The sequence below is a fragment of the Drosophila sulfurigaster genome, chromosome 3 (genome assembly GCF_023558435.1).
Source record: "Drosophila sulfurigaster albostrigata strain 15112-1811.04 chromosome 3, ASM2355843v2, whole genome shotgun sequence".
Taxonomy (NCBI): Eukaryota; Metazoa; Arthropoda; class Insecta; order Diptera; family Drosophilidae; genus Drosophila; species Drosophila sulfurigaster.
In genome coordinates this window covers 11,243,146-11,312,614 of record NC_084883.1, presented here as the reverse complement: position 1 = coordinate 11,312,614, position 69,469 = coordinate 11,243,146, and the positions used below count along the sequence as shown (strand labels likewise).

At 39.5% G+C, this 69,469-nt stretch overlaps 7 protein-coding genes and 1 non-coding gene across 13 annotated transcripts in view; 4 read left to right on the top strand and 4 right to left on the bottom strand.

Annotated features, from left to right (window-relative positions):
* The window catches only part of LOC133846624 (small nucleolar RNA snoR639/H1), a 141-nt gene extending 111 nt beyond the window's left edge, over positions 1–30 (bottom strand). The window contains exon 1 of the small nucleolar RNA XR_009894965.1: positions 1–30. This exon is cut by the window's left edge and continues 111 nt beyond it. This is a non-coding gene — a small nucleolar RNA (small nucleolar RNA snoR639/H1).
* LOC133841358 (H/ACA ribonucleoprotein complex subunit 4) overlaps positions 1–1,610 on the bottom strand; it is a 2,496-nt gene extending 886 nt beyond the window's left edge. Inside the window, exons 1-4 of one of the 3 annotated variants that reach the window (XM_062273771.1) lie at positions 1,456–1,609; positions 1,031–1,390; positions 537–788; positions 72–346 (exon numbers count right to left, since the gene is read on the bottom strand). In XM_062273771.1, coding sequence (XP_062129755.1) covers positions 72–346; positions 537–788; positions 1,031–1,390; positions 1,456–1,468 — 900 coding nt within the window. In that variant the 5' untranslated portion in view covers positions 1,469–1,609. Of the gene's footprint in view, positions 1–71; positions 347–536; positions 789–1,030; positions 1,391–1,455 lie in introns of those variants that run through there. The other 2 variants (XM_062273773.1, XM_062273772.1) reach the window with 2 other exon arrangements.
* A 52-nt stretch (positions 1,611–1,662) lies between these two features.
* Positions 1,663–3,338, top strand: LOC133841359 (zinc finger protein 277). The gene is made up of 4 exons (XM_062273774.1): positions 1,663–1,789; positions 1,851–2,106; positions 2,164–2,546; positions 2,602–3,338. Exons 2-4 carry the CDS (start codon positions 1,851–1,853, stop codon positions 3,301–3,303), a joined length of 1,341 nt encoding a protein of 446 aa, XP_062129758.1. The 5' UTR covers positions 1,663–1,789; the 3' UTR covers positions 3,304–3,338.
* A 793-nt stretch (positions 3,339–4,131) lies between these two features.
* Positions 4,132–4,963, top strand: LOC133841482 (uncharacterized). Its single transcript, XM_062274005.1, has one exon. The coding sequence runs from the start codon at positions 4,251–4,253 to the stop codon at positions 4,863–4,865; it is 615 nt and encodes a 204-aa protein (XP_062129989.1). The 5' UTR covers positions 4,132–4,250; the 3' UTR covers positions 4,866–4,963.
* On the bottom strand, positions 4,919–13,142 carry LOC133841480 (long-chain fatty acid transport protein 1). Of its 3 annotated transcripts, none has more exons than XM_062274001.1 (5): positions 12,488–13,142; positions 8,866–9,125; positions 8,167–8,808; positions 6,125–6,326; positions 4,919–6,068 (listed from the first exon to the last, which is right to left on the bottom strand). In XM_062274001.1, exons 1-5 carry the CDS (start codon positions 12,539–12,541, stop codon positions 5,127–5,129), a joined length of 2,100 nt encoding a protein of 699 aa, XP_062129985.1. In that variant the 5' UTR covers positions 12,542–13,142; the 3' UTR covers positions 4,919–5,126. The 3 variants fall into 3 exon arrangements, with proteins under 3 accessions (XP_062129985.1, XP_062129984.1, XP_062129987.1); XM_062274000.1 differs by lacking the exon at positions 12,488–13,142 and adding an exon at positions 10,974–11,493; XM_062274003.1 differs by lacking the exons at positions 4,919–6,068; positions 6,125–6,326; positions 8,167–8,808; positions 8,866–9,125; positions 12,488–13,142 and adding exons at positions 10,705–10,915; positions 10,974–11,517.
* On the top strand, positions 6,890–8,142 carry LOC133841481 (ficolin-1-like). The gene is made up of 3 exons (XM_062274004.1): positions 6,890–7,044; positions 7,108–7,910; positions 8,000–8,142. The coding sequence occupies exons 1-3, from the start codon at positions 6,976–6,978 to the stop codon at positions 8,118–8,120; spliced, it is 993 nt and encodes a 330-aa protein (XP_062129988.1). The 5' UTR covers positions 6,890–6,975; the 3' UTR covers positions 8,121–8,142.
* A 9,841-nt stretch (positions 13,143–22,983) lies between the features above and the next one.
* On the bottom strand, positions 22,984–26,223 carry LOC133842381 (protein twist). Of its 2 annotated transcripts, none has more exons than XM_062275448.1 (4): positions 25,860–26,223; positions 24,830–25,788; positions 23,583–23,996; positions 22,984–23,522 (listed from the first exon to the last, which is right to left on the bottom strand). In XM_062275448.1, the coding sequence occupies exons 1-4, from the start codon at positions 25,983–25,985 to the stop codon at positions 23,270–23,272; spliced, it is 1,752 nt and encodes a 583-aa protein (XP_062131432.1). In that variant the 5' UTR covers positions 25,986–26,223; the 3' UTR covers positions 22,984–23,269. The 2 variants fall into 2 exon arrangements, with proteins under 2 accessions (XP_062131432.1, XP_062131433.1); XM_062275449.1 differs by having other exon boundaries at positions 22,986–23,522; positions 24,830–25,809; positions 25,869–25,999.
* Positions 26,224–30,940: 4,717 nt separating this feature from the next.
* Positions 30,941–67,191, top strand: LOC133842382 (Krueppel-like factor luna). The gene is made up of 5 exons (XM_062275450.1): positions 30,941–31,046; positions 31,287–31,322; positions 35,299–35,356; positions 64,755–65,684; positions 65,767–67,191. The coding sequence occupies exons 1-5, from the start codon at positions 31,035–31,037 to the stop codon at positions 65,937–65,939; spliced, it is 1,209 nt and encodes a 402-aa protein (XP_062131434.1). The 5' UTR covers positions 30,941–31,034; the 3' UTR covers positions 65,940–67,191.
* The last annotated feature ends 2,278 nt before the right edge of the window (positions 67,192–69,469 follow it).

Here is a 69,469-nt window from a genome sequence, read left to right as displayed (position 1 = left end):
CAATCGTCTGCCGGCTTAATATCATGGGGTAGGTAATGAAGACTTTCAATAACATTCTCTTGAAGACTTACCGAGCTGTCCTTCATGATGATGCGCTTGTGGTTGACCAGAAGACCCTCCAAGGGCTTGATGACACGTCGCAGCATGGACTCATCTTTGTGATTTTCATACAGCCACATGGCGTCGAGAACATCGTGCATTGTGACCATGCCATCGCGCTCGGATTGAATACCTGAGCGAACGCGTCGCAGCTCCAACATTTGGCCACCAACGCCCAGGACTAGACCCAAATGGACGCACATTGTTCGGATGTAGGAACCAGCCTCGCAGCTAACCCAAAAAACACCTAGACACGTGAGTATTGTGGCGAGAGGAGAATAGAAAGTGTTACCAATAAAACTGTGCATTTGCTCACTCGCAAATACTGAAATTTTGATGTATTTACTTCAGCTGGGAAGAGCTCAGTCTGTCTCTGCCTTAAGCCAGGCAGCGGCAGGCGGAGGGTTCAACAACTTGAATTTATTTGATGGACTTACCCATATTACGAGTTTCATCGTAGTCCAACAGTTTGCTGTCGTAAACAGTGCGCACACGCAATTGACGTTTGACAGCTGAGATTAACGGTGGACGCTGGAAAAGTGCGCCCCGCAGCTTCTCCAAACCTTGACGGACCTTGGCAACAGATTCGACGGCTCCATGCAATTTAAAAATGGCCACATACTCCTTGCCAGCACTTTGCTGCGATTTCACGAGGCGTGTGGCGCGGTCAATGCACACAAGAAGGCACCCTGTGTTTTTGTGGAGGGTGAGAAAATTGGGAAAGCACGTGCGTTAGTTACGTTTGAGGTTAGGTTTGGAAAATAGTTTAACTTGAGGAAAAATGAATGAAACTATGCACAACAATTTTAGAATTGGTTCCCTGACTGAAAATATGAATATTTTATGATAACAAGAGACATCTCCATCACATATAGACGAAGGATTCCTGTCTATTTTGCACCATGGAAAGCACATGGTATTGTTTTCTTACCTGTGACCTTGGGATCCAGTGTGCCCGAATGTCCGGTTTTTTCCACTTTCAGTATCTTTTTGATCCATGCCACAACCTCATGGGAGCTGGGATTTGACGGCTTGTCGAGATTGATGAAGCCAGTTTTAATGTATTCCTTAATATCGCGATTGAGCGGTGATGAACCATGTGCCAGTGGTGTATAATGATTTGACCGTATGTTGAGTTTGTCGAAGTTCTTGAGTAGCAGTGGCCATTGAGAAGTGTCCAACTCGGCAATTTTCGACGATGGCTTTATTTGGAATTGATTCTGCTTCTGCAGAGTTCCAAGATCTTCATCGAGTGGCTCTTCCTTAATTTTCTTCTTTTTCTTCCGGGCATCTGCAATGGTTAATGCATCATTGTCACAATAACATTTTGATTATAATTTGCAATTAATTGCTTACCAACGTCAGTCATTTTAACTATTTTATTTTAACCGTAATATATGGAGTACCAAAAAGACGTTTGCACGCGGTGCCTGACTGAAGAAAATGGCCGAGCAACACACGTGTTGCTACAGTTGAAACTTATATCGATACCGACTCTTAATCGATTGTTATTTGTAAGTTCGATAGAACCTATTCGATTATAAATAGAAATCGGATAGGGAAAATGATTTTAATTTGACCCAAAATTTAAAAATTTAGATTTGCCACTTACGAGAAACTAAATTCATGTACTTGGTTCACTTGTATCAAGATGTCCCAACGCAGTTAACGGCAAATATAATTAAACAAAGTATCGGCCAAAAATCCAGTGATATCAAATTTATCGATAAGTATTTATTTATTGTCAACAGATGGAGCAGGCGAATAATAAAAGTTCAGAGGACGATGTGGTGGCTCCAGTGGGTAATAACAAAGATTATGTTGTGCTGAAACCGTCGTTCAATACAGCCATCAAGTGCTTGAAATGCGACAAAGTGTTTATATTTCCCGCGGACAGAGATGACTGCCTAGCGCACCTGTATCTCGAGCATCGTCTGGTCATTGCGGATGTGGATGATATTGCGCTGCTGGAGGATTACTTGCAGTATTGGGAAAAGGAGTTTCAGGGTAAATGCGTTTTATCTTGTACCCAAAGTAAAGGCTCATGTATACTTTCTTTTATAGCTCACGAATTCGAACAGTACTGCACAACTATGTTTCTGGATCAACTGCCAGACGGAAGTTACGCCAAGAATGAGAAATACTATCTGCTCTGTGATATATTGCCGCAGGACTTTGAGCTACGCAAGCGGCTCCAGGAACAGCGGTTGAGCGCAGCTCTAGTGCGTCATCAGTTTGAGCTAACGGATCGCACCTTCAGCAAAGAATGCCTATTCTGTCGTACTGTCATTAAAGGACTGCGGGCTGATTATTTGGATCATCTATTTGACAAACATTTCTTGCTTGTGGGCAAGCCCGAGAAGCTAGTCTATGTAGACGAGCTGCTTGAGCAATTGGAGGAAAATTTAAATAGATTACTATGCCTATATTGCGAAAAGACATTTAAGGTATGTAAGTACATTTTACCATTGGAACATTTTGCAAACTGACTGTTTCTTTTAGGATCGACCCACGTTAAAGGAGCACATGCGTAAGAAAGGCCACAAGCGTATAAATCCCAATCGCCGCGAGTATGACAAATTTTTCCTGGTCAACTATAATCGCACTACGTCACCGAATTCTCATCGAAAACAACAAAGACAGAAGCGTAAATCTCTCGGCGAAGACAATGCCAGCGTGGACTTCGACAAGCATTTTGCTCGCCAAGACTCCGATGCAGAACATGATTCGGATTGGTCAGATTGGGCAGGAGACGGGGAACCCAATGCCATAAAGTGCTTGTACTGCGCCCAGGAAGAAGCTCAGTTTGGCACATTGAAAGAACATATGCTTGAGAAGCATGGCTTGGATTTTGAGGCAGCCACCAATTCATTGAACTTTTATCAGAAGATTAAAATTGTCAACTTTGTGCGGCGTCAGCTGTGCTTGATGCGTTGTGTGTCCTGTGATCTTCAATTTGACTGTTTCGAACTTCTTGCCGAACACATGGCTGCGGAGTCGCATTGTGGTATCGGCGAGCGTACGAAGTGGGATAAACCAGAATTCTTCTTCCCGTATATGGAAAACGATGGTCTTCTATGCGTACTCGATGATAGTAACGGCGATGATGTGGATTCTGATGTAGTGCGCATCATATCAGAGGATAGTTTGGCCCAAATAAACAAGGATGCAGAGCGTTTGTCTTTAGAGAACTTCAAATTATAAGTTGTAAACTGTGTTTCAAAAACATCAACATTATTAAACAAGTAAGAAAGCTACAGTCGTGTGTACTCGACTGTGAGATACCTGCTACCCAATTTGATTAAAAGCAATATATTTTGCGGTATTATTCTCAAAATATACCGAATATACTGCAAATATATTTGGTATATCGATATAGTACACCATTTAAAATATACCATAGACGGCACAATATGCTAGATTGTCGGCCAAAGCAACTCAGACCCCTAGTAAGTAGGCGTTTTTGCCCATACAAAAGTATTTTTTTTAATAACTTCCACAATTTGTATCTGATCGCAACCAGGAATCATAACTACTATAGTAACTATTGTATATACCAAAATTCGTAGCTTTAGCTTTAAAATTACGCTTGTTATTCGATTTTTTTGATTTGCGGGGGCGGAAGTGGGCGTGGCAAAAATTTGAAACAAATTTGATCTGCGTGCAAACATAACAAATGCTGTCGAAAAAAAATTATAGCTCTATCTCTTATAGTCTCTGAGATTTAGGGGTTCATACGGACGGACGGACAGACGGACATGGCTAGATCGTCTCGGCTGTTGACGCTGATCAAGAATATATATACTTTATAGGGTCGGAGATGCCTCTTTTTTACCTGTTACATACATTTCCTGTCGGCACAAAGTTATAATACCCTTCTACCCTATGGGTTGCGGGTATAAAAACATCAACAAATGACGCGCCGTTCTACATGTGATTTGGAAATATACCAGGTGGAGTTTCTGTACTTCAGTATATTTTAGAAATCCAGCTTATCACTTTCCAACACACTTATGTTCGCATTATAAAATCGATTATTAAAATATCGATGTAGCTATCGCTGTTTACCCACCTCTAGTGTTTTTGTTTTGCAAGTTTTCGCACTGACATCATTCCGTTATTCTACCAAAATAAGAGATTTGCCAATTGAAATGGAAGCACTAGACTTACTGGAAAAAAGGATTGATGCCCTGACTCGTGTGCTTGGCCCATTGCCAGAAACTCATGGAGAACACATCGACGGCAGTAGCAGTTCCCATTCCCAAGCAGCGAACATTGTCGACTCGTTGTGCTCCGCCAACGCCTTGTTGAGCGAAGCCACCACCGGACGCACACAGCTGCAGCAGGTCGTAGGACGTGCAGAAGAGTTGGAGAAGTATTTGGACCCCAACTTCTTAGAGGAGCAGCAGCAGGTGAGATCGAAAGAGGTCTATCTGAATGCCGTGGCACCAGAGCTGTATGCCCAGAGTGAGCAACTGGACCGAGTCAAGCAGCTGGAACCAGCACTAGGTGCTGAATACTTTCGCAGCATACCCAATGAGTGCCTAGACAAGCTTAAGCAGATTACCGAGAACAATGGGGAATATGCCCAGCAAAGTGAACTAATTGAGGAGAGCCTGATATTGGCCATGAAGCGATATGGTGAGATTCAAGCAGGCCTGCTTAGCTCGCTGGATACGATGAGCGAACGTTTGGAGCAGATGGAACAACGCATGGAGCAAAAGAAACGGGCCGACTTGACCAAGGATGTTGCCTTAAAGGACTGACTGAATTGAGATTGCTGAGAGTATTTATCCCTAGATATTGTTTCCACTTCCACTGTTCGCCTATAAGATTTATTTAATACGCTAGCACAATACACGAATCCATTAACTAAACCTAAAGCTAAAGCTAAGTCTAAGCTATTTGTATAACTATGACATGTATGTGCTAGGAGCTGTAATGAAACCGATGAAGCTTTATAAATGGTAACCCATCCTAAGTGCAGCACCATGTACACAATTAGTCTACACATATTATGATGATCCTCAGAAGCGCATCTCATTGCGCTGTATGCTCTCGTAAATGGCTTGTGTCAAGGGTGCGTAGCTGCCATTTGGCTGCAGATAGTGCAACTCATCCTCGCTGGCTGCGGGATTAAAGCTCTGTTGTTGCAGCTCCACCTTGCGCAGCTTGAACGTTCCAGTAAGATCAATTCGTCGCAGGAAGCGCAGGAATATCGGGCGCGCATAGTTAGGTAAGGTTGCCGCCAGCTGAGATCCTAATGTTGCTACATTCACCTCTCGCGTTGGATCATATATGGCCGCCATGCCTGCACGTCCCTCTGTCTGCGGTATGCTCACACCATAGACAATGGTGTCCTTATAGCCAACGAGATTGCTTAGCTGCGCTTCCACTTCGCTGGTGGAGACATTCTCGCCCTTCCAACGGAACGTGTCACCCGTGCGATCCTTAAAGTACAAGTAACCACGCTCGTCGGCCACTAATAGGTCCCCAGATATAAATGCCATGTCACCCTTGCAGAAGACATCGTGCACGACTTTCTTGGAGGAGGCCTTCGTGTCGACGTAGCCAAGAAACTCTCGGCACGGATTGCCCTTCACAATCTTCCCAATGAAGACGCCCGGTTCCTGTACGCCGCACAACTCGCATAGTCCCTTCTTGTTGCGAATGGGTTCGCCAGTGTGGGGATCAGCTCGGATCACCGAAATGGGATATATCTGGGGCAGTATGCGTGAGACAAATCCAATGGCTCCCACAGTGCTGTCGTTGTTCATGATATTCGCATTGCCCTCAGTTGCTCCATAGAATTCGCCCACCTTGGCAATCTTAAAGCGCTCCACGAACCGTGTCCAGATCTGGGGACGCAACCCATTGCCAAAGACCATCCGCACTCGATGCTGCCGGTCATGCGGCGCCTCTGGAGTGGCCAATATATAACGGGCCATCTCGCCAATGTATTGTGAGACCTGGAAGCAGAATGTGTTTAGTAGAGAATACTAAATCTGACAATCTTCTTGCTTACCGTGCAGTTAAAGCGCGCACAGTCTTCAAAGTATCCCGACGCACTGAATTTCTTGCGGATGACAACAGTGGAGCCGAAGAGCAACGCCTGTCCTATGCTCATCACGCCGCCAGCTGTATGATATAGTGGCAGCGGAGTGTAGAACACATCATTATCCCGGAAGCCCAAGGTATAGTGTATTCCAGCGGCAATGAAGAAATAGCTACGAAAGCGAGAGGAATAGAGGAGAGGATGACTTAAGTAAGCTCAGATTGTATTGCTGATTATCACTAAGCAGATGTTATATTATACACCCATATGCATAAGTAGTAATGTAGATACATAATACAGAAAAGTCTTGATAAAATAAAGTATTATAAACTTGATTATAACTTTGATTCGTTTAATAAAGTATTCAGGATTGAGTTATTAAAATAATCCTGCAAATACTATTAACAAAAATAAACAAAAAATTTCCGAAATAATCGAATCTTTCTTGACAAATAAAATCCAGTCTTTTCATTAATATATAACCTACATATGTATGGCGTTATCCTGAATTCTATCCTCAATTTAGGAAGTAAGTAGTCAGATATTATCCCGATATTAACATCGCTTCGGGTTAAATTCTGTGTGTTTATTTCGTATTTCGAAGATATTGACTTATTATATTAATATACTCAAAGTATCAGCATGGGAAATTGCGATGTTCGCAGAAATGAGAACTCGGCAGATTACAAAAAGTATATATTATCGGTGACGCGTTGTCTTATCACTAGCGCATTCATTTCGAAAATAAACTCTGTAAATTTCAACAATTCAGTTTAATCTCATCCCTTAAAAGCGACAGTTTATTGTGTGAAGAATTTATAATGAAGATCATTTGTTATACATTAACAATTTCAACTATGCTGTCGCTGGGATTATCCCACGATTGGTCGGTATGTAGATCCCGTTTATAGTCATCAAAATTTTAATTGACATTGCCAAACATTCCTGTGCAGTTCTGTGAGTTGTCAAAACAAATGGAAAATCAGTGTGCTTCCTATTGCTACCAGGTGGTGAAGCCTCTGCTTCATATGAGTGAAGTCTATAGGCAGAAGGATGCACAAGTTTCGGAATTGCAAAGCCAGATGGAAGAACTTAGGATCAAAATGGCAATTTTAGAGACTTCTTTGGCGGAAAAAGAAAAACAATGTGAATTAAGAATCGAGCATGCCAAAGAGATATTCGCTATTGAAATGAGAAGCAAGCCCAAAGCTCAAGAGAACACTGAAGAAATTGTAAAGAACGATCCATTTCCTTTGAGTTGTGTTGATATTGACAGATCCTCCGGCATTCACATGATAACGCTTCCCGACATAGAGGCATTCCCAGTCAAGTGTGATAGCGGAATTGCTGGATTGGGCTGGACAGTAATACAAAGTCGTTTGGATGGCAGCATGAATTTCTATCGCAGCTGGAATGAATACCGTGACGGTTTTGGCGATTTAAAGTCTGAGTTCTTTATGGGTCTCGAGAAACTGCATAGGATAACATCCAGTGAGCACCATGAGCTCTTCATATTCATGAGAGATCGGAATTCGCAACTGCGCAGCGCTCGCTATGATGACTTTAAGGTTGGCGGCGAACAAACTGGCTACGAACTAATCTCGATAGGCAACCACACAGGCTTTTCCGATGATATGCTTCGCGGGAATTTGCACATGAAGTTCTCGACCTTCGATAGGGACAACGACAAATGTGGCGACTCGAATTGTGCAGTTGATCTTCACGGAGGCTGGTGGTACAACTGTTGTTCAGAAAGGTTTGATGAGATAAATATATATATACAAATATATATATTATACAAATCATTCGTGAAAGGGTAATTAACTATTATCTTTGATTTTCTAGCAATTTGAATGGAGGATATCAGGAGACTCAAAAGTCTCGCCGCATCTTCTGGAATTACTCCTCCGATAAACTAGTAACTGTGTATATGCTTATAAGACCCAAACGCGTCAATCTCTCTTAATAACAACTGCATCTACCTTAAATGCCTTTTATAATTTATAACCTACCGTGAGTGGGTAATGACAGCTGCCTTGGGCAGTCCTGTGGTGCCCGATGTGTAGATGTAGACAAGCTTATCCTGGTGATCTGCCCGCGTAGCACCTGCAGCCACTTTATCCTTGGCTGCAGCATCTAGCAGTGGATTCAGTTGCTGTGCCAGACCCTGAGTGAGGCCATCGGTTGCTTCGGGGGAGTGCACGCCATCGTTGAACTGATACAACGCCACATGAGCGGGCAAATCCTTGGCTATATCCATGACAGCTGTGCGGTAGCCAACGCTGTAGATGAGTGCAGTGCAGTTGCCCACCTTGATGCTGTGCTGCAGCGAAGGACCGCGCAAATTTGTGTTGATGAGCGGCGTGATGACACCTAGTTTCGAGAGTCCCAGCCAGGTGGCAACGAACTCGCAGCGATTCTCCATCAGCAACCCCACCACGTCGCCCTTTTTGTAGCCATGGCTGTGGAAGACATTCGCCACACGATTTGCATGTTCGTTCAGTTGGCGGAACGTCCATTGTTGCGTCTCGCTGACAATCGCCAGCTTGTCGGGATACTGTGCCACATTCGCCTCGAAGATGTCGCCCACATTGAGGTTCTTACGTTCCTGCCGCTTCACAAACAACATCACGCGTATGTAGGCAATCAGAGCGCTAAGATGATGCGGGTTAATAACTTGATCGAGGCAAACTTTAATTTCTGCTGCTTACATGGTGTCGCGGGGAGTCGTCACTGCTGCTATGTAGAACCAGCGGAAGCCAGGCTTAACCAACAGCAGCAGCACGAGGCTGCCATAGACCCCAAGCAGTCCATAGTAGGCGCCCTGATAGTACCAGAGCAAAGCTGTGCCTGCTGCTCCAAGTGGCGTCAATAGCAGGAACAGCAGCCAGCGAAGGCAACTAGTTTTCTTGGCTGCATTGGATGTGTCCTGGGTTGCCTCGATGTTGAGCTTTACGTCCTTGGAGGCACTCTAAAATAAAGAATTGTATACTTCACTCTTTGATGAGAACTGTATATTTTAAAGAGCGTGAACTCAAGTTCAAGCATCTAGTGTAAAAGCAATTAGAATGTTAAGTATATACATTTAGTTTACTATCATAAATTGAGGTTGTTTGTCATTTAAATTCGCGAACTTTAACTCTTTGTTATTGAACTATGTAAGTGAGCTTTTTACAAGCAGATTAAAATGGATCTTAAACTTTGCTTACAATCTGAATACACTTCTAATTCGACAGGTAAAAGTAATAGATTTAAGCAAACTATATGCGTATAATGAAAAAATCACAATTACAAATAATTAAACTGAAGAGTGAAAAAGAATTTATTGGGTTTGCCAGAGCACATTTGTCTTATTTGAATTCGGCTAAAATACAATTCTAACAACCGGTTTCTAATTAATCATCGCTCAACTTTAATTTTTGTCCAGCTCAAACCCCGACCGTTTAATCAATGTCAGTATATTAACATATTTTAAAAATCGTCCTGTCCACATCATTTCTAATATTAAAATGCAAAGACGCAGACCAAATTTTGTAACCAAGATCTGCATTTTTATATTTTTGCAAAGCGACTAAAAACCGGCCCTGAGAAAATCAATTTCTTTTCCACGTGCTTAATCTGCAAAAGCTTACAATTTTTATTGTTTATTATGACCATATATTTCTGATCTCTCTCAACCTGTATCTTTCTCATTATGTATTCACATACATTTACATTCACTATGTAGTATTGTAGGTCAGTAACAGCTGCCCTTGAGACATAATGCCAAACTTGACAGAGCTGTTTTTGTTTTGTTTGACATTCATTTATGTATGTTAACTTAAAAGTATAACATTTTTAGAGCATTTGTATATGTTCTTAAGATGTTAGAATGATGAGAACAAATTTTGTATACTCTCTAAAAGTGTATGGAGTGTATTTTTCAGTCAAACACTCTTATTTATGTTAAAGTATATTTATGGGTGCAATTACAGAAAACGTATGTTTGCAGCATGTAGAACAAGGCCGATTGAAGTATATAGGGGAATATCCTAAACAAGGTTCTATCCTAAACAAGGTTCTAAAGACAATTAAATTAATTTAAAACATGGATGTATATAAACATTAAATATTTAATTAAAAGTAAATGAGAAACACTTCAGTGATAAAATAAACAATATTTATTGGGGTTGGAATCAAACTTTCCACTAGATTTGTTCTTTTTAAGCTTTTTCTTAAAAAAAAATAAACCTAAAATTCCTCAATCAATTCAATCTTTCTTCACAAATATAATTCAGTTTTTATGAAATTCGGCGCTATTCTTAATCCTATGCTGAATTTAGGACTTTTGAAAAAGTCCCTTATTTTCATACTTAGAGAATTTCCTGATATTGACACCGCTTCGGATTAAATTCTGCGTATTTATTGTCTTTTCTGTATTTCTTAGGATTTCGTTTAAAAGATTCCGACTTGTCATATGAAATTCGGGTTTAACACATTTTAATTCAAAATAGATAGAGGGTATCGCAATGCTAAGCACTCTTTATTCTACTTTTGTAACTTGTTTTATAATGAACTGTTCACATTTTATTTAAATAACTGGTTAAAATTTGCAAATAACAGCAATAAGATCTAATTATCAAATTTGTGACCTATTCGATTAGATATCTCCTTAAAATGCATCATCGCTTTGTGCTCGGCATCAGCTGCCAGCTTATTGGACAGTCGGATAAGAAGACAGATGGTTAGGGCAGAGGTTAGACCCAGCAAATAAAAGAGTATCTGGGTATTGAGTCATAATCAGATGATTACATGAATTATGTTTCCTATTATCTTTTACCTTGTGCCATATTGTAAGGTGATAATCATTGGACGTCTTTCCGCTGTCCCCGACTAATGGATCATCATCGGTGCTTTTCATCATGTTTTCCAATATTTGCCTAAATTCTTGACTTTATGCACAGATCACACTTGTTTGACAACAATCTGTGGTGCAGTTCCCATATACATTATTTGACTTTAAAGTCGAAGCTGCTTATGATCAGTATTTCTTCTAATAGTCTTTAAAAATTCAATTGAAAGCTAATAATAGTCTGCGTTTTTCGGTATTCTTTTCCCATTCGGTTTGATTCAACATCAACACTTCCGCGTAAATCACTAAAAGTTAGCCATTACTCAAGTACTTCTTATTTATTTTTATTTTTTTTTGGGTAGCTCGTTTCCATCAGTAATTAGCTGTAAAAGCTTTACTGTTTGCTTGGCCACTGCAGGTAAATGAACACTTAAAAGATCTCACGATTGTTTGCCGAATTCCGTTATATAATACTAAAACAAACAGAAAAAAACCGACGATACTTTTTTGATAATAGGAATAAATTATGTGAGTTTCTTTAAAAATGGTTTTTCAATATCTTTGATCCACAATATCATTTTCGCTTAATATCCGAGAATATTCTGATGCGAGTTTTATTAATTTTCGATAGCAATTTAATTATTATGGCCCTGTGAATCCGTCAACAATTTTAATGTTGACCTATGCCACAGTTTTGAGTTTTAAATCGACGCATCAATAAAATCGAGATGCTACTGAAAATGCGGGCAAAATAAACGGGTTTTTTTTTGATTGATTGTGTTTAAAATATTCCACTGTGTTTACATTCTGAATTACAGAAAAAGATTTGTAAAGTAACATTGATCGACTAAGTTGTACCCTAAAATTGATTAGGAAAGCAAAATAATTTGGTAGAATAGATCTTCGTCACTAATTTAAAATACGACTAAATGTATGTACCCTTCTAAGTGTAACAAAAATATAGAGAAGTTAAGTGATATACATGGAGAGAAAACTAACAATTTGAATGTGACCGACTGAAAGATTCTTCAAATATGTGGTACTATATACAAATTTGCACACATACGTAAAGTAACCATATTTGGTATATAAATATATTAAATTGTATTAAAATATCATGAAAATATAAACATCCAAAGGCCAAAACAACTTAGCTGGTTTATCGGCGCCCCATTATAGCATTATATTCTTTTATCCTACTATATGTGCAGCGGGTATAATTAAGGTTTACAAATGAAGCTTAACGAGTACGAAGTCGGAACTGCCTGCTATGCGCTTTTTATAGCTTTATCAGACCCCCATTTAAAAATTCGACTGTGCTGAGCGTAGACAGAGCATCGAAGCGAAAACTTGTTTTATATACCATTCATATATGGTTATTTTTGTTTTTATTTTTGGAGCACAAAGCCAGATTGTCGGTTTGCCGGTTTGTCGATTGTGGTTGGAATAGTCAGTATGTTCGAACACAAAAGCCAAAAAATGTTAATGTAAGTATAGTTTACCTGAGTAGAGTTCAAGGCTGTTGGACTGTGGCCAGGGGCAGCAGCATCATTCATTTTGCGATATTAATGCGATCCACTCGATAACAGTCAGATAACAGAGCATTAACAGTCCCAGCACGGTTGATTAACAGAGACTGTGAGTCTTTGGCTAATTAGGCAGACGGTTTGCACTTTTCGTTTTTACTTTTCTTATTTTTGTGGTTACTTTCCAAATGAAATTGCGGGTAATTGGGTTTGGGTGAGATGTGAATTCCAATTGCAGCAAACTGACACAAAGAAAAATGATCTTTTTTTAAAAAAGTTGTTTGGTTTTGAGTAGAGTTGAGTTGAATTTAAAATGAGACTGCGGCCGCGACAGCGTAGATCTTTTGTTGGGTCCAAGGTGATTTTAATGTTATGTTTTTTTTTTTTTTTTTGGTATTAATTATGATTTTGTTGTGAGAATTGTCAGTAAACAGCTGAGGAGGTTGAGGTTTATTATGTGTGTCAGTTGTTTTCGGGAAGTTGTTCCGAAAAAGTCTATTTTATGCAATTTTAATGGCTCGTTAAATGATGTGTGCAGTGTGACGAGTTTATGATCTCTTGTCAGTCGCGAAATTTTGTCGAGTATTATGGCTATTAAAGTGTTTTTATTTGTTAAACAACCTAGCTGTATTTATAAAACTCAAATGGAATATGAATGTTTAGTACATTACTTTTAGGTGCAGCCCCAGCATAATTTTGATGAACAAATCTGTAAATCAATCTTACAGTCACTCATAAATGTGAATATAAATTCAAATTCAAATGTTGTGCGATGAAATTTTGTGCTGTGCTTGTTTAATGCTTGCAACATGCACCTTTAGTTATTGCTTCCTTGTTGCAAGTTGCAACGGCACTTCACCATAATTATGAGGCCCGATTTGTAACCGCATCCCCATCAGTCAAAGCAACGATGTTAATGATCTTGATGATGACGACGATGATGATGATGGGGCATCTTCACTTTCACTGAGGATTTTCTTTTGTTTCACTCTTTTTGCTCACTTGCCAACAATGGATTTTCCTCAATTGACCAACTTGAAGATATTTTATCTCATCTACTCTCAGACAAGTCAACAACACAACAACTGTTTCCTACCACAAAAACCATTTGTTGCACACACTTAGAACACACAATGCTTGTTATGCTTAACTAACTTCGAAGCTGCCGCATTCAGATGCGAACAGTTGCTTGTTGGATGCGTCTTTAGGCCAACAGCTCGGATCGTCGACTGCGCTCGTAAGCCAGAGCTAGACTCAGCTTCATACTGTGAGTCGGAGTCAAAGCTAAGGTTTGCAGCTTTGCGGTTGCTGCTGTTGCTGTCGACGTCTGCGTCAGCGTCAACAGCAACAGCGTCCGCGTTGCCAACAGGTTGATTTGAAGTTAGCTCGGTCACACAACTGTGTATGTACATATGTATCTTTTGATTGTTGTTATAAGTATCTCAGTACATTTGATTACTGCCTTTGATTGAAGTTTGCTGTTTACATTTTGTTTTCGTACTGAGGCACGCAAGTGAAAATTGCTGACATGGCATACCCTGTAATTATGCTCAGAACTGTAAATTTGCAGCCATAAATACCCTGCTATCTGGAATGTCGAACACAAGTGCAACGTAATTCTATATCTATCTTGTTACTGGATTCATTCAGTCTGCTGTTTACACCTCCCATGTTTTTTATGCGCCTTTCGTTGGGCTATTGCCGTTAATGTTTCAGCAAGGGGCATAAAACGCACATCGACAATGTCACCATTCAGCAGAAGAGCTAGAAAAATGTCTAATAGAATTTCATATAGGGATCGCAAGTAGATGCACCAAGAGACGGAAAAGGGGGAATGCATTTAATTCGAAACACGTGTTCCACTCTGCACTCTTTTTCTTTCTCTTTCTCTTTTTATTTTGTTTTCTTTTTTGTTGCTGATACTCGATTCTTTCTCTTATACCGAACAATTCATCCATTACATTCGCGTTGTGTTTGGATCCAAAAGGGGGTCGCGCCTCCGCGCTCTTGCCTCTCACTCAAATACATATTTATGTATGAATATACAGTGCAACAGAGTGCACAAAAGCTTAGCATCAACATGCAAACATACACACTATGCATAAGAGTACTAGACTGAAATGCAAACGCTAAACATATAACTACAGATTTGCATGACTTGACTCAATAGTTATATGAACATGGGTTAAGCAATTACCGCGATTTTCGAACCAGGTTAAGTACAATTGCAACATTTTTTGCCGCTTTAAGTGAGCGATCTTTAAAAAAGCGATATCTATATCTATATCTATATCTATATCTATATCTATATCTATATCTATATCTATATCTATATCTATATCTATATCTATATCTATATCTATATCTATATCTATATCTATATCTATATCTATATCTATATCTATATCTATATCTATATCTATATCTATATCTATATCTATATCTATATCTATATCTATATCTATATCTATATCTATATCTATATCTATATCTATATCTATATCTATATCTATATCTATATCTATATCTATATCTATATCTATATCTATATCTATATCTATATCTATATCTATATCTATATCTATATCTATATCTATATCTATATCTATATCTATATCTATATCTATATCTATATCTATATCTATATCTATATCTATATCTATATCTATATCTATATCTATATCTATATCTATATCTATATCTATATCTATATCTATATCTATATCTATATCTATATCTATATCTATATCTATATCTATATCTATATCTATATCTATATCTATATCTATATCTATATCTATATCTATATCTATATCTATATCTATATCTATATCTATATCTATATCTATATCTATATCTATATCTATATCTATATCTATATCTATATCTATATCTATATCTATATCTATATCTATATCTATATCTATATCTATATCTATATCTATATCTATATCTATATCTATATCTATATCTATATCTATATCTATATCTATATCTATATCTATATCTATATCTATATCTATATCTATATCTATATCTATATCTATATCTATATCTATATCTATATCTATATCTATATCTATATCTATATCTATATCTATATCTATATCTATATCTATATCTATATCTATATCTATATCTATATCTATATCTTCTCATACCTGCCTAACATTGACATTTCAAGAACTAAATTCAATGGCATTTCATTCTAGGGCTCAATAAGTTTTTATGGCTATGGCAATCAACAGTTCCCCGACCATTTATAAGTAATATTCCTATATACTCGTACAACTCTTAACAAGGCACCAAGAAAGATACTCAGCATTCAATGTATCTCTTCACACACTCCCCGTGGCAGAAATGTGTTTCATTCTCCCTCCGTCTGTGCAAAAAATAAATGCAGTGACAAGTTAGCATATAGATTTGTAAGGCAAACATTTTTATATTCATTTATGTATATATACATATGTATATTTGTATTTATATAGGGCTCTACCCTTTTGGGACTCCGTTTACTCCTCTCTCGTTGTGTGAAACACTTGAGATGCCGCTGATGTTGCTGCATTGTGTCAAGTGGATTCTTTGGACTGAGACTGAGATCATTAAAATAACATCGTTAGTGCGCTTATAATGAAGTACTAAACGGCAAATCCCGAAAACTGGATTTCAGTCAAGTGGAAAGTGGCTGTGACGTGGTGACTGCCGTCTAATGATTAGTCTAAGTCTTAGAGACCCAATGTCGCCGCCGTCTTTGTCTTTGTCTTCCCGCCAAAATGAAATTCGAAATAATATATTTCTATAGATTTCTTGCATTGCGACGTCTTATATTACGAGTGCGATGGGCCCAACAATTGATGGATGCGACCGTGAAAAGTGTGGCGTGGAAAACGCGCATCAGCGTCCATCAGCAGATCATGCTATAGCTCTGTGTGTATATCTGTGTGTGTGTGGTTGTGTGGGTGTGTGTATCTTTTGGGGACGCTCCCGCGCTGTCAGAAATTAATCTTTTCGGCTTCGCGTCAGATGCCAGATGTTGCCTCCTTGCGGTTTGCTGCTGGGGTTCCGTTGGCGCAAAGTGTCAAGCGTTTACATCAAATGATGCAGCGGACAGCGATCTTGCTTTCTTTTCGTCTTCCCAGAAGTTCGCCCAATACATGCACAGATATTAAAAAAAAAAATAACAGGCAACCATTTTGTCCAAGCACAAGACAGTTTTGTAAACGGCTTCCATTTCCTTTCTTGCTTTTCTTTTTTTGCTTTTACTTTTTTTTTGGGGAGTTCAAACAGGCGTTTTACTTAGTTACTTCCTGGCTGCCTTCGCGAGTCACTAAAATCATTTTGTGTAAATAAACAAAAAGTGCCTCGATTTGGCGTTTGTTCCTCTGGTTGTTGTCGTTCTTATTGTTGTTGTCGATATTCCATTGGCGACCGCCAACGCTGCCAGCCTCTTTCTTGCTCTCGCTCTGCCGCTGTCTTCTTCCCATCTTTGTGCTGTGCTTTTTTATGAACGCTTTTTTGTTTATAGACAACAACTACATAGGGGTTTATGTGCTGCGCATCTTCGGCTGAAAAAATATAAAAGGAAAATATTTATGCGACCGACGCAAGACCCGCCTTAGCTACTGCCAACCAACAGGACAGACAAATTGACGAACGAACAGACGGACGGGCAGTCAAAGAGGCAGGGAGAGAGAACTGGCAGACGGGCAGACGGGCAGACAGACGATATTGCTTTCAGTTGCCCCTTTCGCGCCTCAGTGTGATTATTCAATTTGTATACGCTAGTCGGGCAAGCCGAAGGGTATATTAGCTTCAAGGCTGTTCTCGGAAGGAAAGAGAAAGTCAAGAAATTACATTTATTGTTTAGTATTTACTTAGCCACATTTCTTTAATTTATCAACTGTTGTAACATCTGGTGCATACTTTTTGGAGTTGGTTAAAAAGGTTTTGTAGCAGATTGTTCAGGGTTTTCTTGTATTATTTTATTATTATTTACATATTATTGTTATTATTATTATTGTTATTGTTATTGTTATTGTTATTGTTATTGTTATTGTTATTGTTATTATTATATATATATATATATATATATATATTATTATATATATATTATATATTATATATATTATATATTATTATATATTATATTATTATTATTATTATATATTATTATTATATTATATTATTATTATATATTATATATTATTATTATTATTATTATTATTATTATTATTATTATTATTATTATTATTATTATTATTATTATTATTATTATTATTATTATTATTATTTATTATATTATTATTATTATTATTATTATTATTATTATTATTATTATTATTATTATTATTATTATTATTATTATTATTATTATTGGGATTTCGTTTTTTTTAGTGTTTACTTGTTACAAAAACATGCAAACCTTACAGAGTAACTAGATAGTCCATCACTTAAAATAGACAGCAAAAATATTTGAACTTTTTTATGTATTTTTACGCACATTCGAATGTACTAAATGTTTGTATGTATTCACATTAGTTCCTCTAGTACATTAGCTATTGTCGTCGTTCTTGTTGTTGTTGTTGCTCTTGTTGCTGAGTTTATTGTTGCTGATGCTGTTGACGGGACGCTGCCAGTTCTGTCGGTTGCCATTAGTCAGCTGGGTCAACTTATGAACTTTGATCGTTGATTGATCGGCAAATGCACTCGAAATGCTGCCAACAACAATAACAACAATAAGAAAAAGATAAACTGCATTTGCTGCTGATGTTCCTGTTGTTCTTGTTGTTGCTGGTCCAGTTCGACAAATGTCTATACACCTCGAAACGAGAATATTGATTTTAATTACTCAGACTCAGTGCATATTTTGTTGCTGGCAGCGTTGCATGAAGCAGATGTTCTACGGCACATAGTGATGGTTACTAAGGGGAGCCAACTTGGGGAGAGAGAGACAGAGAGAGAGGAAGCGAGAACGAGAGAAGTATGGCAGATTCTCACTAAAAATCAATCAGCAGTCCACAAATGAGCCCGCTTGCCTTCTGGGTCACAATACTCGCACTCAAATATACGTGTTCAGCTCGGCCTTCGAGCGTTTCGGGCTTCCGTTCTCGCACCCGTGCTTTGAAATCTGAAACGCCTCGTATACTTTTTGGACACACCATGTTGCAAGTTGCTACATGGGAGCATGTGTCCGTCCGCTGCAATTGTTTTCGATTTTATTTAAATGTTTCAATGCTCTGCCAATAATTGCACAAATATTCGCAGAACTCATAAATATTCGACATTAATATTTAACATTAGCGAAATAGGAACGAAATAAAAACTTATTGTAATATCTTATGTTTTTGCTTAATGAAAACACAATTCTAAAGGAGGAATCTATTAAAATGATCTAGCACATATAATGAAACCTTCCAAATTATCAATAATATCGCATGTTCCTTTTCAAGTTGAAGACGTAGCCTTTGTAAGGAAGGAATTGGTAGAAATGATCTAATATGTGCATTTGGATGATGTAAATATACATCTTTGAAATTGTTTATAACCTACTACAAGATTCTAATCTTAGTCATTTTAAATTACAGTGAAATGTATAAATCACTACATTTTTATTAAATTTAAAGTATAAATGATCTCGCACATTTAATGAATTTTATAGTCCCTTCAAATTCCCAATAATTTCACAGTGTGAACAAAATAAAACATTTGCTACCTTCCAATAAAAAATTGATCGCATTTTCTTTTTAAGTTAAAGACGTAGTCATTGTAAGGAAGGAATTGGTAGAAATGATGTATCATAATATGTACATTTGAATGATGTAAGTATGTATTATGCAATTATTTTTTAACCCACTATAAGAGTCTAATCTTAGTAATAGTAGATTACAGTGAAATGTAGAAATTACTACATTTTTATTAAATATAAAAAAAGTATAAATGATCTCGCACATTTAATGGATTTTACACTCCTTCCAAATTCCCAATAATTTCACAGTGTGAACAAAATAAAACATTTGCTACCTTCCAATATCAACTGCATCAAATGTTCCTTTCCAAGTCGAAGATGAAGTCGATGCCGATTCAAAGTCAGAGATTCATTTAACGCTGCCGGTCGGCGCCTACTTCGAGCCCAAGGAAGATGAAAGGAAAACAACAATAACAAGCAGAAAGAAAAAAAAACGCTGCTTACTCCCACACGCATTATTTTCATTTTATTTATGAGCCGAGTTACTGTCACATATGTTGGGAAAACTCTCGATGGCAAGCGGCATGAGGTCCTAAATCCTGGCCCAGGACCTCGCTGTGATTTGCAGAGCTGGCGCATAGCACATGCCATTGATTGCCATGTGCGCACATTTAATAACAGTCCTTCCCTTAACGGCCATGTGAATTTGCCATGCAAAAAACAAAAGAATAAAAATAATAGGAATTGGAAAATGGCTGAGAGCATCTCTTGTCTGTGTCTGTGACTGTGTGTGTGTGTCTCAGTTTGAGTTTGAGTTTGAGTTTGAGTGTGTGAATGAATGACTCCATTTCTAAAATTAGTTACACAATTTATGCGTTTCGGTTATTTGAGATGATCTTAAATAGGTTTTTAGGAGCCCAAAAGTAAAACATGAACTCATATGCATGAGCATTGGGGGTGTTGACATTTCTATGTTGGGGTAGTCTAACATCAAGACCTAACATCAAATTCATTTTCCTAGCTCTTGAAATAAAACAGCTACCAGAAAGGAAACTCTAGTGCTCTCTCTTTCTTTAAGTGGAACCTAAAATGTTGTTTTTTTTCTTAGAGAAAACCCTTTTTGTGTGTATCAAATGACAATTCTTGAATTGAATTGCGGACGATATTTATTTACATTTTACATTTCGTAAGGTGGTTTTTATTTATGTGTTTTACTTCAAGACGATTATTTTTGGCTACAAATCATAGATTATCATTCGGTTTCAGCGATCATTTTAAAATGATAATTCTTAAATTTGAAATTTTGCATTATTTTTAATAATATTACAATCTCGAAAATTAAAATATCTGCAAATAGAAATATTAAAGAGAACACATATGTTTGGCCGTTCATTTATAATCTGAAAATACTTCACTGATTAATACGTATAAAATAAATACGAAATAAAATAAATTTTAAAATAACAAAATATAGTTTTAGGGCTTTAATTAGAAATTTTATAATTTAATAAAACATATATTTTACGTACATATCTATCACAGATCTCTTATTATTACTTAACAATTATATTTGTAAATGAAAATTTACAAAATTTACCTAGCAAATTCGCTTATAAAATTTGATTGAAATTGTTGGTTATTTACTTAAACAAATTTTTTACATAAAAAGCTAACTGTTCTTGGATCTTACAAATACAAATATTGAAATTAAATTGTATATCTGTATTCGTTTTTACTCAGTTAGTGTACGATATGACTCTAAAGAGATGTAAATCTTATAATCAAAACAATATGAATCAACCTGATCGTTCTGCAGAATTGAAAGATCAATCTCTTTGATTCTAAGAAAATCTAATTCCTCAACATCTTACTTTCATATTTTAAATTTTGTGGTTTGCATTTATATTTGCAATATAAAATGACATTTCGAAAGTAGTATATAAATGAGACATATTTTATAGAGATTGTACTTACAAACTGGTTAATGTTGAATGTCAAGGATTTTTGCAATTTTCAGTCAACTTACTTGAATTATGTTTATTGAAGTAGATAAGTACACCATTTTAAGTTTGCCATTTAAAAAAGAAGAAATTTTCTTGTAATCTTTTGTCCACATCCAGATCATATTAAAATTGTACTTTCTCATTCACACTATATCAAAGATGTAAAGGATGATAGATGATGGATAATGAATCCATCCATGTTGGATTGTTGATTTGACGGTCGGGCACTTGTACATGGTTAAATCAATTTGTTTAACTATGATGATCAAGAATATATATGCTTCATAGCGTGGAAGGTCTTTACTTGAAGCTGTTACATTAATTTTGATTCGCAAAACCGACTATACTCTAGTTTTCTATTTTGAGGTCTCAAAGCAAGAATTTTCAATCTCTGTAAAGTGCAATTCTCTTTTATACCTAAAAGCTATAAAATATTTTGTTACTGGTCTTAAATAAAATAAATAAATAATGTTAATTAAAATTAATAAATAATTGTAAAATAAACAATGAATTTTTGCTTTATAAATTTTGGAAATGTGTTTACACGAATTGGTGAACGTTTTTTATTTTAATAAGAGCTGAAAAGAATCTTAAGGAAAATCTATAATTATGTTTCTGTAGAATGTTGGTCTTGATTTTAAAATGTTTGTTTCTTGGTTTAATTCTAAATCATCTTGGGCTTAATTCAATATTTCTTTCTTGAGTTCAGAAAGTTTGTTTCTTATGAATTCAAATATATAATTCCAATTTATTTATTTGCAAAAGTAATTTTTAGACGAAGATAAAGTCAAAATGTAAGACGGAGAGGCAGAGAGGGAGCAAAGGGAAACATAAATACATATGTTTCAAAATACATATTTGCAAATACTCCACGATGCATGTGTTTATCTAAACATCTTTTTGCTTTCATGTGGTGTGATCTAGCCCACTTATGAGTCTCCGCATCTACAACAACCTGTCAACGGCTGGAGATCTATTTGCATGCGTATATGTACATATATGTAGTTACATATATTCGCAAATATGGTAAAGAGATCATTCGCGTACTTTGTATGCAACTCAAAATACTCATGCCAGCTGTCATTTAAAAAGCAATTAAGTCAAGCAACTAAAAATGATATTTGTTGCGCCTTTGAAGCGCTTCGGAGACTAAATCAACTGACTGAGCTAATTATGTGCATTTTAAATATGCATTTTTGGGCGACATAACATAAATACTATTCCGAATACATTGTAAACAATTTTTATGTCGCAACCGAAAGCGGAGCGAAAGAGAGCGAGAGAGAGGATGACAAAAACTGAAAGAAAGAAGAGAATTAAACAAATGCACATAAATCACCGGATGTGCGATGTGTGGATGTGTTCTCAGCTCCCCAGTAGACTTCGGCTCCGTTTCCATCTTCGTTGGCATTTTTCAGTTTCAGTTGTTGCGCTTCCCATGAACAAGTGAGATGCAGATACATTTTTGTATCTTTGAGATACACACTGTTTGATCGCCGCATGACGTTACGCTCTAAGTATGTCGTCGTCTCTGTCGATCCCACCACAAATATTCATGCGAATTAACTACTTATATATATGTTTGTATGTGGCATATAAAGTCGGGCCAGACCCCCCTCGAAAGTTCTGCGACGACAACGAAGACAACGACGACATTTTCGCGCCTAATTTAATGGGGGAATGAGAACAACAACGACAACAACAACGACAACAACGACCACAACAATGGCAACCGCAACGACCCAAACAAAATGGCGAATCTTGTGTTTTTTTTCTTCAATTCATTTCTTCGTTTAATTTATACAATTTAATTTAGTTAGCGCTAGACATATAATTAAACCTAAAATAATTGATATTTATTTTTACTTTTTTTCTCCGTTTTTTTTTAAGTGTTCTGTTTTCTTCATTTTTTTTTGTTGTGTTTAAATAATATTTTTAGGTTAATCATCTATAAGATATGGAAAGATCTGCTCGTGCTCGCTTAGCACTCGCATTGGAATTATTCACGCTGTGTGTACGATTTCTTCAGTAACTGGAAGCCCCAATGGCAAACAAAAAATGCAACTCCTTTTATGCCTTCTGATGCTGGGCATCGCCTTCCATGCGCCAGACACCGAACAAGTAGCTGAGCTTCTCGGGCGGAATGATCGGAGCACCATTCGCCTTGCGCAGACACTTGAGATCGGCCTCAGCTCCATTGGCGGCGCTGAGCAGCGTGCTGGCATTGCCGTAACCCGTTGTAACTGTAGAGGATTGTGCCTCCAGAGCTTTGAGCAGCGAAATGTCGCTGGAGCTCAGCATGCGGCAGAGGAAGTCGATATATCTGAATATAAAATAAAGTTAGTTAAGGATAACTTTGATTGTGTTTGCTAGTATAACTTACCTTGTGGCCAGCTTGAGGGTTTGGATTTTGCTCAGCTTGTCGCTGGGCAGCGTCGGTATAATCTGCTGTAGTGCCTTGAATGCATCGTTGAGACTCTGGGTGCGTTGTCGCTCCCTCACATTGGCCATTACCCGCTGATTGCTGAACTCATCCGTCTCCTCGGTTTTGCTCGGTTTCCGTTTCAGGCGACGTCGAGGTTTGCGGAACGCTTTGCCGGATGCATCGACAGCGTCCAACAGGCTGCTATCATCGCCCAGGCAGGCAGGCGAGAGGCCTTCCATGTCCTCCTCCTTGGCATAGCCGCCCACAGAACTGAGTGCGGTTTGTCGGGCGTATTCCATATCGTCCCGATCGGAACTTGAGTAGGCGCTGCCATTCAGGCTGTTCGCTGGTTCATATGCATCATAGTTTTGCCTGCAACAGAAATAGAAAATTATCTCAGAGTTAGAGAAGAACGGTATTGAAAAAAACAAAAGTCAAACATCCCACGATTTTGCCTAAAAGTCATCTAAACTTTTTTATATTATTGTACATGTTTATAATTTCGTTATTTGTTTATAATTTTTTTAATTCGTATTTTTATGTTCGCTCATCTAATTCAATTTTTTGTATATTTGAGAATAAAAAAAGCAAACAAACTTTTATTTGCTATAGTTTTTTTATGAAATGCATTAAAAATCTTTTGATAAACTTTCTTTGTTGGTTTGCTAAGTTGAGTAATATTGTCTTTAGTTGTTATTTCATGCCAAATATTGATTTTGACTTTAAAAAAATGTCAGTATCTTAAATATTTAAAATTTTCGGTTTCTTGAATTTATAGTTATGTTGATGCTTTAAAATTATATCTTAAAACCTTTTCTATTTACTAATAGAAGTATATAGATGCATTCCATATGTTTTCAAGAGAAAGATATATTTTGATGTATCTAAAATAAATGGTCAAGTTAAGCGACTTTTTTCGAATAAAATTGAGCGTATTTAAAAAGGATTTTAAATACTTAAAAATTATGTTTTTTTTTTAATTCATTGCGCTGCTGAAGCTATAAATATACTACCTATGTGCATTTATTAATGTTTTTTTTTTTTGGATTGAACTAGTTTATCTCATTTAAACATTTTTCGTAATTTTTAAATGTGGTTGAATTCAATCTTTGCATAAATCTTTCAGAATAAGCTTTTCAATTATAGACAAATATAGATTCATACAGAATTGACAGAGTTTGTCATATTTGAAGGTTTCAACTTACCCTGGTCTATAACTGCTTTGGAAGTGTAGCTGCTGCTGCTGTGGTTGCTGTTGCTGCTGCTGCTGTTGTTGTTGCTGCTGCTGAGCAATAGCTTGAGGATACACGCCGTATTTGAAGATGTTTGGCTTGTGCTCCTGCATGTCCTCGTCGGCGGCAAAGTCGAAATGCGAGTGGGAGTGAGAATGTGGGGAAACGCAGGAGTTGTGTGTGGCTGCCTGCGTTTGAGATTGTGTCTGAGTCTGGGCAGCGGCAACTTCATCCACAGTTGTAGGCAAATAGTCGACATAGAGTTGATGCTGCTGCTGTTGCTGTTGTTGCTGCAGCAGCTTCTTGTGCTCGGGTTGCATGGTCAGTGAATCCGTTTGGCAATCGTAATCGCTGCTGCTACGAGCCCGCTTGCCATGCTCATTGAGAATGTAGCCATGTGGAATTTGTGCTGCAGCTGCAACTGCAACAACTCCTGTTACAGCCGTCGTCTGCTGCTGTTGCTGCTGCTGTGGCTGCTGCTGCGATTGTTGCTCAAAGTTATTCTGATTGTTGTTCAGCTCCAGGCTGCTTTGAGCGCTGTGATTGCTGCTGGTGCTGAGCACCTCGTTGCTAGGAATATTGTAATCTGTGTCCTCCAGCTCTGTGATCCCATACGCTGCATAATCCGCAGCATTCGGCGCCAAAGAAGGCAATGGAGCATATTGTTGCTGCTGCTGTTGCTGCTGTTGATGTTGCTGATGGGTCTGATGCGGCATGTAGTGACCATTTGGCTGCTCCAGGGATTGAATGTACGCCTGCTGCTCCACCTGAATGAGCTTGATGACATTGTGCTGCAGCTCCATAATGTTGGGCAGCGTTGGCTTATAGCTAATGTCCAGCAGCACTTTTGGCGACACCGAACGCGCGCTCATCGTTTGATAATCAATTTTGTCTTGTTTTCTTTGCTTTGAGTTCAACACTTGCATATAATACTACGTGTATTATATGAATAACTTATAATATATATGTATATAAATATAGTTGTAACACTTTTCGATCGTACTCGTTTTACCGTTATCTGCTTGCGGAGTGCGATTTGCGAGATGTGCGCGCAGCGGCAATGACGAAACACAACTGACGCATGATCCTGCCGGCCATTGCTCAGATCAATGTTTTGCGCTGCGCTCATTGCTCGTTCCTCATTCGCTGCTCGCTCTTCGCCGCACGCAACACTAGTTGTCTCTCTCTAGCGCACGCAATTGTCGGCTCTCTACGCTTCGACTGCCTCTTCGGGCCTAAGGCGAATGCAGCGCAGGTATGACGTCAGAGCTACTGCAGACGCATCGCTAATGGCGAATTCGCTTTGGTTCTCTCACAGTTTCTCACTGCAGGGCGGCTGCAAATTGTTTTTTTCTGGGTTTTAACACAGTTTTAAAAAATTTGCAAAATTTGTTGCTTTTTATTCGGTTACTCTTTTGGAAATATCTATTTACATTTATCGTTGTATATTTAGTTATTGATCTTGTCTAATTAATTCATTCACTGAACTATAAGCGTACAGCGTAAACAGTTGGAAGATCCTAGGATGCACAATAGTTAACAAGATGTTATCGTTATTATTATGTTATTGGGTTCATAAAAACTCTCACTTTATACCGATCATGCATTGTATCTGGGTAACTTTAATCGTTTATTTAAAATCAATCTGGTACATTAAGTCTTGCTAAAACTAACTTTAATCGTTTATTTAAAATCAATTGGGTACATTAAGGCTTGCTAAAACATAATTGTGTTAAAGCACATGTCATAAATAAAATAAAAAATATGCAAACCAGCTTTACTGCGGTGTTGAGTAATAGGAAAGTTTTAATCAAAAAGATTGCTATAGAATAGGAAATATCACATACCATGTTGGAGCCATGGTAGTTAGGCCTTACTATGAATATCGAACCTCATCAAATTAAAGATCAATTCAAATACTTTAATACACCAAAAATGCGAAGTTGTGTAAAAATGGTTAAATATCCTTTAAGTATAAGCTTCTTATAAGGGCCGGAACTTGTTTAAATAATTCAAATAAATAATTAAATTTGAAATTTAATAATTTTAATTTAATATTATTTTTAATTTAAATATTTTTGCAAATAGCATTTAAATCCTAGACCCTTTATAAAAATTAAGGAAACTCCAAAAAGGTTTCATTATGCGTAATTAGTAAATTCCCAATCGCACACACGCACACTAGCGCATGTAGCAGAGGGTCCTCATAAACCTCATCTAGAAAAACACAAAAATCCAAAAATACGAGCGAAAAGTCAAATTTCCGGATATAATTATCCGCCTGCCTGCCAGCAAAAATACCCGATTAATACGGCGCTCGAACTTCCGCTGGAAAACACAGCGAAAGGACGACAAATTCACATTGTCGGGGCTTACCTAACTTAGACCTCGAGGGCCGAGCAGAAAAACCACGTCTAGGGTTTTTTTTTGGGCACAGCCTTATTTACCTGCTGCGTGGAAACTTGCATAAAACAGTAACCATACATGTAATTACAAATAAAATCAATTGTTCTATGTACTATATAAATTAAATAGTTTACATATCATATATGTATGTATTGCATAATGTATTAACTCAATACTCCATTCCACAAATTAAATCACATTTTTAAATAATGGTAAAATCTCTTGGCGGAACATTTGACCTCCGTTCTAACCTACATTAATTTACTTATTTTTTATTTTTTGTTTATAAAATTTAACTAAATGGTTATCTCTGCAATTTCAATTTTGGTTGATTCCTTGCAGTAGTTTAAGACTGCCTTAAACTTTTAAAGCATTTATCTGCTTGGTTTGGGATCAATTCATTATCATTAGAGAAATTATTCTTTTCGGCATTCTACAAATATTTGTATAATTTTATTTATGTATTTAAATAAATAATCATTAAAATACATACCATTACCTTTTTTAATCTTAATACTATTTCATTGCCTACTTTTAGTTGCTCGACATAAAAATCTAAATTACCTCTGCCGGTTGCTGTCTCCGCTAAAACTCAGTGCTCGTCGAGAATCGCATTTTTATAGCATTATTTAAGAAAGTCGCCCAAAAACATGCAACATTTTTTCTTTCTGCAATTATAGCACGTCATTTGTTAGCATTGCCTTTTGATGTATTTTTTATTAACGTCTGATTTAGTGGGCATACGCATTGGCTACGCTTAAGTCACGTACTATATTGATTTCAGTTGCGTTTATGTTGATTTGGATTCGGGTAAAAAAACGTAACGCTAAAGACAATACGAGCAAACGCGAGTATAAGAAATGGGGAAATCTCAGTTGGTTATTTTGTGTTTTGTATTTTGCGTGCAAGAAACGGCGACACAGCTTTCCATTTTCCATTTTGACAATTCCAATCCTAATCCTGCCATCTAAGTGCAGCGTCTTTTTGTGCACACATATGTGCGTATGTGTGAGTGTGTTTGCGCAAGAGCGTGAGAAGAAACTTTTGGTGCACGTAAATCTCGCTCGACAATCAATTAAAATTAAAATATTTTTTTGTGTCTCGCATTTGCGGCATGACAACAAAAGCAAAACCAAAATCAAATACATACGTAAATACAAAAAAAAACAAAATAAAAACGAAAACAAAAACAAAAGCAACGTTGTCTACATATTTGAATTGACTTTTGATGATGTATCACGATTTATTGTTACCAAAAATGGTTGTCAAAGCGCGTGGAAAAGTGGATCAGCGGCGTCTAACGGTGCAAGCAAAATGTGAAGAGTTCGAGAGAGGGAGAGAGAGCGAGAGCGAGAGCATGCAAGACAGAGTAAGAAGTAAAGAAGAAAAACTCCCACAGATGCCAAACAAAATGCCTTTTTGTCTCATGTTTTGCGCATGTGCTTTTGCTTTTTCGCTTGATCCGTTTGCTCCGTTCACCCATTCGCCACTTCGTCTCAGTTGCTGCTGATGCTGAGATTAAGCTCAACATATAACATGTTTGATGGACGTGTAAGCAACTAACAAAAAACAACAAAATAGCTGTCACACACACAAACGCTTCATATTAATTGCCTCTGGGCGAGAGCCGTCAGCCAATGAGAAACGCTGGCGCCAACACCTACGCCAAACTTGTCACGCGTCTGTGTGTGGCAATGCATGTTAATTAACAGCACATACACACATACAAGCGCCACATCAACGCAACACATTCAAACGCAAAGCTAACACAGCTGTGTATGTGTGTGTGTGAGACAACGTAAACAGTTGGCCACCCAATAATATGCGCGCCAACTTGTCATTTAGCCTAGCTCCACCTTAACAAAACAAACAAACTGGCAAGCATACTCACACACACACACATACAGCTCATACAAAAGCTATCGTCAGTGCTGAGCACTGAGGTGCTCCAACAGCGCGCAACATGTTTGCTCAGGCAAGCTAGTTTCATTCCAGCAGCGAACGTGGCGCTAGTCGGTCGTGTGTCGCGCTTCGTTTTGTCGTTCGTTCGTTCGTTTCGTTTTCGTTTTTGATTTCGTGTTTTGGTTTGGCTGCTTTGGCAGCAGCTTTGCTTGCCGTTAAATGGTACAAGCTTCTTTTGCGTTGCTTTCAGTGTAACTTTATGCATGCGACCGATAAAAACGTAAGCGTGTGTATCGGCTGTGTTTCAGTTTCATTCGTTTCGCATCTCGCAGCATTGGCAGCCGGCATTCTCAGTCGACTGACTACTACACAGTTCTACGCGTGCGTGCGTGCGTGCGTTCGTTTGTTCGTGCGTGCGTGCTTTTGATTTAAATGGCGTTTTAAGACGGATGTGCTGTAATTTGCACATAAGTACAAGTCCACACACCAACACCAACGTACAGAGTGTAGTGTCAATAAATTTAAACACACGCGGCAGCCCGTGGGGCGTAGCATGTGCCTAGCCTTTTTGATTACAAACAAAACAACATCGCAACGGCAACGGCAACGGCAACAACAACGACAACAACAGCAACGGCGCGTGATTACAACGCCCCAGCAATAGCAATAGCAATAGCAATACGAATAGCAATAGCAATAGCAAAAGTAACATCAGCACAACAAGAACATCAGCAACAGCCGTTGATCGAATTAAGTGTGCATCGTATGAGTGTATGAGTGTGTGTGTGTGTGTGTGCGTTGATTGCTGTTTGCTGCGCCCGCGGCTGCGTGTCCGGCAATTGAGCGGATATGCAAGAAAAGTGTAACAACACCCCCGCCCAGGAAGCTGGCTGCAATAAGTGCTAATAAGTGACCCACCGGATGTATTTATGAATTTATGCGTTTGACGCCCAACTCAAATTGCCAGGCAGCAACACTGACAGCGACCGCGACTGCGGCAGCGGCAGAGGGAACAAAAGAGAGGAGAGACAGCAAAAGCAAGCAACAAGTGCGTTGGAATAGTGGAACAGAACACAATTCGGTTATGGCTTGCCGCCTCGTCAAATAGCATTTGCCTCTCGCTCACACACTCCACTCTCTCTTTCTATGAACTGTGCTACGTCCTCCCTCCCCACCTGTTCTCCTGGTCTTGGTCTTGGTCGCGGACTGCAGCGCGTCACGCACCGTGAAGCTTCGCGCTTCGTCTGCAAAACTTTGCACAATGCGGCTGGCGATGTCGCTGCCCCCGCGTTGGCCTGCCGTCGCTAAAGCAAAAGCAAAAGCTGAAGCTAAAGCTAAAGCACCTTAACAACAACTAAAATCACCCAAAGAGGAACCAAACCAATTGCAATTTCAACTACCGCCCGCTTGGTGCGTTGCACTCCACACTGTAATGTGAGTGCGAGCAAGACTGAGAGTCTCCCCGTGTTTTTGTGTTCGTTCAGTGTTTATTGTGTACTTGTGTTTGGTTATCATTGATTTGGCGGGTAGCATGCAGCAGAAGCAAACGGTAACAGCTGCTGCGACAAAAGAGACTAACTACAATAGTTGCAGCGATTATTTCAAGCATCACCGCCGTCGTCGTCGTCCTCGTCGACTTCCACGTCCACATCCACGTCCACGTCCTCATCGTCATCGTCGTCGTCACCGTCGTGTCGCGCCATCTCTGTCTCCGTCTTCGTCTTCGTCTCCGCGGCAAACGCAGTTGTTGCAGTTGCAGTTGCAGTTGCAGTTGCAGTTGCAGTTGCCGCAATTCCAAGTCGTCGCAGTTCTGTAACGTGGCCAGAACGTTGCCGGGCAATTATTGTTTTGTAAGACGTTTTACAATTTAATGGTTTTCATGGTAAGCACCACTTGAATCACTAAACCCAAATGCTAACGCCAACGCCAACGCCATATGCCATATGCCATATGTTTGCAATGTGCCCCCGTTTTCAGTTCTCTGAGTTCTCCAGCACGACTCCATTTCTTATGCCCATTTCCCTTTTCTCCCCGGGCGTTTGTTTGCTCAAACTCTGCGATGGCTAACACCTCTGTATAATTAGTCAACACATTTATCTCATGTTGTTCTGTTTGCTTGCAGAATGGACTGGGATCCGACCCTCTGTCAGCAAAGGAGGTGAGTTTCACTTAAATCATAATTAATATTCTCCACATACAACATACATTTCTTCACATTGTTCAGGAACAAAATTATTAAATAGGTCTTAAATATTATTCATTTATTCTATTAACCCAATGGGTCTGTGGACTATTGGAGCTTATGCTAAAACAGGCGATTCGACTGTCCCGAAAATGCGGTAATATTGTTCTTAGACTCCAAACCCATTTTCGGAACCCTTATTAATATGTAGAATATTTAATTTCTTATGTTTATTTATTATTTCTTATAACTATATGATTTATCATATACCAAAACTATTTTTGTCCTCCGTGAAGTCACGCATACCTGAAATTCTTATTGGTAATTATTGTTAATATAAAGTCATGGTATATTTTTATATCACTTATAGGGTTCTCCCTATAATTTTGGTATTTTTAAACATAAGATAATTTCAATTGTATAGTAAAACGTCCTCGCGACTGTGGCATTCTTCTACTTGTTGCGAATATATTATAAAAGCGAATCCCTCTTATGTTTTCTGGAACCTTAGGTTGTTAGATAATTTTGTTTTATTTTGTGTTATTTGATGCAAAAATGAAAATCGGATAACTTTCTTTCTTCCGTTCAATCTAATCCCACTTATAGAAGGAGAATCGCTGAGTTGGATATTATTTTTAGAATAGTTTGCAATTTGGATATATTAATCACAGAAGATTTAAACTCTAAGCTGTACATTAAATCGCGATCGCATAGAGTTACCATCAAAATTTTGGGGTAATGTCAATGTTATTATATATAAATATAGAAGCACTTATTATTGTGTTAAATCATGACAGATTCTTTGTCAGGCACTACGCTTATAGACTTTCAAGTAAGTGATATAGTTTGTCTGCTTATATTACGAGAGTCATAACATAAGTGACATCAGCAACAATTCCCAGCTCTACAATTGGTCGCCTCATGAAACTCATCAATCGCTGCCAATTACGAGAGACCCGAAGCAAGAAGCAAGAAAAAAAGCAGCACTTCAACTATGCTTTTCTTTGGTTTTTGCTCTTGGCCGAAAAATTCCAGCAGCAAATATCATTTGCTAGCTCACATACCAGCCGGAAAACAATCCATAAAACTGGCCATCGTCAAGAAATGGCCAGGAGAAGCAATGATCAAAGCCAACTCGAACTAATGGCCAACTCCTCTCGATCTAGGCGCCTAGGAGAAATTTCTGCACGTCTCACACAAATTAGCGCAGCGATTGCCAACGCCAATAACAATATCATAAAGAAGGGCAAGACGACCAGAGGGGAGCAGGGGGAATAGTCTGAGCTGAGCTGAAGTGAGTTGGAGATAGATCGAGATCGAGATCGCTGACAATAAATCAGCACAGTTAAGCGAGGCAATTAGATAAAATGGCTGGACAGTTGCTAGGGTCGCATATCAATTGCAATGCATCTGTGGTGTCTGTGCTGGCGATACCGCGATGAAGTTGTTGCCAATGAAATCCATAAGATAAACGATAAACAGCCAAAAGTCATCGCATCGCATCGCATGCTTGGCTTGGCTTCCAGCCCAGACCAAATCAATGACAAACTATCTAATCTAATGTTGTTTTTCAAAGGCATTGAGCATTTGCTAGCTGTTTGTTTGTCGTGTTGTTGTCGTTGCTGTGATAAATAAACGCAGCAGACGCAACAACTGCAACAACAACAGCCAGTCGCAGCAGTAAAAGTCAGTCCACTGCGAGGGGGGCTCGACTGTTGTAATACCTTGTAATTACTACTAAAAGGGAACAGCATTTAATTACAACTGACAAATATCAACTACAGTAGCTGATGCAAAACGTGTGTATGTTATTATTTTACAGATACAACTATTGTGTTGTCTACACGTGTGCTATATTGCTTGTCAGTCTATAGATATTTTATTTGTTGTGAAGGATGGCAAAATGGTAATGATAGTACTTAATAAGTACTACTTATAAATGAAGTTCTTATAAGAACTAGTGACATTTTGTATCCTTGATGACTTTATATTACTATTCATTTCTTTAAAGTTTACTTTGAGATCATGGCAACAATCATAAACAGTTAAGGGGAAATTCATATTTTCATATCGTTAAAGGAATCTTATATGCAGATCAATTTGGATGATTCCTAGGTTCGCTTCATCATGAGTTCAAAAAAAGATTCATACTTTAAAATCTTATGCATAAATTCATCTAAATATACAGTTTATTATAAATGTATGAAGAATATGAAACACTTCAAAATCTGAATTCTAATCATGAGATAATGGATAAATCTTATGAACTTTATGAATTCCAATATTGAAATCAGTCGACTGCAATGTTCTGTCTTATAAATTTAAAGAAATTATTATGTTTTGGCAAGGGCTTATGACAACCATAAAAATATATAAGTTCATTCGATCATTTTAGGTGATCTATAGTATTTTCAAATATTATCGAAAATATATTGTATTCAATCATAACATATACATACATAAATATATAATATGTAGAAAAAATTCAAAATCTGAGTTATCGGATATTAGGTATTACTTTATTGTCTCTCAAGAGTATTAAGTATCGCAGCATTCAAATATAATACCAAAATTAATACATTAATAGAGGAACTCAAAAGTTTAGATGTTTTCTTTTTTCAACATTGCTGATTATGTTTTCTTACAATGATTCATACAGATTTTGTAATAAATCATACAACATTATGTTGAATAATTTGTAATTTGCAAATTGCAATCACTCGCTCAACAATACTTTAAAGCATTCAAATGAAACGCATTGTGCACAAAGAAGAAGCAGTAAATCAATGTTTAAGTTCCTAAATGGCAAATTGCGATCTAAGTGCTGAATCAGGCTTTTATACCCAATTATTGAATGATATCTACGTGGTATGATATCCACATCGCGTGGCCAGCTAGCTGGCTGGCTGTATAGTTGGCTAAGTGTAAAAATCACAGCATCTAGAAGTTGGCCGGTAAAGTTGTAAATCGCCCACTCGATGCTGACATTTTTTCATAATTTGCACTACAAGCTTGACAATTGTCGTTGTTGCCCACTGGGCACTTTTGCTTGCTTGCTTGCTTGCTAGTTATTGTTGTGGTTGCAATTGCTGTTCTTCCTCTTCTTCGTGTTGTTGCTGCTGCTGCTCGTTGTTCTCGTGGCTGTTGTCAGCTTGTTGTTTGGCTAAAAGTCTTGCGAGTGCCGCCGCAAGTCTCGAAGTGTTGGCGCTTTCGCACCTCCAGTTACAGCGTCTCGCTGTCTCTGCCGCTGCCCCCTCTTCGTGCCCCATGCCCCATGTGCCTGGTGCCTCATGTGGCCAGTCACAAATGCATATGCAGTGCTAAATTAAAATTTATCCGTTTTATGGCGCTGCGGGCAGCCGATAACTGTTTTTAGCCACTCTTTGTGGTCTTTGCGCAGTTTTATTATAGCTTAATATTTTTTATATTATTTTTATATATATCTTTTTTGATGTTGCTGCTTTTGTTGTTGTTGTTGGTGTGGTTTGTTCGTTTCGTTTTATTGCCGTTATTTTATTGGCCAAGATTTCGTAAGCGTTCGCGCATAATGCGCAACAATTGCGGTCTTCATATGGGGCAGATGCCTCTCGAACGACGGAAGTCATTTGCGGTTGTTCCACGCAGTTGAATTCAATAAGCCCAAACAGCTACCAAACACGCAGCTTTATAGATACCAGATAAATACCACAACACATACACCCAGACACACACACACACATACAGACTGTAGGTTGACTCCCTGCCGTTGAACAGTTCTCGCAACATTTTGTCAAACTTGATTAGCCGTAGCTGTAGCTTATGGCCTTATTGTTTACTTGCATAGCTAATAAGCTTCATTGATGATGATGATGATGACGATCATGCTGATGATACTGATGATGATATTACTCACCCTCTTTCTCTGATTATCCCTCTCACTCATTATATCCCTCCCTCTCTCTCTTTCTTACAGGCAGAGGGCCCTCCGGTTCAAGTTGAACCAGTTGATTTGAGTTTACGTTCGCCGCGCGGTAAGTTGCTAATTATATAGTATATAAGAAGCATTTGGGATGTTTTTGTTTTTTTTTGTGTCTTCAACCAACACTTACCGTTTTCTTGGTCAGCTTCGAGAGCTGAGAGACACATTATTAGCATAAGGCAACGCTTATGGTTTCGAGCAATTAATCAAGTTCCCAAGAGTTCGGTTCGGTTCGAGTCGAGTCGTTAAAGCGGGTCAACCAAAATGTAACCAATTTGCATTTGAGCTCTTAGACTAAACGGTGGAAATTTGTTTCAATTATACCAAATGACAGCGACCATATATTCCAAATTTTGTGGGTGGCGTTGCGGGAAGAATTCCTAATTGACAACCAGAACATTTTCTCTTCCAACTATCGTTTAAAAATTATTCACACTCTGAAGAAAGTTGAAAGTTGAAAAGCTTTTAGCCAAGATTTTTCTTACAACTTTGTCACTTAACTTTTTTTAGTGGAAAGACGTTTTGACTTAAACTCGAACGCATTATCAATCCTATGGCCATTCATCATTAAATGTCATTTTCAATTCAATTACGTTTTGATTTGCATTATTTAACGCTCAATCGTTCTTGTCTTGGCCACGAATCGAAGCATCCCACAGAAGCAGGTTCCGGTTTCACTTTCATACCGACTATCAATCGAGTATTCAATCGAGTTTTAGTTGGATTGTTCCGGGTGCTTCGCCTAATGATTCGCTCTTAAATGGCAATAACTCAATGTCAACGTTTTGCTTTTATGTTAATGATTAAATTAAGTTCGAGTACGAGACTATCCAAGTTTATATTGCTTAGTCGCTTTTAAAAGATTATATTATTTATACCTGCTACACGAAGGGTAGACCTACATTATACTTTTTATAGTTTACTTTTAGAGTTTATGCTTTGTTGGTCCGTATTGTGCTTGTATAAGCACCTAGACCTCTGAGATTTAAAAGCTCACCAATATTGAGATCAATACTAAATGGTATGTTACACATTAGGTAAATTTTCAAAATAAAATTCTGTTTAACTTCGTTTAATTTAAGTTCGTTCGATTATTTCTGATCAGATCTAGATCGCTCCATTCGTTCGTTGAGATTTGTTCCCAACATTGTTCATAGTTCAATTACGTTCATTGATCGTTTTTTGACTTCCTTCGTTCGATCATTTTATTTTAAGTACTATTCACTTTCAAAAATGTGTTTTATGTTTGTACTTTAAATGTGGGTCTAAATTAATTTACACAATCCATTTTAATTCTATTTTAACTAATTTACAATTCAATTTGAATTATTAACAAAATGAATTTACATTAATCATTAATTTTGAGAAGCGCATAGAAAGGATTGTTCATTCATTCCGCTTAGTTCATTTCATTTGTTCGTTTTAACGCTGAAAACACAAAATAAGATAAGCCACTTAAGTTTAAGTAGTTGGATGAGAGAGAAGGACAACAGACTGCAAAAGAATCACTGATCAAAACAGTGAACAGGAATGGTTTCTTGATTATAAGTGATCAACTGAATATGATCAAACTTAATAACAAAATTGAACAAATGATGAAAAAAGAACAATCATGTGAACTTATTCATAGAACATTTTTGTTCGTTCGTTTTTGAACTACCCAACACTCAGAATTATTTCTTTTGATCCCCTAATAATTTTGGAAGTAATTGGAATAATAGTAGAATTTTTAATTTTTAATAATAAGACCGAGTGTCAAACAGTCGAGTATACTCACATATTAGTTTGCTATTTGCGCGAATTTGAAACTGCTGAGAAAATGAAACTGAAATTGCACCCGACATGCGGTTCATAAACAATACGTAATGAAGCAGATACGCATTAATTGTCAATACAAAAAGAATGTGTGCAAGTTGCAAGTTCAGTTCGATCAGTCGCCGAGTGGCAGCCTCTAAGCCAAGTCAACCATTGGCCATTGGCTAGCGTCGTAATCACGCTATTTCTCTCTCTAAGTGTAGCTCCATTTCTAACGCATCGAAACAACAATGAGCCACAGCTGTTGGTTACCCACTGAGCCAGAACCCAAAAGCTGAACTGAACCCTGGCCCATTGGGTAGAGGAACAGTTGGACAGATGGATGGATAGAGGGGGGCTATAATCTAGCGCAACTAACAAGCCCATAGAGAGTATACTGGGCTGTAGCTGTTTGTTGTTGCTGTTCGTTCTTGTTGGTTTTTGCCACTTGACCGACCACCAGCTGTTGACCATTTGACCTTTTTGGCAGCCTTTCTCTTTGACTTGACTTGGCGCAGTGTGTGAGTGTGTATGTGTGTGTGAAGTTAACAGCAACGCCCCAAACTGTTGCCCACCAGTCCCGGACTTCAATTTGGCTTGGCTAAGCTCAGCTCAGCTCAGCTCGGTTCAGTTTAGTTTAAGTTCAGCCCAACTCATCAGCAGCGACATCATCAACGACTTGGGCATCTTTTAGATGGATGGTTATACCTTTGGCTGCTATAGATAGACAAATATGTAGATAGATAGTCGTAAGATTGTTGGGCTGTTGGGCTGCTTCCACTGTGGCTATGGCTGTTGATGTTGCTGTTGTGGCCGTAGGGTGCCCAGCGGTACACATAATTTAATTAAGAAGCAGAGCTTGGGATCAGTTTTGTAGCTGCCTTAAATGGCTATACAGTAAGATTAACAGCTAAGAGCCAAAACGCGCGCTGTTCATTAGAGCCAACCAAGTCTAAAACTTACAATCTGAGTCTCAGTCTCAGTCGCAGTCGCAGTTGCGCATATTAATCAATTAGGCATGATATTAGTGAGGGCATCATTAATTTTGTCAATACACTATGCTCTATGCCCCTTTTGAGAAGCGCGTAGAAAGGTTCGTTCATTCATTCCGCTTAGTTCATTCCATTCGTTCGCTCGCTCGCTCGCTCGTTCGCTTGTTCGTTCAGCTCTTCAGCCTCTCTTAATGGTCTATCTTTATGGCGTGCTACCTGAGCGCGAGTTGTCGACTTGTCTGCGGATCTGTGGCAAATGTGTTAAATAGCGTTAAAATTTGTAAAACAAACGGCACATAATGGGGAACCCCTGGCTTATTTTTCAAGTTTAACGGTCATCCAAACACACATACATCTATGTATACTGTATACATATATGAATGTATATTATACCTAAATATACACTTGACTATTTCGCTACATAAATTATAGCTTTTAAATAATTATGCAATTAGGCAGCGGGCCCGATAGCCCCGAAAGCCGATAGCCCATAGCCGATTACCGATTGCCTAAGGCAATGCGAATGAACTAAATGAAAAAATAATGCAAAGCAATTATTATTGCTGCACTATCACATACTCTGTAGTCTAGTCTTATTTCTATTAGAAAGGTTTCCATAGTAATTCAAATTACTTGCACTAAAAAGAGTCCTCCCATAAGAATAATAGATAATTACAATACACATCCAGATATGAAGTCAATTCAGGAAAACAAATGAGATATCTGTCTAAAGCGTGTAAGGTTTCATTTTCATTTCAGTTCATTTTGCATCAATATCTTAAACTCTATTCAATACTATATTCTATAAAAGAAAGGGTTTTTTACTGAGCATCAGCTTAATCACTTTTCAGAATGCCTTTAGTACGAGCCACGTTATTCATTTAAATGTGGGCTACAGGGTATTAGCAAAATGTGGCAAAATGCCGTGCAACTTTTTTTGGGATACCTGAGTGCGAATTCCCACCAAGTCTAATTGCAGGCTGGGAAGCGTTGCAGCTAAAACGAAACAACTACAACTTGATTTATTTAAGCTACCCAAACAGCCCATAAATAAAGCTGTTGAACCACCGCAGACCTGAGGAGATGAGAGGCTGGCGATGATGGAGGGGACGAGGTATAAGTGAACTCAAGGCGGTACTACATCGGGAGAGAAGGAGGTTGGAGTTGGTGATGGTGATGGTGATGGTGCCATACCCACAGACTTACGTTGAGCCGAAGCTTGAGTCTGAGTCTAAGTCTCTGAGAGTCTGAGTTTCAGGCTGTGTCTGTGTCTGTGTAGTCCTCTTCTGGCTGGCACGGCACTTAGGGGCATAGGCTTTCAGGTTAAGTAGATGCGCCGACACGCGGGTCGTTGGCAAAGCGAACGACCTTAAGACGAGGCAACAGGCAAAGAGGTGAGTGTTGGTGAACTGGCAACATGGGGCACCTCTCTACAACCATTCATTGAATGATATGCAAGTTTTGTTGTGGCTTAGTGTTACCGTTGCTGCACTTCATCGATCCGGTTGCTGCTGATTTTTGGCATCTGAACCGATAGAGATGGGGACCACATCGCTGTTTGCCATCTCATAACTGGAGGCAAAGCAGGCCGCTCCTCGACTCTAAGCCAACACAACTCAAAATGCATTTCTCGGGCCGTGTGCATTCATTGCGAAGGAAATCGCCATGGCGATTGTTTTTTAATTATGCCTGCTAAAGTTGAAGTCAGAGTTAGACTTAGAGTTGGAGTTAGAGATGGAGCTGAAGCTGACACCCAACCAGGCATATACACAGGTTCCGTCCTTCGTCTAATGGGTAAGGGGGGAATGGGAGGGGGGGGCTGGCAGTGTTTAACATGGCGCGTATGTAGCGCGGCTTGTCGCGGCTCCTTCGCAGTTGACTTGGACTCGAGTTGACTGAGTGACTGCCTTTTTGAGGTTATGTGAAAGGTCAAGTTCGTGATCGCATTCAAACATTTTTGCCAACCACTCATCTTGCTGCGCAGATCGGCAAAACAGTGCCAGCTCAAGCTCAAGCTAGAGCTAGAGCCGCAGTCAGTGCCAGTACTAGGTACCCATCCCACCACCTTCCTGCTTCTCCTTCTCCTTCTCCTCCTCCTTGCGGTACAAGCCAGGGGAAACACGAGTGTGAGCCCGACCCAAAGCCAAAGCCAAAGCCAAAGCAAAGAGACGTCGCATCGTAGAAAAATTGAAGATGAGCGTGCCACCACCACGCCACGATTCTGCCATTGCCACACTGCTGTCTCTTCACCTTTCCCGTTCCTCCGCTCCCGCTCCTCAGATCTCTCTTCCCATCGCCCTGTCGCACCAAATTGAGTGAATGTAAACTGTGGTTTACTTGTTTCCAGCGTTGTCATAGTAATTTTTCTGCACTATAACAACGGGCAGCGTCGCCTCCAACTTCGACTGCGACTGCAACGGCGACAGCGACAGCGACGGTGGCAGCAGTCACCCGAAAAAAAAGATACAGAAGAAAACGGAGGAAAAAATGGAGATGCTGATGACACTGGAGACACGTTGTCTCTCTGGCAATCGTGCAACTGACACAACAGCAACAATAACGACAGCAGCAGCGACGTCAGCGGCAGCGGCAGCAGCTACAAAATGTTAGGGCAGCATATGCCACACGAACCAAAAATTACACTGGACTACACAGGGTGCGGCTACGAATGCTATGGAATGCACATTGCAAGGGGCGAGGGAAGAGATGTGCACTGAGGCATTTGGGTGGGGAAACTGCCTCATGGGTGAGGATGATGATTTGAATGTCTTTGGCTGCATCTCCTCCTCAGCCGATTTCTCAGTCAATTTGAATGCATGGCGAAGTCCATCACATGTCCAGATTCCAGTTTGGCGCTGAAATTGATTCGGGATGCTGCGGGACTAGCTAATTGAATACCAAATGAATGTTGTTTAATTGAAAAAGTATTCAATCAAGCGGAAAACATAAAATGCATTCACTTTAATCCTTACTTGTAAATCTTTTCAAAGGTACTTCTCACGACTATTTATCAATGGAATGCCGTATGCTTGAGCACATTAGAAACGTCAGTTCAGGTTTTTCGACTGTTGCAAGCTGAAACTAATGCAGCAGACATGCGTTGCTCTTGGCGTTCAGCTAACGCCCAACACCGTGTCTGCCTATAAATCAACACCCAAAATAAAACCTGCTGCACAGTGTTGACTGCGATGTGTGAGCTGTGCGCATCTTCTCAGCTGTAAAAAAAAACAACCAAAAAGGAGCATGCGAACAAATGGCACATAGACTTGTGTGCATAATACAATAGACACGCTGCAGACGCAGCCTGCGATCTTTTGTAGATTTCGAAGAGGTCTAGGCAGATCCGAGGAGGTGGAGCTGGGCAAGGGGAAGGTGAAGGTGGAGTAAGTAGATCCACGCTTTCGTGAGTAAACAATTCGAAAGCTGACAAAAGTGCTGTGCAATAACATGTTAACGACGATCTCAGCTGACGATCGATACTCGTTCCGAGACACAGCAAATGCATTTGGAAGGGACACAGTCACAGCCCACACGAATCATATGCCACGACGACAACAACAACAGCAACGATGACGATGATGATGACGACGAAGACATGTCGACATCGGCATCGACATCGATGGCTGCTCCTCAAAAAGTAAACTACAAACAGCTTATCGATCTGGATATGGCATCGATTGCATCTGCAATACAACAAAACAAAAAAAGAGCTGCAATACTCGGAGTATTTGCATCTGGATTGTAGTTCTCTTTATCGCTGCTCGTGTAGCTCATTAGCTGCCAGCTAATTTCGCAAGCGCAGCACAGCGCAGCGCAGACAGACGGCAGAAGTCAGACAATGCCATATGCAACGAAATTGTAGCTGCATATTTATTGGTCATAAGTGCCGCCGACAAAAAACCCCAAAAAATTTGTCTCCAAGCAAATGTAATAGAGGCAAAAGAGACCAAAAACGCGCTGCATATTAGCAATTTGCATTGTTTTGGGGGCATGCAACATGTGTGCCGCGCAGAGCAGAGCAAAGCTGGCATCTGCACTGCACTGCACTGGTTTTAGAGCCTTTCCAACTTGCAACCAGCAACCAGCAACTGCGACTGCAATTGGCCTTATATAAAAATGAGCCAACAATAGCCACGAAGCCAACACACAGAGGCAGGACAGGAGACTGCGCTGCTCTTGGCATGTTCGTAGCTGTGAAAGAATTCTTGGCCACAATGTTGGAGTTGTTATTGTGTTATTGCCGTTGTTGTTGTTATTGTTGTTGTTGCCGCTGCATCCGCCTCCAATTCGTGCCCAGACAGCACCCGCGCACATGCTCCTAAATGGAGCCTTCGTGTAAACAGAAAAATTTGACTCATGACTTCGTTGTGGCGGCGTTCCTCCCTCCGTTTTCTCCCCTTTTAGTCAGACCTTCACCATGCCACGACACCACACAACAAACACCACACATTCACATCCTTTTTTGGTGGGCGACAACAACAACAACAGCAACAGCAGCAACAAGAGTGCTACACTTTTAGTTTTGCCTCAAATTAGTCAGCGGGATTTTTGCGGCTGTGTTTCTACAAATTAACGCCAATTTCGTATCACGTTATTAATAGTAACCATTAAATTGTCCGATCCACGCTCAGATCATTATCTGGCGGCTAACAAGACAACAACAAAAGCAGCTAACCGCAACTGTTGCTGCTGCTATTGCTGCCAATAGATGCTGACTGTGACTCCAGCCTGGCTAGTGGGTGAACCACTGTGATTCCTGGCTAGTCCGAAATTGGCATCCGCAGCTGGCTAGCAGGCCAGAAGGCTGGTTGGTTGGCTGACTGGCTGGCAACGTCTTGCCTTAATTATCTGCATGGCCAAAAAGAAAACAGTAACAAACTATACTAAATTGTTTTGTTGGTACTGCATACAAAACAAAAAACAAACAAAAAAACAGCTGCAGTCGCGTCACCTTTTGTTTGCCGTATAGAGAGCGATAAGCTTGTTAACTGTTAACCAAATCTGTGGTAAGCTACTGCCACAAAAAATTTGGCCAAAACGTCGAAGTACGCCCACATTGTTCGCCACGTTCCCTCTGTGCAGTGCAGAGCGGTCTTTTCTTTATTATTTACTTATCCGCCTAATCAATGACCCAAGAGTCTAATTAATATTAGTCTCAGAGATTGCAACCTGAGAGAGAGTCCGTGGGTGATTAAAATGCATACAAAAAATTGTAGCAACAGCAGTAATTTTAAAGAAAATGTTCCTCTTTTTTGTATTAGAGAGTCCTGTTATTCGAATTCAATCTATAAAATTAAACTAATACTTATCAGTCAATGAATATTATAAAAAGTACTTTTAATAATATTCCTTTTTATGATTGAATTTGATTTCATCCATTGACATTTTAAGTACAGCACTCAATTCAAATCATTCAAAGATATATTTTTAGTTCCACAACTTTAAAACGAATTTTTAATTAGTAATTATGCTTGCAATCAATATTATCTTCTCAATATTAAGGCCTTAAGATGCATCTTTAATTAGTTAATTAATTAAAATTAGCACTCCATCAAATAAAAAGCAACCAAATATTTTAAAATAGATTTAATTTTAATATTCCTTTTATGGTTTGGATTTCTTCCAATGCATTGGAATTCCTTTTATTTTTTACTGGGTACAAATAGTTTAAATTCTTAACTTTAAATTGTCTTCTCAATTTGAAATTAGGTTTCTATTTATTGTTTTATTCTCAATATGAAAATCTTGTAGTCTTTGGATCAATAAGGAATTTATTATCGTGCTTAACTTATAGTATAGTCCGTTAAGCTGTATGCACTACACAACACTTCAACCACATCATTATTACATGCCACATAAGACTTAAAATAAGGGTGAATCGATAATAGAAGGGAGAAATTAGAGGATCGATAATAAAGCTTTACTTGTTTGTGATCGACGCTAGATGCAATATTGTGAGAAAGAAGCAATAGAGTTTGTAATAACTAAAAATAACTAGAAAATATTCTATTATGAGTTGGACTAAGGAAATCAAGAATCAGATCAGTGGATTCGATATATTCAAATATTCGATATTAATTGTTCCCTAAATAATTAAACTTTAACTTGAACAAATGATTTGTAGCTAATAAGCTGCATCGATTTAATGGTCGATGGCTTGCTTAGTTAATGTTGATGTCGATATTAATTCATCTAATGCGATTTACGATTAAGTCTCACGTCCATCTCTGGCGCTGGCTTGGTCAACATTGCAGCAACGCTGAGACCAGAGACGTCGACTTGAGACTTACTCTGGCCGATGCAATAGATAAACAAATGCGAATTGGATAATGTCATGTAGCCATGTCATATGTTAGCTGCAGCGGCAGCCAAACAAAAAACTGGAGCACTAAGTCAAAAGTAAAGCAAAAACCAAAAAAAAAACATTCTTATCGATTACACCTGAGACCTCAATCAATAAATTGATTGTTAGCGATCAGTTTAAGGCAGCTAGGCAGGCAGGCAGGCAATGCCAAGTGGTGCAATGGAGTGTGGTGCAGTGTGGTGCAGCACCAGCCATCATGTGCCTCGCATACAAAAGACTTTGGCTGCTACTCTTGTTGTTGTTGATGTTGCTGTTGTTGTTGTTGCTGCTGCTGCTGTTGGTCGGCTCTTAAGATAAGCCGCCATAGTTGCTGCTGCTGCTTGTGGTGCTCTGCCTGGCTGGCTGGTCAGGTCTTAGCCTCAGTTTGCAGCTCTCGGTTTGGGTCCAAGTCCAAGCACTTTGATCACAGCCAAGTGATAGCCGGCGAGCAGTGTTGTTGGGAAGTCGTCGTTTGGACGTTTGTTTGTTTTGTTTTGTGTTGTGTTGTGCTGTTTTCTGTTGTGTTGTTGTTTCATTTCGTTGAGGCATAAAGCAAGATTTGTGTAAATGTCAGGTGGTAATAGTGACACTGTGCGCCACTTGATTGGTTTTACTTCTGGCCACAGCAGGAAAACAACAACAACAGTGTGTGTGCCAATTTTATTATTTTTTTTTTTTATATATTTGCCTTTTTTTTGTGCCTGCCGAATTGGTCGCAAGGTTGTTATGGTTCTTGTTGCTGTTTGCATTTCTTTAATTGGCTGATTTTCGCAGCACATGTTGTTTGGCCAGAAGAAACAAACAAAAAAATGGTAGCTAAATATTTATTGCTGTGGAACTCCGCGGGTACACGACAATCGCATCTAAGCCATCATTGAAAACATGTAAATCAATTGTGCCGCGCATGCATGGCGTATGAGTAATGTTGATTTCCTCATCCAGTGGCAGTTGTCAACTTGAAAAGAACTCTGAAAAATTCACGAATGTGACAGTTTCAGCAATGTCGTGGTTCAAATTATCAGTCGAATTGCTCCACTAAACATTTTAGTTTGATTAATGCTTATAAATGAGTACATATATAATATGGCAAGCAACCCGGACCTGCAGCTGCAGTGCAGCCCTGGTTATCGATACGAAAAGGATTGAGAATCGATATATCGATGATAAAACAAGAAGTGGCGTGTCGATCAACGGAAGCAGTTAAAGTTGTTTTTGCTAAAGGGATTTGTGATTTTCTTAAATTTAGTTTTAAACGTTAATCTTATTAAAGCTACATATACATACAGCTACCAAGTTCTAGTCTTAAGCTCTTAATTGATTTAGCTGTTTAATTGCCCCCACGATATCCATAAATGTTTATTATACATGTATAGAAGCGCTTCTCTTGGCTTTTTTTTTGCATTTGCTATCACGTCGTTTGTTACACCCAAACTCATCAAATGGCAACGGCAAACTAGAGGCAGCTTTAAGTAACGCCCACAAAACGCAGCGAGTCCCAAACATCCGAGCATTATGGCAGTTGAAGCAGTTGTGGCAGTTGCAGTTGCCTTTAGTTGTAAATTGAAAGCACACGCTGCGTCATCAAAGTCATTAAACTGTCGACTGCTTACGGAAGTTTCTTTTTTTTGTTCGTTGTATTTTATTATTATTTTTGTTGGTTTTTTGGGGTGTGGATCTGCGTTTTTGTAACTGATATGTGCGGCAAGAACGTCGTACATGTGTGGGAGCAATCACTGTGGAGGTGTAGAATGTGGCAAGCTAGCCAAACAGGCAGACAGACAGTCAGTCAGTGAGCCAGAAGCTGCCTCCAAGAGATTTAAAAGAAATAATAATAAAAGCGTTAAAGCTGTGCCCCCCCAAACCAAGTCTCCAGCCTCACATCTCAGCTCAGCTCAGTCTGTCGGGTGTGTCAGCAAGCTGGCGACAATTTCGCAATGCCAAATGATGGAAGGTGGCTGAAAGGTGTGTTCTGCTACATCTTTCGCTCTTCCCCCTTATCCCAAGCTTGCTGCAGTCGGTGCATTTCAAACGAGTCGCTGTTTTAATGATACGCAATGAGCCAAGTGACATAGTACTGCAAAACAGCCACTTGGATGGATAATCATTGCACACATTCAACAAATTTGTCACCTTTTGAGTAAAACCGACAAATTCAAATCTCCCTTTCGGATAGATTCGTAATGACTCAAACTATAACAAGCGAGCAAAAACGAAAAAGAAATATTACAAATGAATAATATAAGAAATAGTAACAAAAAAAAATGAAAAGAAGAGAAATAAGAGTCTAAAGACTGCAGACTGAAGACTGAAGACGACGCCTCCTCCGATTTCGATTGTGACTCCTCCGTTAATCGTGACTTTCACAATCAACCTTCAAAAGGTTTTTTGCTGCCACAAACGAGTAGCGTGTACAAGGCGCAAAATGGGCTGCTAACAACAAAAGCAACAGCAGCAACAACAGCAACAACAGCAACAACAACAACAACGTCAGCAACAACGACAACGACAACTGAAAATCAAGAAGAAGAAGAAGAAGATGAAGAAAATACTAACAACATTTGAAGCGTTTACTTTGGCGCTTCATCGAATAATATTTCTCACGTTCTATTTTTGTTGTTGCTGTTGCTGTCGCCGTTGTTGCCCCCTTTTGTTGTTGTTGTTGTCATGGGTGATTTTTGTTGTTTTTGTTTATCATCGGAACTGAGATTGAGCCGAATGCAGCTTCATCAGACAAAAAGAGAGACTGATAGTCTTCTTTTTTCATTTTTTGCTTTAGTTGTTATAGGCTGCATTTTCTTTGGGTGTAATTTTTAGATATTTTTATCAATATTAGCGATATATTTAATGAGAAACAATTGCTGCTGTCATCTAGAGATAATTACAACTATCTGGTGCAAGATTGAAATACTAATGATCAGTAAAGTGGGTAGTAAAAAAAAAATGTTTTCAATTTTCAATTATTTATTGGAATTCATAAAATTTATATGCAATTCAGGAATTTAGATATTTTTAAATGAGAATATTGGCAACAACAATGATTAACAACTACTTATTATTTACATATATAGTATTTTGTATTTATTAAATACTGCATTGACGATTAAAAGCTTAGATTGCCGACAACTTTTCAACATTGATTAATTATGTTGATTAATCCAAATTTATTTTTCGATACAAATTATACACAAAATAATCGATTCTTGTTTACTAAATCAAATACAAAATAGTATAAGAGCTGTTCGGCCATTCATTTAAGTGCAAATTTCAATTCTTCGGATCTCCGATTAATAAGCCTGCCGTTTTAATTAAGCCATAAAAGTCAAATTCAGGCTAACACCAATGTTTCGCACAATAGAAGTGCGAATGCTCGTCGCTGCTGGAAGACTAATAACGAAGCTAGAAGACTACAACCTATGTATAGGGTAGACTAAAGACTTGCAGTCTGTTTGCCAGTGTTTGCATGTTAAAAATCATAAAAATGTTAAACGACAAGCGGGTGCATGTACGTTTAAGTGTCTGTCTCTCAGTCTGTTTGTCTGTCTGTCTGCTAGTCGGGCTGTGTCAGTTTGCAGTTGTTGTTGTGTTTGTTCATATTGTCAAATTGCGATCAAAAACGCAAGAAACGAAACATGCCACACGGTGCTAACTGGGAGACGAAGTTGCCAACCAGCAGCATCATGAATCAAATCCAACAGCTAACTGACTGAGCAGCTAACAGCCAACAACAGCAACAAGAACAACAACAGCTGCAGCAACAACAGCAGACAGATAGGCAGAAAGATAGACAAACAGACAGACGGACGGACGGACGGACGGACGGACGGACGGCAGTCTGACTGAATGCGTTTTAACGGCTACTTGTCTTTGGCTATTTATTGAAAGGATTTTCAACACTCACACAGAGTAGCCAGAGTAGTCGACAGACGACAGTCAACAGTCGCAGCTTGGCAGTCAGCAGTCGACAGTCATTCATGCACTCGTGCATGCATTTTCAACCATTGGCAACTGCGAATTCGAAAACGAAAACTATTCGAAATTGAACAAGTCGCACATTTGCGCCTACCTCATGTTTCCCAAGTTGCTGCGTTCGCGTTGGTGATGCCACTCACTGAAGTTGCAGCAGCAACAGCAGCGGCAGCGACAGCGACAGCGACACATTTGATTATGAAAAGCCAAAGCCGAAGCCGACTGCAACAAAATCGATAAAAATAATTGGTTGAATGAGAATGAGCTGCGTCTGCAACCGCAACCGCAAACACAACTGTAACTTCAACTGCAACTGCGACAGCAAAAGCGAAACAGCGACGCGACTGCAACTGCAACTGCAACTGCAACACCGTCAACCGGTGCTCGAATTCTGTTGAATTTTCAGCTTGACATGAATTGCATCTGATCTGCGTTTGGGTGAGGGACTCAACGCAGCAAAGGGGGAGGCAAAACAAGGCGAACGAGGATTGCGAACCGGGGAAGCATTATAACATGGACACTACCAGCTACAAGACAGTTGAGCTTTTCCCACGTTCGTGAAAATATTTGTGCGCAAATTATTGGAAAATAACACAATAAAACAAAAACCGAGCACATTTCGGCTAACGATTTGAATGTGATGTGCTTGTAAATAATGTGCCACGGAATTTATCAAACTGATCAAACCACAAAATGAAGCTATGCAATGCAATTGTATTTGCCATAAAAAGCTATATCTCAATTCGACTTGCCAACATTTTTACGAGGATCAAACATACGAATATGCCAAAAAAGTTTTGAAAATTTTCTGAACAAGGATTTTTATATAGCTGTGCAGTAAAGATTTTCCATTTTATTTAAAAATACAATAATACCCGCGATTCGAAGTCCACCAGGAAAAATTAAGGAATTCTAAAAATATGTATGTATGTACATGGTGACTTTGATTTTAAGACGCCAATTGCAATAAAAAAAACTTAGCAAGATATATGTTAATGGTTACTTTATTATTTATTATTTTAACATAACAGTTCAATACACTTAGTGGCATATGCTAATCGCAAAAAGATTTAAATAAACACTTTATTGGAAACCCCAATTTTTATTAAAAACGAAACAAAAATCGTAGAGCTACCGACCGACTCTTAGATCCCGCCACTTATTTAAATTAATATATGTACATAAATATAAATATATTTATATACAAATATAATATTTGTGACTAACAGTGTGATGACGACTTGGTCTCAAAATTGTAGTATAATTGTTCTATGTTAAATATATATAATAGAACGACAATAAATTATAGTTTCATACAAAAAAACTGGCTAGAATTGGTCAGTACACACCCAATAATATCTTTAGTCTTTTCGATACCTCAAAATTTTGTTGCAATCAGATAATCACTTTACACTTTTTCAAAACTATATATTTTGTTTTTTTTTGTATCTGCATCCAAAATAGCCGGAAGTAGGTGTGCGAAAAATGTTAAGCAAATTGAATATGAGTGCAAGAGAATAACAAGTGTTTATATTCGTAGAGATCAAGGCATTCAAGTAGACAGACATACCAACGGACATGGTTATATCGCCTCCATTGTTGGCCTTAATGGCTCCATCTACATTTTATGTATAAACAGTTCTTGTTGTATGAATTTTCATTATTCGTACTCTCCAGAGAAAACTCTCCAAAATAGGAAATCATATAAGACAGACATACAAATTTATTTGGAAGAAACAACGAGAAGAGTGATATATTGCATGACTAACTTGCAACTCCTCTCAAATACACAAATAGGACTTTCTTAGGTAGCCATGAATCAAGGAGATACTTTGTTAATTGGAGTTTCAGCTCTCATTCGTTTCATTTTCGTATCACACTTGTTTTGCGCGAATTTTAATTAAAGTCTCAACAGTCGTTTAGTATTACGCAAACGTGGTTAAACAAATCTGAGCAAATTTCATTCACTTAACTTGAATGTTTTGTGGCAAGTAGTTGCTGACAGTTGTCACATGGCTGCAGTCACAGTTGCAGTCACAGTCGCAGCAGTTGCAGTTGCGGCGACAACACTTTAAAAATTAATTGCTGAGATTTATGAGCCCAGTTAGTGGAGTCTCTGAGCCTGAGAGTCAGCGAATGCGTGCTCAGTCCGTTACTTAGTTAGCCTCGCTTCGACTATAAGCCATATAAGGCGGCAACGCTGGCAGCTTTTATGCATAAGCTGAACCACATTTCCAGCCATTTCACACTTTTATCAGTTTAAAATATGAAGCGGCAAACTATGGGAAAATCTGTTTTTTTTTTTTTTATAGAGCTGCAACGAAGCCGACAGTCAATTGTGTGTGTGGAGTCGCCGCTGGCGAAGATTTGCGAGCTTTGATAAAGAAATTTTGTTGGCCTGGCTCTGAATTTAGCTTCAGTTTCGGCTTTGCCTGAGACTCTGTGACTCTGGCTGTGGATGAGGCTATGTGTTGTTGGATGCACTCGTGAGCGTCTTGGTTGCTCGCAGCATGGGTGCCCAGGCTAAGAGATGCTCGAGGCCCGATTTGTCTGGACGATCTGGCTTCACTAGCTATTACCCCATGTCTTGGTTGTTGCCGTTGCGGTTGCTGTTGTTGCTAGCTAACTGCCTACTAGCAAACTGAATGCTATAATTAGACAATAAACAAAGCCGCAAAACAAAGCACAACTTATTGGGGCGTAGCTTGGGATCAATTGCAATTGCAAATCCAATTCGTAGTGAGACTTATTGTGGACACAGTGCAGTCCGGTCGAGTCCATTGCGGGGCTGGCCAATCCAAATGCTGGCAATCAAAAACCGCGACAAATTGTGCATTTTGTGGTCGCAAATTGAGTTAACGCTGCCAAATTAGCGGCATTAATTTATCGCTCCAAACGAATGGAGCGAACGGTCAACAGAGTCAGACTCCAACTCCGACTCAGACTCAAACTCGAGACTGAGACAGAGACTGAGATGGAGACAATAAGCGAGAGTGAGACAGTGGCAGCGAGAGACTGTTGAGACTGCCCCAACGATAGTCGAGATTGGGTCTTAATTAAGTCTTTACGAGGCTGTGGCCACAATTTCAAATGGGTGCACAACTTGGACGCTTAAATAAATAAATCTGGTTGTTGTTGTTTTTGTTACTGTTGCTGTTGTTGTTTTTGTTGTTGTTGCTGTTGCTGTGACTAACAATTGGCGCTTGGCCGTTTTGCCGCCGTTTGTGGCCAATAAAAGATCGCAGCGCGCTGATTTGACAGGTTAACAATTTTGGGTTGGGCCGCGGTCCGAGTGCTCCAGCTTGCCAGCCAGTCAGCCAGCCAACCAGGCAGCTACAGCAACGACAAAACCAACAACCACAGCAACAACAACACATCGACGATAACTGTTAGGCATGTGTCGCTGCTGCTGGTCGTTGCCACCCACCTGGATTGGGCTCAGTCCGGACTCCGGACCCCAAGGCAGCCGGCGGCGGCGGTGCACACACATTTGTTTTCGCTTAAGAGACTTGCTAAGATTATTTTGAACAAACTGGTGGCAACAAATTAATTTAACCGATTGCCAGATATTTACTTAACTTTATTTATTTTATTTTGTTCGTTTCTTATTTTTTTTTGCTTTGCTTTGTTGACTTAAGCTTGTGCCTTGTCTTGTTTGACTGTCATTTGTGTCTTGTTTCTGTCGCTTGTATCGATAAGTTGACTCCTAACTATACAGGACATAACGGACTGTTCTTGTGAGCAGAGTATTCTGCTAAGATTAAAATGAAATGAGACTTTTATGTAAGATCACAAGAAAGATGTGTTTGACTGTGAGGTACTCGCTACTCATTCATTCTAAAAATATATTTATTCAATATACCATAACAATACTACAATATATTGAAATGCATATTTGGTATATTGATATACCAATCAAAATATACCATATTGTTAACCTAAGCAATTAGACCCGACAGCAGTAGACCTTCTTTGCTATATAAAATGATTTCTTAAATATATGATCGCAGGTTTTTAAGACTCTTGATTCAAAACTACGCTTACTATTTAATTTTGTCGGGGGCGGAAGTGGGCGTGGACAAATCTAAAGCAAATTTGATATGCGTGGAACAATAAAAAGTGCAGATATAAAAAAAATTAAACAATACACCGTAAATATACGAAAATATACTGAAGCCTATTTTGTATAGCTGATCATTAATCTAAGCAATTAAAACGTTCTTTTGATATATGAATATGATTATTTCTGAAGTAACTATTACAATTTGTATTAGATCGTAAATTTGTAGGATTCTAGCTTAGAAACTACACTTGTTTTTTAGATATGCGGAATCGGAAGAGGACAAATATACCTTTATCTCCTATAGTCTCTGAGATCTAGGTGTTCATACGGACGGACGGACAGACAGACAGATTGACATGTCTATATCTTGTTGTGTTCTCGTTTGTTGATGCTCATCAAGAAAGTTATATTCCCCTTCTACCCTGCAGGCAGCGGGTATAAAAATGTGCCCGATTCCAAGTCTAAAGCATAAACAACATTTAGTCGTATTTTCTATTCGCAAGTTTTACCACTACTTTGTTCGATGCAAAAGCCTTTTACGATGAAAAGTGAATGGGAGTAGAGAAGTTGATTTGTATTCAAATCGAAGCCAGGTCAATGCAACAGAGTTTGTAGTCTTACTTCCCATCCTTGTCAAATTGTATGCATTTCACTCGATCAGTGTTCGCCTCTGTTGATTACTTCATTTATAGCTGTCTGATCGAGTCGCTTTTGTGGTTTATGCAAATCTTTGGCTTCGAATTGATTGCACACTTCAGTGGGGATGGCGCATGACTGATGCGAGTGAAGCGACCATTAAGGTGCCCCCAAACATAAATAATATCAAAGCAGCCCAAAGAAGTTAATATAAATTTGTGATAGGGAAAAAACAGGCAACGCGGCATCAAGCATCAAGCATCGACCATCGAACATTGACTAAGGTCAAACGAGGCGTATGCGCAATGTGGTTGGCCTGTTCGACTGAGACTTGGTGGAGAGCTGTGCCTGGTTCGGGGCCCTTATACTTTTCAAAAGTCAACAGCAGTTTAAACTCGTTTGCAAAACACTAACGGGCTGTTCTGTTCTGTTTCACTTCCCGCCCAACCTAACCATGTCTATGAAGCTGGCGCTGTTGCTGTTACTGTTGTTGTTGCTGTTGTTGCTGCTGCTTCCACTCAATTTGTTTGCCCAGCGGCACTGAGAATTGGAGTGTCAAACTTTCAGCTTTCAATGCACGCCAGGATGCCTCAGACATTGGCACAGCCACAGTTACAGCTACAGACACAGCCACAATCGAGGCAATGACGCTGGCGATGTCGATGCCGATGTCGATGGCGATGTGGATGTGGTGGATGTCGATGTTGCCACAGCAAGCGGCAAGCGGCAGGCAGCAGCGACAGCAACTGTGCCGCAGCTAGCTTGCTGTTTTTGTATTGACATTAAATGAAATAATCTGCGATGATTGTGCATTAGTTGCAGTCAGCAGGCGGAGACTGGCCATGGTCAGAGAGTGGGACTGGGTAATAGTTCTAGACTGCTGTATTTGGGGAGAAGCGACGTTGTTGTGCTCGTGGTTCCCATGGCATGATTTTGCATGAAATAATGTGGCGCACGAGTGGGCGGGCGAATGCTGGAACTCTAGCTGGAGCTGGAGCTCCAAAGCGTGCGGGGGGCCACTTGTCGTGGTAATCGTTGCCATGCTGACTGCCCGACTGCCTGCCTGACTGTCTGTCTGACTCGCTGGCTGCTCTGGCTGCTTGACTCGGATCTGGCTTGTGGATGCTTCTATTCAGCTTGTCTTTCGGTTTCTGTTTCTGTTGCTGTTGTGTGTCCGCTGCCTTAGCCAAATTTGCGACGAAACAGGAACCGTTAACTGCGGCAATTTGTGCTGCCAGCGTCCCTCAGTTGTTTCCCACGTTATAATTCGTTAGATTTTCAATGCTCCGACTTCAGCTTTTGGGCCTTGTGACTTGATACAGTTTTTTCTTCCTCCGAAATTTTTTGTGTACTTTTTTGGATGCTGCCGAACTAAATTTTCAGTGATATTCCCCCAAAATGGTCGTAAAGCATCAGAGAGCGAAATGAATTACAAATTCGTATAGTTTGGCAGCAGATATGTAGACATGATGTGCAAAAACCAAAAGATCGTCATCAGAAAGTGTATTTGGTCCGGAAACTGTTTTCTGTTGCTCTTAGTCTGCGCTTTCAGCTAGTGTCATTTGCACTTGATTTGTTTACGAGTGTGCTTGGAAGTCTGGGTCGCCTCGGCCAAAGTTGTTTGGATGACACTTGGACTGGACTCGTGCGGATTGCGTGAGGTTGAAGCCTTTCTCTTTTTGCTTCTCTCTCTCTGTGTCTCTCTCTTTTTTTTATTCATTTGCTAAGTGTGCATCACGTGCAAGCAATTATTTTATCAATCATTTAGGCGCTGTTGCTGTTGCTTTTGCTGTTGTTGCTGTTGTTGCTGTTGTTGGCTCCTCGCCTGGCTGCCTGTCTATGGCTTTTTTCTATGACTCTGTCCCGACTTCGGAGTTCGGGGCTGGTGCTCAAACAGCGAAAACGCATTTAATGTCTGCTTAGTGTGATTACGACGCATTAATGCCCGTTCGCCGGTAGATCCCCGATCTCCATCTGCGTCTCCATCTCCATCTCCGTGCCCCGATCAACACCACTTGCCCCCCACTTCTGCATGTTGCATCTCCGCGATGTATTTTGTTTTTACTGTTTTACAGTCACCGGCAGCGCGTCTCTCGACTCGCTGTTCGTCTTGTGCTGTGCCGTGTTGTGTTGTTTTGTGTTGTGCTGTAGTTGTTATATGTGTGTTAACTTTCAAATAAATTAAACATGAAGCTGGGATCATTTATTTCACTCGCTCCACCTAACTCGCTAGCTCGTTTGGGCCTGGCACTAGCAACAGCCACAGCAACAACACTAGCTCTAGCACCTGGTACAAATATCCATTCGACTCCATCCATGGCTATCCCAGTCAGCGGTCTGGCGCTCTATCTATCCGCACAGTCTGGCACTCGCAGTCGGGGCAAAGCAATGCGCAATGTTTCTTCATCTTCACATTAAATGCACAATTCCCGACATTTGTTTGAATTAACACGCAGCAATTACCGCTCGCCAAACTTTAAAACTCCAGCTTCCAGCTCCATGTCGAACCCCAACCTCAGTCTCAGTCTCAGCCTCAGCTTAAGCTCCAGCTTCAGATTCAAGCTGCAGCTCCAACTCCAAATGCTGTTTCATCTCCAGTTGCAGCTTCAGACGTCATAAGATACCAACGCATATTAGAGACACACGTTTTCTTGCTTAACAAATTCGCTTTTAAAGTTTTGCAAAAGTTTTATGGCAAAAGGATGTAGCAATTTAAAAAGCATTCATAAAGTTTTTTGTAGCGGATCGTAAAATATTTAAAGATTAATAGTGGCAAGCACAAGAATGATAAAGTTAATAAATAAATTATAATATTGAATACTCCACTTCGACAAACAAGAATATTTAATATTTTTTAAGACTCATTGGTTACACTTTATTATTCGCTCACTCCTTGATTTTAATTTTTGAATGTGGCAGAAGTGTTGCGAGATCTGAAATATACAATTCTAAATATAAATCAGTAGTATTAAAATAAACATTCAAGCGTCTTATCAATTTAATTTAATTGTTTTTGATCAGCCAACAATTTCTAAAATCCATAGAAAGCTTTTTATTTCCTACCTATAGGGTAGAAGGGTATTATAATATTGTGTGGAAAGGAAAGGCATCTTCGTCCCTAAAAAGTATATATACTACATAGTACTCTTGATTAAAAAATTTTGAAGTCATTCAGTCAGTCAAATGAAAATCGTTAGTTTGGGGAAAAATGCTTACTTACTACGTGTTCTTGTACCTTTGATAGACAATCTGGTATATTTTGTAGTACTATAATACTATAGCCATTGGTATATTTAAATATTTCTTGCTGTATATTAACTTGGTATATTTTAAGATCAATACCGATATAATTCAAAATGGATAGCGCGTATCTTACAGTCGAAGACACTTGTCAGTAGCTTTCTCATTTGTTTTCATTTTTCAATGTGTTGAAGCGTTTAATTGAAATACTAAAATAATAAATCAGTAATCTTAAAACGTTAATCCAAGTGTATTATTGATTAATTTTAATTGTTTTGCATCTGGGAACATAGACAGCTTCTTTAGTTTGTACTATTACAATATCAATATCGACAAAAGTTGTAATCTATCAATGAACATAGTCATGCTTTATACAAGGAAAAGAAAGGCTACACTCGATAGCACCTCGTTTAATGAATGGGCAACTCCACAATAATTTCATCAATTACGACAAGAGTTACACGTCAACCTTAGTCTTAAACTGCAGACCAAACTTATAATCAAAGTTACTTACTAATTCATATAATCGACAACACTGCCTATTGATAACAGTTTTCTTCTGATCTTGGCAGCTGTAGCATACAGACGTGCTGTAATAAAGATAGTATTTAATATAAATATTACAAGAGTTGTCGCTTGACAGTTAAATCCGTGGTCCAGTGTTCTGTGCGTTTCATTAATCTAATTAATGGCAAATGCGATCAATTAATCAATACACCTAGCACTAAGCTCATACGCGCTTAAAATGGCAAAACGAACGAGAATTCTGTTCACCAAAAACATGCATTTAACTTAGAGGATCAGAGAGATGGAGGAGCATAGTGGAAAAGAGAGAGAGACAGATGTAGAAACCACTTTAAGTGACCATCGCATCGTTTATCTGCTGCAGACAAAGAAATGCATAAATTATTTCTCTCAAGGCATTTTAAAACGCCTGTTGGGCAACTTTCCGCTCAGCCAAAGCCGAAGCCGAAGCTGAAGCTGTGCCCGATGCTGACTAACTGCTCTGTCTTCGGCTAGTTGCTGGAATGGATGCTGCTTGACCATTTGGAAAGCCTTCTGCTTCGTGTCCACGCTTTTGTCCATATTTGTACACAATTAGCAATGACACAAAAAAAAAACACACATATACTCGTGAAATCGTACACAAAAAAACAGAAACAAACTTCACACACCATAAATCGATTATCATTGCGAAAACACATGCATACATACATACATAGACAGACACACACACACTCACACACTTGGGCATTAAATCAAATAGCACATTTTATGCCACTTTCGGGTGTGCATAAATTTATTTATCGATTGCTGGTCGACGTCTTATCGCTGCACGCATCGCATCGCCATCGCCTATCGTCAATCAGCGTTGCGTATACGCCATGTATGTCGGCATGTCCGCTGCCTGCTTGCCGCCTGTTGTTGCATGCATAAAATGTATAACAAAATTGTCATTAGCGTAAAGCATTTGTTAACCGCTCAGATCGCACGATAAGCCAAGACCGAAGACCAAAGAGGAGCAGGAGGAGAAGGTGTTTTTCCCCCTTGGACTTTACTTCTGCCATCTATGTGGCCAGTTGTCCATCCATCAATGCTGCTGCGGATTGCTGGCCGCGTTGCTGGTGCATCAATAGGTTGAGTGCTGCGGCAGTGCAACACGCGCTGACAATCAACGGCGACAGAAAAACGGGTCCAGTTCCAGTTGCAGTTGCAGTTCCAGCTGAAGTCGCAGTTGCAGTCGCAATCTTGGCCTGCCTCGCATTGCTTTTCACACCTTCACGGCAGCTGCCGCCGTTTGTGGCATGAGCTTACTTCTATTTTTTTTTTTTTTTTGGGTAGGCCTAGACCAGGTGTAAAATGGCTGCATGATTGGCATTGCGTTTGTATCTCATCGTCATCGTCATCGTTGTCGTCGTCGTCATTGTCAGCGACAGCTTCAGCGTCATCTTGGTAGCTGCTGCTTATTGACAATGCGTCTGGCGTTTTGCTGGTTTTGGCTAAGGCAATACTTTGTTGCTGGCTGTTGTTATTGTGGCTTTGGCTTTGGCGGTGGTCGTTTGATGGCACCACCAGGCATCGAACAACGGACAATGGACATCGCGCTTCGGGCTTCGGGCATCGGGCACGGACTCCAGACAGTAGGCAGTAGGCCAACTAAAAAACAAGTTGCGTTGACATACCAATTAACTTGACAAATACATAATTGGTAGCAAACAATTAAATGTTTTTCTTGCACAGAATGCGCCCTGGCCAACAAGGCAGTTAACTAACGTGGCTAACTGAGCCGCCGCCTGCCAACCAGCCCCATTTTGCTGTCAGCTTATGAGCGCAGAAATTCATTTAAATTTATCTAGTTGTCAGTTTTGCTAAGCTTTAAGATATTTGCACAATTTGCTCGTAAAAAACAAATCGAGCTAACAGAGACAGAGAGAGAGAGAGAGAAAAAAAAGGAAAAAGAAATACAAATCGAAATACAAATAGAAATACAAATACAAACAGAAATAAAACGGCAACCGCTAACGAAGCGCCAACAATGTTTAAGTCGAAGTCGCAGTCGGAGTCGGAGTCGAAGGCAAAGTGGAGGATGATGGAGACGATGCTGTGGGCAGTGCCTGTTATACGCTTCGTTTAAGTATTATCCACAAAGTTAACTAGCTTGTAACACTGCGCTGCATGGAGATTTTGAATGAAGAGAACTTTGATAGCAGTTGTTCTTTATTGGAAAACTTATTTAATTTACAAATTTATTTATATCAAAGCACAAACTTTTGAAATTCGTGTGGGTACTATAACTTACTCACAAATGTTTGCAAATCAAATTGTAAATATTCAGGTTGATTCAAAATAGTCTTGAGTAAAAAAGTTAAAATGATGATGTATAGGGTTTGCTGGATTTTCGATTAGTAAAATATTTAAGTTCTTCATGGAAATTCATGAAAGTTTTCAACTTCTAATAAGCTTTAAGCTGTGATTGATATCGATAAACTTTACACGGAAAAAAAAGAAAAACAGTTGTGCAATTAAGCTTAATTTAAATAAAACACGCTAAGAATTTTAATGTTTATAATTTATTAGCTAAACGTTTAGCAGTTTTAAAGTTGCAATTAAAAGTAATTGATTTATATCAAATTTAAATTGTGATTGTTATCGCAAGTTACCTTTTTTCCGTTATTTACATGTTCGATAAGCTTTGACAGAAAAAGAAAAGCAAACAATTTTTGCAAATGAGCTTAATTTTAAATAATTTAATTTTTCATAAGTAATTAGCTTGATTTTTAACTATGCTAAGATTGCAATCAAAAGTATTTGATTTATATGAGAGAAGAGTGTGCAAAATTCGTTGCTCGCAGCAGCGTTTAATTCTTAAATGATTGTTGTTTTTGTGAGTCTGTTTGGCCGTTTGGCAGGTGCAGTTTGCATTCGGCAGTGTTGCTGCAGCAGCTATTGTAGTGACTGCGCTGCCAATGTTGTTGTTGTTGCTCATTAGTTTTTTGCTGCCACAAAGTCTACGTCTGTTACCATTTTGGGCTGGCTGGGAATCAGGCGCTGGATTAGCCAGCCAAGCAGAGGCTGAGGCAGCCGCAAAGCGTTAGAGTTAGAGTTAGGAGTCTGCAGTTAAGAGTTAGGAGCTTGTGTGAGCTCGATTCAGTTAAGACAGATAGCAAAAGGCAAAGGCAAGAGCTAAAAGGAAAATCGAAACATTTGACTCCTATCGCAAGTGTGGGAAACTGTTTTTTTTCAAGGTTCAAAAGACGCCCGCAGAGTGTGAAAAATGGCAAAAAGAAATATATAGGCATTTGTATGTGTGTTGATGCTGTTGTTGCTGTGCTGTTTTATTTGTGTATGTGGTGATAGTTAAACTTGCGGCCACAAGTGCTGTTAGCTGCCCCCACGGCGTATGCACAATGCCATAAATTCAGATGTGCAAGCGTTTAGATGTGGCCGAAAGTTTTGCGGTGTCTGCGAGTGTGTGAGTGTATGTGAATGAGTGAATTCGCATTGCTCATACGCCATGTTGTTTCATAATTATAACTTAAATACGACAGTTTTATATAAAAATCTACTAGTAAATCAATGTGCGCGCGCCTGGCAATTAACTGCCAAGAAACGTAACAAACATAACGACGAGTCGTTCGCTGCTAGCTTTGCGGTGCAGCGAAGCACGTCGCGACGTTAGACAGTCAACCAGCCAGCCAGCCAACCAGCCAGCCAGCTAGCGAGCTAGCCAGGTTGCTAGCCAGGCAGCCAAGCGAACTGTCAATTATAACCAATCGGCACACCAAGTGCACATTAAACCCTATCAACTGTTTTTGTAATTTATTGTTTGGTTTTGCCAACAAGTCGCATTTGGTGCGAGATCCGCATTGCATCGCTCAGTTCCACGCTGGGCGATGGCAACCCGGTTGCATTCAGTCTCTCTAGTCGCTGCTCTGCTCGGTTTGGCTTGACTCTGGTTGTGGTTGTGGCTGTGGCTTTGGACGGCAGCCTCATCATAATTATCGCTGTCTGTTCGGGCGGCACGTTCAACGCAATGCAACGCAATGCAACAGCAACAACAGCAACAGCTTGCAGCTAGCATCTTACAGCCAGAGTTGCCGCTCGCAGCCTGTTGCAGCCCGAAGCTAACAGCCAAAGTCAAATGAGCAGTTTATGGCCAAGACGACCATTTTGAAGACGAGCCAAAGGAGCTAGCCGCATGCAGGTTGCAGCCAACATTACCTGACTCTGCGTGTATGTGTGTCTGTCTCTCTGTCTGTGAGTGTGTGTGTGTGCCACTCGGGGCAACATTCACTTTTTTTTTATTGCACCACTTTGGCAATAGGCACAAGTGTGATTTCAAATCTCTGGGTCGCCTCACAGCTCAGCTCAGCTGAGTCTCAGGCTCAACTCGCTGCTGCTGCCACTCGGGCCACTAAATTGGCAGAAATATGGAAGTCAGCGTGTGCATTTCGGTAAAAGCGGTGATTATATGCCCACTGAGAAACGGAGAATGGACATTTTTTTTGGCACAAAATATATGACAGTCAGTCGCCCGTTGTCCGTTGTCCGCTGTCCGCTGCCTGATGCCAGTGGTTGTTGACTGGCGACTACCGCTCTTACATACAATTGCTTTGCTGGCCACGTAATGCGCATTAGCATATGCATTGCAGTTGTACTCTCACTCGCTCGCATCCATGAGCCCAAGCAAAGCCAAATGAATGGTCCCTTCTAAGCAACGCAATTGCAAATGGGGCAACAAAAAACAGAAAGACACACACACACTCATACACTTGGAGCGAAATGGCCAAATGGCAAAACGGCACTGTGGGCTGACGTTGATGGCCAGTTCAATTAAAAGCCATCAATTTTAATAACACGAGAGACGGGGCACACACACACACACACTCGCGCACACACACACTCGCGAGGGAGACTGCTACCTTGGGCGCTGTTAAACCAAATGCTGGCCTGAAAATTACAAATGCATCAGTAACAGCAACAGCAACATCAACAACAACAGCAACTCCCAGGCCTCAGTTCCCGGAGTCTCTGAGCTCTGAGCACATGTGTAGACAGTCTAAAACTTTAACGCACTTGAAGCACTTGAGGCTAAAACAAGCGACCGGGCGGCCATTTCACAGACCCCGTGTTAACGGTCAGTCAGGTTGCGGTTGCGGTTGCTGCTGCGGTTGCCAGTTGCCAGTTGCCTGGTTGCCGGTTGCCCAATGCCAGTTTGCCAGTAAAGAGCAACTCAGTCTGTGGCCCTCGGTCATGTTGTTGCACGGGGAGCTCTAGACACAAAGCACTTAAGCATGGGTCACTCGTACAGTTTGGGCAGCAACCACAGCAACAACAACAGCAGCAACAACACCAACGGCGACAGGCAACCAAACGAGAAGAGAGCAAAACAAGTGAAAATTGAAAGCACTTGCAGAAGCCACATATAGAAGGGGAATTTTAGCAACAAATAAGTACAAATTTATTCAAATGTTATTTATTATGGTATTTTAATCTTGCATCTATTAAAATAAACAAGTAAAGATACGAATGACGGTATTAATTTGCTTTCAAGGGTTTCAATGAATCCCCCTTTGAACTATGTATATTCATATAATAAGAATTAGTTTTGCGTCGCCCACGAACGAACAAAAGCTAGTAGGAAAGCTACATGTTACACATTTTTTTTTTTGAAATAAAAGCAAAACAGTGCGTTATTATTCTTAAAATATGCCAAGGGCTATATTTGGTATATTGATATTTTACTACATTCAAAATATACCATAGAGTAGTAACATATTTTAGATTGTCAGGCAAAGCAACTAAGACTAGTATGTAGGCGTTTTTCCCATGCAAAAGTATTTCCTAAATAGCTTTTACAATTCATCCGATTGCAAGTCCTCAGAAGTATGATAAAGTATAATATTGTTATTATTGTCTTTTCCAAAAATCGCGACTCTAGCTTTTGTCTATTTATGGGGTCGGATAGACGGGCAAGTCTCTATCGTCTCGGCTGTTGACGCTGATCAAGAATATATACATATACTTTATAGGGTCGGAGATGCCTCCTTCTGATTGTTACATACATTTCCTGCTGGCACAACGTTGTAATACCCCTCTACCCTATAGGTAGCGGGTATAATTGCCCAATTGCCGCTAAAGTAAACGAATTGAATAAGTTATCATTATCAAATTTTTGGTTCAGCTGTTAATATATAGTTCTTTTTGTTTTACATATTCCTATTTGAATTAGTTGTTCTATTTGCAGTTTGTTCACTTTTTTACCGTCCAGTTCTTAGTTTTAATTTTTTTTGTATATATTGGATTTCATAATAGCTTTATGACTTACAAATTTGAAAAACAAACAAATACAAACATATTTATAAAACTGAGTACACTATTCTTAACAACAATAGCATCCTTAAAATATAAATTTAGTGACTGAAAAGCGTCAAATAACGAAGATGATCGGAATATGTCGAAAAGCAATGTTGTTCCTTGATAAAAAACGAACGAACCTGTTAAGAAAATTGACCGAAGCTTACACAACAGTAGTATTTAAGATTGCGTTAATTTGAATTCAGTATGTGTATCGCAAATAATACTAGGGTAGATTGGCCGATCCATTGAAAATTTCTGTCGAATGATGCCACTTTGGTGTAAGCACTTGCATTAAAGAAACGCATCATTCAAGTAGATGCGCTTAGTGTATATTCGATATAAAATACACTGCAACGAAATGGATAAGAAGATAAATTTTGCACGTAAATTGCTATTAGGCAGTAATCTGGATTTGGCTTAAGCTGTCATATTATGATACTCCAACTGAGCCATTATCACTCCCTTGAGCTTAGCAATAATTATATTAAGAATCTGAATTTTCTCATCCGCAAACAGAGTTAATAAATTAGCTTATATTAACATTTTTCATCTAGCAAACGCCCTAGTCTAACAAAAACACACTTAATCAGTATTCATTTATCGTTCGTAACTAAGTCGGAAATTCATTCACTGCACTTCATTACTGGGAAAACCAGTCGCAATTGACGATAGAGTTGAGTTGAGTCAAGTACCTGGTGGCGCAGTCGAAACATTCATATGGAGCAGAGCAGAGAGAACCCTTCAAGTGAAGCGGCTTCAAAGAAATGAAAAATGCTGAGAGACCAGCAAGAAGTTTATGTGAATCGAGGGGCCAAGAGAAATATTAGAGGAAATTGGCAGCCGTCAGACAGGCATCAACTGAACTGAAGCCAGCAGCAGCAGCTGCTGATGATGTTGATGTTGATGCTGTTGGCAATTGATGTCGCGGGCGCCAAAATCGACACACTTGTCCCTCTGCGAAGTCTGTGTGTAATAGTGTGTGTATCTCGTAAGTTTGTTGGCTGCAGCAGCAGTCAGCAGCCAGCATTCGGTATTCGGCACTCGGCAGTCAGCAGTCAGCATTCGGCAGTTGGCAGTTGGCAAACGGCGCCGCTCAAGTACAGGTTAAATGGATCACGACTGCACGGATTTGATATCCGTCTGTCGCCAGCAACTGTCCGACTCTGTCCCGGGCCCATAAAATACGCGACATGCAAACGTTTTTGATGCAATGACTCGCTCGGTCCGCCTAGCTCACTCTCAGGCTAAGGCTCAGTCTCAGTCTCAGTCTCAGGCTCGAAGCTCAAGCTCGGGCTCCATCTCGAACAAAATTAGGAAATTGTGTACAACTGTTAACTGACAAGGCAAAGTGTTCGAGGCAGTTGAGTCGAGTCGACTAGCGATGGGGAATGGGGAAGGGGGAGTAGCTGCCGATCTTTGGTTAAGCTAAAGCTAAGCTGATTTTTATGCCAATAGCTGGTGCACTTAACGAGTCTCATTAAGCTTTTGCCGACTATAAAAACTCAACAGTTGGCCATTTTGTTTAACTGACTTTCAATTGCCTTTACAATTGCAGCGAGCACTTCGCATGCCAGCGGCAGCAACAGCAACAACTATAACAAATCCGCCACCAAAACATCCGCCAGCCACAAGAGTAACTATAGTAATGGGAAGCATTCGGGGGCATGCTCATCCTCCGCCTCCAGTTATGCAACAGGCGGTGGCTCAACGCTGGGGGCCTTTGGTCGACAACACCAGCAGCAGCAGCATCAGCAGCAGCAACAGCAACAGCAGCAGCAACAACAGCTGTACGCTTCCGGCGTCTCCAAGTTGCCATTTTCGCCATTCTTTGCAGCATCGCCATTCTTCTTCACTTATCGACGGATCAGCAAGCAGGAAGACAACAACAACAGCTGCAGCTACAACAACGGCACCAGCAGCAGCAGCAACCACAGCGCCACCAACAGCAGCAGCCTCAGCAGCAGCGCCAACAGCAGCGCTCTAATGCAGGACTATGATCGCAAGTTCAGTTTGTTGAGTCTCTTCAAGAATCCCTACAAGTTCACCGAGGCCCAGACGCAGCGCAAATGCAACTCGCTGAGCAGCAGCGGCAACAGCAACGGCAGCAGCACCAGCCAAAAGGCGTCGCTCACAGGAACAGCTGCGGGGGCGGGAGCGGGAGCTGTTTGTTCGCCAAGCTGGAAGACCTATGCGGGTGCTGGCTCACCGCATGCGGCACTTAATCCCGCCTTTGGTGGCATGGCACTTGGTGGCAGCAGCGGGGGCGGCGGCGGCGCCACGCGAAAGGACAGCAGCAGCTTTAGTGGCATCAACTTTGGCGGCAGCGGTGGCGGAGGCGCCTCCGCGTTCAGTCGCGACACTGCATCCAATGGCGGCTACAATGATCTCTCCAAGAACCGCAAGGTACACAAATGCGATACCGAGGGCTGCGACAAGGTCTACACCAAGAGTTCGCATCTCAAGGCGCACAAGCGCACACACACAGGTGAGTCCAATGTCTAGTGGCCATAGAATGGATTCAATTCCTTGCCTTCCCCATCTCTCCCCCTCTCCTCTCCATTCCGCAGGTGAGAAACCGTATGTGTGCACCTGGGAGGGCTGCATCTGGCGCTTTGCCCGCTCCGACGAGCTGACCCGCCACTACAGAAAGCACACCGGAGTGAAGCCTTTCCGCTGTCAGCTGTGCACCCGGAGCTTCAGTCGCTCCGATCATCTATCGCTCCACATGCGACGACATTGAGTGCCACCAGAGGCCATAGGAAAATATACTCACACACATTTCTCAACACATTCCAGTACACAGGAGACAAAGGGAACGTCGTTTCCTTATTATTTATAAAACACTCTGTTTCATACATCCATTATATATCGCTGTTGTATCGTTCAGTTTTTATGACCTAATGCATAAGTAGCTCAATTTAGCACTATAATGGGCTTAAAGTCCAGACTAGATATAGTGAACTTTAGCTGATAATCGAAACGAAAAGAGTTTGTAAAAATCTTTTCGAATCTTCACAGACGTTGCCTTCAAGAAGCCAAGTTAACAAGCGGTACTACGAGTATAAAAAATCACAAATTACTACATCTACTATACATCAATAAAAGATATAAATTGATTTCGATATGGATTGTATAACTACCGTATAAGTAGAAGCATAGCATATTTATTTGTATTGGTGCTAGCAACTTGTGTGTACATACTAAACTAGATACGTTTTACATATCAATCGATTAGCCAGTAATGCGATTTAACTAATTTTAGCTCAAATTTTTATACTATATATATTGGATGTTAAGTAGAAAATTGTATACAACTAAAACGAACAAAAGAAAAAACAGAAAAACAAATTGAAAGACAGGCACAAGAGGCAGCTGCAGCCAAGCAATATTTATAAATGACAATAATCTATACTATAAACTATATTAAATGCTCATAGAATTACTTAAAACTATCGAATACATTTGTACCATATGCAGATGGCAGTTGCTGTTCAACAGTTGAAAATTTCTTCACATTCAATTCACTTCCTTTAAGAACCAGAACATTTGATTACTCCTCCTTTCCAATTTGATAATTGCAAAACCAATTCATGTTTAAGTATTGACTTTAATCGGTGTTTTTTTGCCTAGTTAACAGCTTTAGTGTATCTCTTGATCATCATACTTGAAGATCTTCGTATTTATTACACTCTGATGAGTTTTTAATATAATTCTAAAGTATTTTAACGATTGTTGTGTATCTCTCTCTATCTTAATTGATTTTTACTGTAATCCCAGATCAGAGAATCGATAAATTGAAACTGCAGCACTGAAAGATCCGCAACTGCCACGTAGATTTAAAGAGATAGACAATTTAACTGCAAGCATCAAAAGTAAAAAAACAGATAAAGAGAACAAAACAAAGTGTATTACTATACTATATACTATACAACATACCATGCGATGCATACGTCTATTTTTTGCTGAAAATAAAAATAAAAATCAACTTTTTGTACCATACTCTCATGGCTGTCATGCAACCTATATATACGCACCACGATTGATGGGCGGGGGCAGAGGTGGGGACGAAACATATTTACTCGTAGCTTAACCTGAACAATAAACGGCAACGACGAGCGCTCATTAAGCCAACAGAAGCGAGGCTGCGACCAAATCCGTTGTGCATTTTCATTTAAATGAAAAATCAATTGAGCGCACAATGGCAACCAAGTGGCCTGTCCCTGGCCACTATCCACCATCCACTGGCCACTGGCTTAGCCAAAGATGTGTGGCAAGTTGTCAACAGGCAGCAGCAGCCACAGCAGCAACCACAGTCGCGGAGGCATTTATGTGTGTGTCTATGGCCTGGCAAGGCATGGCCCCATGGATCGGGGTCCACTACTGACTCTGGCTTTTGGCTTTGCCTCTCTGGCTGCGACTGCGGCTGCGGCATCGACAGTGACTGCAACTGCGACTGTGGCACGCACCCGCCAATTGTCCAGGGGCAGCATTGTCGTTGTTTGTCGTCGGCTTGCGCGCGTTGTTTGCAATAATAAAGATGACAAATTTCTCGTCATTTGTAATTTCAATGTGGGGCCTTGGATTGGCCTTTTTGCTAATACGCGCAACTGGTTGCCACTCGAACAGAAGTTGGAATGGGAGCGGGAGCTGGAGTGAGAGATGAAGCTCTTCTTTCTCCGCTCTCATGACACCTGCAGCGGAAATCAGTGCATGAATAACGTTGCGGTCATTAAGGTAAAATTGTGAAATATTACGTATACGCAGATGAAATTTATTGGTAAATTAATAATAACCACAGCCGACAGACAGTAGCTGTTTCAGCCGTTGTTGCCGCCACCGCCACAGCTGATGTTGCTGCTGCTGCTGTTGCTGTTGTTGCTGCTGTCGATGAGGCCAACGCGTTTAGCATAAAGGTTACATATATATAACATACCGGTTTTTTGGGTTAATTAATATGAAAAAATATACTCCCAACGTATGTGTGTGTACACTATTCAAATGTGTGCCTTTTGGTCAGGTCAACTCGATGCGAGACTTACGCCAGGTTTAATGACCCGCAGCATGCAAATGAGTAAAAGTAAACATTTGAGCATATCCCAACACTGACTGCAATAATTCTGCAGACGAGTACACTCGCAATGCCTTCACATGAGGCAATTATAATGATAGTTGATTGATCATGGTTTCCATAAGCCATGACCATAGAAAATGGTCAAAATAAACGAGAAAACGTTTGTTACTTAATGAATTGCTAGTGGGAAAAACGTATAAACTAGATATTTAAATAAGTACAAAGGTGAGTACGAATATATTTTACTGTTGCTAATATTCATCTTCACTTCTTTTGAGACTATCTATCGGTTCTATTTTTATGAATGACATTTGCTTCAGAATTTTTAAATATGTGAATATTAAAGACATAACGAAATAAAGAGAACAAAACATCACAAATTTAAAAGTGATTTCGTTTTTCTTCAAATATTATATGTTAGTAACCGAAAATTATAAGAGTGAGTAATAAATTTAAAGGTTTAATCTAATTTATTGATTTTTGTACTTTAATACAACACGTAATTCATTGACTCTCAAGCTATTAAAATTTCACCGAATATTGCTATTCTGTAGACGTCTTCTTCGCTGCGCTTTTTGCATAAATTTACTACATTTTTCGCTCATTTTATATTTGTTAAACATTTTGTCTTATCAAAGTTTGGATACGATCTGATAAATATCTTAGAATTTATTGAAGAAATCATTTTATATGAGAAGAAACGGCTACTGGTGGTATATTTTGTATTCTATGGTATATTTTGAAATGTAGAAGCATATCAATATACAAAATATGGCATTCAGTATATTTATACTGTAGCATCAGAATAGTTTCAATCGATAACTGCCAAAATGTAGTATATTTTTTGAATATAGTAGTATATCAATATACAAAATATGGCATTCGGTATATTTATACTGTAGCATTAGAATAGTTTCAATCGATAACTGCCAAAATGTTTTGTACTCTATAGTATATTTTTTGAATATAGTAGTATATCAATATACAAAATATAGCTTTCGGTATATTTATTCTGTAGCACTTTTAATTGGCTTGGCCTATAAATTTAATCAATAACTGCCAAGTTGGGCATATTGAAATAGAAAATAATTTTCAGATATCTGTCGTCTTATCAACATAACTTTGATTGATAATATTTAGTACTCTATGGTATATTTTTTTAGTGTGCAGTATATCAATATACCAAAATACAGTTTCCT

Excerpts from the sequence above, each read along its gene's own strand:
- LOC133841482 (XM_062274005.1), top strand. The coding sequence starts at position 4,251 with ATGGAAGCACTAGACTTACTGGAAAAAAGGATTGATGCCCTGACTCGT.
- LOC133842381 (XM_062275448.1), bottom strand. The coding sequence starts at position 25,985 with ATGAGCGCAGCGCAAAACATTGATCTGAGCAATGGCCGGCAGGATCAT. Across the intron at positions 25,789-25,859 it reads AGCAGATAACGGTAAAACGA|TATTATATGCAAGTGTTGAA; the intron begins GTACGATCGAAA and ends TAATACACGTAG. Across the intron at positions 23,523-23,582 it reads ACCCTCAAGCTGGCCACAAG|ATATATCGACTTCCTCTGCC; the intron begins GTAAGTTATACT and ends TTTTATATTCAG.
- LOC133841359 (XM_062273774.1), top strand. The coding sequence starts at position 1,851 with ATGGAGCAGGCGAATAATAAAAGTTCAGAGGACGATGTGGTGGCTCCA. Across the intron at positions 2,107-2,163 it reads TTGGGAAAAGGAGTTTCAGG|CTCACGAATTCGAACAGTAC; the intron begins GTAAATGCGTTT and ends TTTCTTTTATAG. Across the intron at positions 2,547-2,601 it reads ATTGCGAAAAGACATTTAAG|GATCGACCCACGTTAAAGGA; the intron begins GTATGTAAGTAC and ends TGTTTCTTTTAG.
- LOC133842382 (XM_062275450.1), top strand. Across the intron at positions 31,323-35,298 it reads ACCCTCTGTCAGCAAAGGAG|GCAGAGGGCCCTCCGGTTCA; the intron begins GTGAGTTTCACT and ends TCTTTCTTACAG. Across the intron at positions 65,685-65,766 it reads GCACAAGCGCACACACACAG|GTGAGAAACCGTATGTGTGC; the intron begins GTGAGTCCAATG and ends TCCATTCCGCAG.
- LOC133841481 (XM_062274004.1), top strand. The coding sequence starts at position 6,976 with ATGAAGATCATTTGTTATACATTAACAATTTCAACTATGCTGTCGCTG. Across the intron at positions 7,045-7,107 it reads GATTATCCCACGATTGGTCG|TTCTGTGAGTTGTCAAAACA; the intron begins GTATGTAGATCC and ends ATTCCTGTGCAG. Across the intron at positions 7,911-7,999 it reads TACAACTGTTGTTCAGAAAG|CAATTTGAATGGAGGATATC; the intron begins GTTTGATGAGAT and ends TTGATTTTCTAG.
- LOC133841480 (XM_062274000.1), bottom strand. The coding sequence starts at position 11,057 with ATGATGAAAAGCACCGATGATGATCCATTAGTCGGGGACAGCGGAAAG. Across the intron at positions 9,126-10,973 it reads ACCTTACAATATGGCACAAG|AGTGCCTCCAAGGACGTAAA; the intron begins GTAAAAGATAAT and ends TCTTTATTTTAG. Across the intron at positions 6,327-8,166 it reads GCTGTCATTACCCACTCACG|CTATTTCTTCATTGCCGCTG; the intron begins GTAGGTTATAAA and ends TCGCTTTCGTAG.